At 46.3% G+C, this 71,607-nt stretch overlaps 1 protein-coding gene across 2 annotated transcripts; it reads right to left on the reverse strand.

Moving 5' to 3' along the window:
- Positions 1-19,853: 19,853 nt before the first annotated feature.
- On the reverse strand, positions 19,854-53,471 carry WT1 (WT1 transcription factor). Of its 2 annotated transcripts, none has more exons than XM_084207713.1 (9): positions 52,946-53,471; positions 48,797-48,919; positions 48,534-48,636; positions 42,582-42,659; positions 33,813-33,915; positions 32,280-32,430; positions 25,442-25,531; positions 24,572-24,655; positions 19,854-21,506 (listed from the first exon to the last, which is right to left on the reverse strand). In XM_084207713.1, the coding sequence occupies exons 1-9, from the start codon at positions 53,334-53,336 to the stop codon at positions 21,385-21,387; spliced, it is 1,245 nt and encodes a 414-aa protein (XP_084063839.1). In that variant the 5' UTR covers positions 53,337-53,471; the 3' UTR covers positions 19,854-21,384. The 2 variants fall into 2 exon arrangements, with proteins under 2 accessions (XP_084063839.1, XP_084063838.1); XM_084207712.1 differs by having other exon boundaries at positions 24,563-24,655.
- Positions 53,472-71,607: the final 18,136 nt, after the last annotated feature.

Below are 71,607 nucleotides of genomic sequence, written 5' to 3' on the forward strand. Positions count from 1 at the left end.
CCTGGATGCTGAGAATTTCAGACTTTCTGTGCTGGCAGGCACTGGCCCCCAAGAGAACACTGCATTTCACCTGAGGCTGTGGAGAAGGCTTCCCAAATGGAATGACAGAACTGGGATTGTGGGTGTGGAGTTTGAATAGAAGGGTGTGATATCACAGGGGGGAAACTTAGAGTTTAAGGGTTTAGAATATAGTAATATACAGAAAGCAAGATGGAGGTTTTAGGGTGGAGGCTGGTCCTTCTTCTTCACCTTCTTCTCCATGGGTTTGGGTGGGTTTGTGTAATCGGATCAAAAAGCCCACACTGCAGCATGGGTGGTTGGTTATTGGGTTAAAAGTAACAATAATTTAGGTGTCATGTCTTAATTGGACAGTTTATCCTTAAAAAGCCTTGCAGAGAGAGAGATGGGGCTCCATTTTTAGTTTGTTAGAGTGAAGTGCTGCAGAACTCAGGGTTTGTAAGGCTGCAACATAGATAAGAACTGATCAACATCTGAGTCCCAACAGGGAATAACCTCTCACACATTTAATCCCGATCCTAACAAAAAGAAGTTAAGACTCCACAACCCACAGCTTGTTCCATGGCATTTTTTGTGAGGAAGACCCCAGGTTTTGCTCAGAAATACCACGGCCTCCCATGGGTATGGCCCCGGTGCTGGGGCGGGAGGGGAGCGCAGACCCCGCTGCCAGAGAGGGCTGAGGAATGGCTGGGGGCTGGGAAAAGGTCCTGACCCGTGTGTGTGTGTTTGGAGGAACGGGGCAGTCTCTTCAGGCCTTGCATTTGACCTCCTTACCTCGGGAAAAGGCTGCAGCCTGCAGGACTGCCCCAGTATTTTCAAGGAGAATTTGTTCTGAAGATGAATTATCATTGATACAATGGAGAAATAAAATGAGCACGTTCCAAAGCAGCGTCCATGATACAACACTGAGCACTCAATGAATCCAAACCTGGCATCCCTAATGTGCCCATGAAGGAAAAGGAGCCTTGTTTTATCTGGATTAGATGGCATGGAGGAGAATACCATGCTGTCACCTCACCCAAGACTTTAGCACGAGGTTTCTTCTCTATGGACCCTCTTGTATCACACTGAAGGGTTTGTACCATCTCATGAGAAAGGGGTGGGTGCATCAGAGCAAGATTGGCTTTCCTGGAAGTATCCTTAGCCCTGGGCAGGGCCTTTGGATTGTAGTCATAAAAAGAGGGCTGAATTTCAAAGGTAACTCAGCACAACAGAGCTGAGCAGGAACAACTTTGCTTAACTGCCAAGCAGAATATGGCTGACACTCAACAATTCAAAAAGAAAAAAAAAAAGAAAAAGCAGAAACATGATAAGAATAGAAAGGATGTTCATTTTCAAGCAGAAGATAAGATATGGAATAAAGTTCATTCTCAGAATAGTGCAAAGATTTTATGGCTGCATTATCCTCAAGCCAGAAGATTCCTCACCGAGTTATTGAAGCAATAGGATAAAATGAGCCCCAGTGCTTGCTGTACACAAGGTGTGCTGCTGTGGGGTGCCAGTCCTGGCACACTTACACCTCTGGCAGCCTTTATTCTGCAGCTCTGGTAGAATCTCCTACATTCATTTTTTATATTCTTCACATGTCTGTCTGGTTTTATGTACATGGACATCACACTTACTGATTCCTTTATGTTTTTTACCTCAGACATTCTGGTCTTAGCTCTCCCTCCAGAAGAGGCAATAACCACAGAGAGGATGGCCCCTCTATAACCTCTCACATGCCAGTGAAGTTAACTTCCCTTCCTTTTTCTCATTACCCATCTACATCTTGGCCTAGTTAATCCATCAGTTAATCCATGGGAGAAGGAGAGCTTGGGAAGAGAGAGGTGCTGGACAGCAGGGCTCAGCTCAGAGAAAGGATTCCTCACTGCCTGTTAAGCATGGCACACCCTGCAAAATTAAAATTTACTGGAGAAGCAGAGAACAAATGGATTGCCAAGGCTTGTGAGACCTGCAAGACCAGGCAGGGAAAAGTTACTTGGGAAGGTAAAGGCAAAACTGCACGTGGTTTTCAAGCCAAGGAAAAGAAAGTTGAAATAGAATAAAAGTCTACTAAGAAATTAGCAAAATTACATAGGTTTTCAGTAGACCTATCTGCAAGAGTACATTTACATTTCCAGAGTGATGCAGGACACTCCTAATGTGTGGGGTGTGAGTTTATGGAGTCTGTTATCAAACCAGGAGTGGGTGGGAATGATTTTTAGCTGTTAGGAAGCTGGAGCTGCAATTGAAACCTGATGGAAGCATTACAGGTTTGCATGCTGAGTCTCTGTTTCATCATCATTTCAGATTCCTTCATGTCCTTGGTCAAATCACCTGATTCTGGCAGGTCTCTTCCTTCTTCTGTAATAGAAATCTGCTGGTAATATTTCCCTCTGTCCAAGCAGACAAAAAACTCTTCCAAACAAGAACAGGCTCTTGCATAAAAGTGCTACAGTAATAAAAATACTGATTCCTGAGATTTTTTTTTTATTCAGATTTCAGTAAATTCGTGGTTAGTTAAGAGGATAATAAAAAGGAGATATATCCAGGTTTGAAAGATTTGCTGCTATTTGAAAATGTTACTGATTGTTGTCTAAGGGGATACACCAGAATTCACCAGAAGTTCATTAGTCACCTTTCCAGGTCATGAAGATGTATTTTGGTTGGTTATATGTGGAAAGGAACAGCAGTCTTTTCCAGTGCCCTTCTGTCCTACTGTTCCTTTCATAATTTTCTCCCACTCCCAGCTTCACTTCTTTTTCCATGCTGCCTCTTATAGTTTGAATAACTTCCCATCTGCCACATGCCAAATCTCCTTTAGATCCTTCCTTAAAACCACTTCCTTCTCACAGCCTACTTAGGCTGATATTTTCACCAAGACATCTCCATTCATTCCCCATCTGAACTATTGTGCCATAAATCATATTTGTCTTGCTCAGTTTGTCAGCACTAAACATAAAACATGTCCTGGACATTCTAGCAGTCATTCCCAGTCTGCTGCCACATGAATGATAGCAGGGTCTTCTATCAATTTCTGTACATTTCCCAGCAGGACAGAGGAGAAAAAATAATTCAAAGAACTTCCCCACAGCCCTCAAGGCTTGTCTGTATTGCACAGCTGGGAACAAACATTTTTTGCTCCTGTGAACTACAACTCACAGCATTATTAGTTAACCAAAGGTTAAATGGAAGTAACAAATGTTTGCTTCTACTGCATCTGACAGTTCCTTACACATACACAAACATCTCAGCAGACACTTAAACATTTCTTCCTTCTTCATTCTGGTAGCCAATTTCAAACAACGTGGCAACTGGAACTGAACAGAAGAAAAATAGTAATAGAATAATAGAAATAATAATAGAAAAAAAAATTACCAGTCCTATTATTACTACTAATGATAGGAAAAAAACTACCAGAAATAGAATGAATGAGAATAGAAAAAAAAACTTATTAGTCCTTAAAAGTCAATAGCAAATAGGAACCATTTAAAATTTGATGAGAAAGATCTGTTAACAGTTTTCAAAATTAATTTTGTCAGGTCATATTCAGTCAACCAGCTCTCTATTTCAATGGTGAAGATTAATGCTTTTTCCATGAAACTAATGCCAAAACTTTGACTCACTGGAAATAAAACATTAGTTTAAAGAGCTGCTCATTATCATTTGTTTTACAGTAAAAAAACTGAATTTCTTGCATTGAGATATAAACCATTTTGTCACATAACAGTGAGAAGACCTGGAAGGTGACCTGTGCACATACAGCTCGACCACTGGTGCCAAGTTCCCAACTACTGCTACACTTGCACAGTTAAATGGAAAGTGAAGTTTCATTTGCTCAAACTGTTGAATTAGGTTAACTTCCCTGTGTAAAACAGAAATTACAATGCAGAGCTGACAGGAGCCTGGGGATTAATGTCATTTTCCTAATCCACAGGATGGGGGATGCTCCCTTAATATCAGCAAATAAAATCCTGGCATAGGGCAAAGAGTTTGAACAGATTGTGGCTGCAAAGTAATGACTTTGGAAAAGGAAAATACCTTTACACCCTCAGTATGTATTGCTGCTCTGTGAAAGAGACCAACAATTAATCCTGAGATCACCTTTGGGCCTGCCGAGGCTTTATTCCCACGAGAAAGCAGCAGAATTTGGGAAAGGGTGAATGGAAATGGATGGTGTCCAGCACCTTGTGGGACAATTTCATCTTTGTTTGAAATGAAAATAAAAATCTTACTTGAGCACTGGAAATCGACAGCTAATATCTAAATGAGAGAAGAAAAAGGTAATATTGCAATGATTATTTGTTTCATATATAATTATATTAACTGTCAGAGTTGGAGTGTGGTAAAATCATACCAGGAATTCCTGCAAATTGTGCAAAAATCCTTCACATTCTCCCAAATTTCCCAGAAAGTACAGCGGGCAGCAGTTGTTATTCTGATATAAGTTTAGATGGGTGTATTTAATTCTACACTGTATTCAAAGTTTAATCCTTTTGTTGTTGTTTAGTTGGGTTTTTTTTTTTTCTTTGGGACACATATTTTTGTCAATTTTGCTCTCAAACCAAATTATTTTTTCAGACATTTATCCTCTACAAAACATTTAGACTCGTTCTTAACCTACCAAGATCTGAAACTAGTATTGTTGGCTTTAGGAATGCTCTAAAATGACAAAGTTGAGAAAGCACTGGCAGATAATGCCTTTGCAAGTGGGTGCAGTGGTATTGCAAAGGCAGAGGAGCTGAGGAGCCTGCAGAATTCCTTCATCCAAATGGGTTCAACACTCCTTGCTTTCCCTAAAACATCAGTGATTTGATGCGTGTCACATTCCTTGGAATGACCATCATTGTGAATTCGGGGATTTTGCAGGCTGTTGAAGCTTTTGCTTCTGAATCTGTGTACTAAATATTTGGAAACTCTGAATTATCTGAAGAAACTACTGGTGAAAGCATTGTTAAAGTAAAGGCAACTCAGAGCACACATAAACAGCATGAACTGCACTGATGGTGATGCTGCCCAAGTTCCTAATGCTGGTCATGATTTTGGTTGCCCAGCATGAAATGAAGGTTGGGGTTTTTCAGAGGACAGATGAGTAGTTTCTTTTTTGGAAAGATAACTTTTTTATAGAAAACAATATATCTTTGGTGTGTCTCCACTTGGCTGCTTAAAAATGGGAGCATTCAAGGCTTCTAGCTACCACTAATGGGTTGTGCTTGTCCAAAACCTCTGTGGATTCTTATGCTAACAGCTTCTTGTTCCACATCCAGAAGGGTTTGGAAATGAGAACCTGATCTTTCTCTACAGACAGCTGCCCAAGTTCATTTGGATCTTCATGTTGGAAGTGGAGACTTTCCCCCCTTTTCACGTGATGGCAGACGGGAATTGTTCAGGTACATTTGTGAGAGCTAACCCCCTTCATTCCAACCTCTCTGCTTCTAATTGAGGAATGCACTTCAGCAAATCCATCCCTCTGAAATGCAGGTAGACCACAGACTTTTCAGCAGTTTTGTGAATGGGAATGTTTTCTCACAAACCACACAGTTGGAACCTACTAAATACTCACTGCCACACAGCACAAGGAAGAACTACATCCTGGAATTACAAGGGTTAGCTGTTCTAGGAAGAGCACACACACACACAAAACAAAACAAAACAAAACAAAAAAACCCAAAACCCTGGAGGACAGATATTGTTTAGAAATAAAATTGCTAGATGCAACTGAAGGAATGGGCTGCATGAAGGAGAAATTTTACATTACCATTTTAAGTTTTACATTGGCATTTTAAGTTTTGCATTGCCATTTAAAAGTCAGATGGAACTCGAGCAGTGGAGTGAAAAGCAGTAGTTATCACTCATTCAGTTGCCTGAAAGCAGACTTCACAAAACTGGGAGCTAAGAAGGAAGCTCAGAGAGGCTGCCTCAAGGAGACAGTAAGGTTCTGCTAAATTACACTTGGTGTTCTGAGAGCCTGAGCAGCAGCAGAGAGTGGCAAACCTCTGTGTTGCAGTCCCTCAGCGTTGCCACAGGATTTCCAGTCTGCTGGTGAAGTTCAGAGCTGTGGCCCCAGCAGCCTGCTCTGGCTTGCTGCAGGAGACAGAAAATATTGCTGGTAACTGCTGAGCAATAGATGGTTTTTATAACGGCGTGTTTCTGCACACATGCCCTCCTCCAGTATCCCTTCCCTATTCCCAGGACAGAGATACCAACTCAGTAGTCACAGACGGCTATATTACATCAGAGAGCCTCATTAAATCACTGCAGACACAATTATCTTCTGTATCCATCAAAGCATGAAAGGTTACCTGAGTTACTAAAAAATTCCAGGCGTGTCTTCCTAATAAACAACAGTATAGTGATTAATTGCTGAGAGAATCTGGTGCTTTAAGTGTAGCTTTTATTTGGCAAGTTGAACGCACTCATTCACCAGACAACTGAACTCTCCACTTCTCACTTTCTCAGGTCACCTGCAAGCACCAGAGATTTATGTGAGCAAGAAATATTGTTACTTTTTAACATGGCGGTGTTTTTTTAAGCAACATATTTCAGATAGAGATTTAGCCCCATGATGCATACAAAGAAAGAGACTTTGCCTTGAGAGGATTTGGTATGAACTGGGTCACAAAGGCAATTAAAAGTCATAAAGCAGATGTATTATGTCTGTTCTATCCTTTTCCTTTGTGTCAACGGGTGAAGTCGTAGCATGGTACGCCCTGGTTCATTTTGTCATTCTAAAGCTAGAAATGATGTAAATTAAAAAGCAGCTCTTTCTTTTTTTTCTCTTTAGTATTGTGAAGGACAGTAATTTTATTCCACTTAAAGCTGAAAATGCATGTGTATTTTTAAAGATTCTGGTTTTATGAAGCACAATCTACAGTCTGTATTCACTTTGTGATTAATTTGTTTTCTTCTATATCCCCCCAGTATAGGGGATATAGAAGAAAACAAATTAATCTCCATAAAAATCCCCAGCCCAGGATGAAACATATGTAAATAAACCACGCCATTACAACTGTGTTTTCGTTCACCTGTGGAATCCTTCAGAGGAATTACTGTCTCATTTAAAGGACACACTTTAAATTTCAAGAGACTGAGCTGCAGTTCCAATGCTCTTTCTGCTTCCACGGAGGGTCAGCTAAACTCAGGGAAATTAGCAAATGATGTATGTTGCTGCTCAGCACGGAGTTACTCAACTTAATTACACTTCTGTTGGTTTTGGCTATGAACTAATGCTACAGTGTTTACTTTAATAATTCGAAGTAAGCGCGGAGCCTCTTTAAAATCACACTCCGTGGAGTGCAAAAACTGTAAACACTGCAGAGCCCGGATCCGCCGGGAAACAGATTCATTACTGATTCGCCAAACCTCCCGCAGCCGGGGGAGGACTGCAGCTCCCAGTCAGGTATCTTCACACCTCACTGCTGGGAAAACTGCTCCCAAACCCTGGCAGCAGTGAGCAGCCGGGCTGTGGCACCACTCCTCAAGAACTGCTCTCATTTGCCACCTACCTGGGAACTTCACAAATCTCACACGTCCCCACCATGCCTGGCTGCCCAGGAGACCTCCAGAAGCTCAGGGTGATGTGCCATAGAGGTGCTGCCTTCATTCCTTCGGTTTTCCCATCTTTTCTGTCGCCCTGAGGCAGGGATAATCAAAACAGGTGGAGATTTCCACGGCTGCACCTCAAAAATTTCACCTTCCCCAGCCACCTGGCTCCTCCTTCAGCTCGCCCTGCTTGGGCTCTGGTCTTCACCTGGGGGACTCAGGCTCAGGCTGGACACTGTTATCTGCATTTGGTGGTGGATGGGGAGGAAATGCCATATGTTGTCCCTAAATAGCTGCCTTTCCACGGCCAGACAGAAATGTGCCTGTGATTTGCTTTGTACTGCCAATACTTTTTGTGAGAGGAAATTGTTGGGGCACTGGAAGTTATTTATTTTCCACTATATTTTATTAGGTTATTTCCTGTTTTTCTTCCTGTTCCTTTGCTCTGTCCAATTTGGCAGATTGATTTTCTTCTTGCACTTTCCTTCCTTTTAGCTTGTTCTCTGAGTCCTGCTGAGTCCATCCAAATTTTCTGGTCATCAGTTGAATCTTAGAAAGCAGAGCTGGCCAAGGATTTCAACATTCAAAATGTGGATAAAGATTTTCAGCTAGTTTAAACCTCCAGGCTTGCCATTAGACTGATGTGCAAATCTACAAAACAGTAACTTCCTCTGTTAATTTATTTTCCTTAATAATTTTTTCCTTTTAATTTATTTCTCCCAAACTTATGTTAAGCCCTGTTTTATCTTGTTCCTGTTCCCACTAAAGGCAGTTGGACTGAACTCTCCTGATTTCTACGTAAAGTATTAGCGTGTTCCCAAAGACTTAGGCACCTCAGTAGTTTTCTGACATTTAAACTGGGCTGGTAGAAGGTAAAAGAACTGGAATATGAAAAAAATATTGCCCACCTGATGGATATTGGGTCAGGTAAGCAAGTTTACCTGGCCTAAGACTTTTATTGCTGAACACATTCACCTTCCTTCTCTGTTAGTATTCGAGTTTGGCCTCCAGCTCCATCTCTGTTCCATACTGCCTATTTTGTTGCCATGTTAAGAAGTGAAAATTGCTCATTGCATGATGAAAATTAAGCATATTTCTGTGAAGGTGATTTTTCCAACCTACCAGCTCACAAATTTCTAGTGAAATGCTCCAGGAAACGAGCCCCTCTAAACTTATGTGTCCCTCTAGACTGAGATAAGTTGAGCAATATGAGATGCATCTATACCTTGGGAATAGAGATCACTAAGTTCAACTCACAGAGAAATAGCCCCAAGGGGCCCTGGGCTTGTTCAGGCTAGCCAAAGGCCACAGCCAGCACTCCAAAAATTCCCAAATTTGACATATTTAAGCTATTAATTTGAATTGCCAAACAGTCTTTAGGCATACTGTTACAGGGCCCTGAAGTGGAATTGCCCATTGGTTAATTCTACCCATCAGCTGCATCAACACATGGTCATGGAAGGCAGGAATGTTGTGCTATTCCTGCAGATAATTTTATTATTTCTTCCCTCAGAAAAAAAAACAATTGGATTTGTATCTATTTTTTAACAAGAGCACTACTTTTGTCATAAACTTTTGAAAATAAACAGAGCTCTTAGAGCACTATTGATTCCCATGTCAATGGCACACAAAACAATCGAGGGGCTTACCAAAATGTTATCATTACAAAACCCAAATGAGGGAAACTCATTTATTTTAATTACATTTTTAGTAGGAACTGTGCACAAGCCATCGAAAGCAGAGAGGGAAACTCCTAACTTTGCTTTCCTAATCTGTTTCTGAAATGTTATCTGAGTTTCAGCATTTGTTAACTAAGCACAAATTTGATAGCGAGGGTAAGCAATACACTCAAAAGAGATTACAGAGACAAGAATATGCTGATACTAAAGGCAGTGAAAAAATATTTTTTATGCCAAGAAAGGAAAGAACTTGGGGTATGACCTGGAAATGTGAACGCTTGAAGAACAAGGGTCCAGCGGTTTTTGTTTCTGGTTTTTGGCACGATCCATTCACTCCAATTTACTGCTGGTGTGTTTGGACACAGATCCAACTGTCTCCTGCATGCAAGGATAATGACCTGGGACTGCAGTGATTTAGCAAACCTCAACCCTGTGCAGCCCCTCAATCAGCGATGGGCTAATCCCTTAATGGCCATTTGTGTCTTTGCAGCGCATCCTCAGGAGTTCTGCAACGCCCTGATTGTGCTGCACAGAATTATGTGCACTCCTTCCACCCTCCTTATCTTATCAAGGAGCTAATTCCCACAAATGATCACGCAGCTTCAAGTTTGAGATGAAATTGCAATTGAATCATAAATTTGTCACTCTCCTGACAGCTGCTAAGTCAGTAAAATCTTGATCAAGAGGGGATTAGTCACTGGACTGAACAATTAAGACCTGTGAGTGCATCTGGCCCTCTGTCAGAGACATGTTTATTGATAAAAAAAATAGTTTATGTAGAGGTTTAAAATGTTATTAATTCTTAAGTGGGGTATAAGCCTTTATCTAGCATATTATGACACATAGCTAACTATCCCACTAACATCTTGTTCTGCTCAATTGATTATTTAAACAGAATTAATCTTTTGAAATAATAATGACTGTGAGCCTTAAATTAACAAACAGAGCAGAGGACAATGGGAGACACCATTTACAAAAATTGTTTGCTTCCATGGCTTAGTTTTTTTTTTTCTTAATTGTAAAGGGAAAGAGCCTTTCAGGTCATTCCCTAGTTTTTATTAAAATTCTGAGATACACTGAGATATTTCCAAAAGAAGAAAATTCTTTTTGCTGCAGAGAGCCGTCCTAGAGCCTTATTTTGGAAATATCCCACAATGGGATGCTGGAGTGCTATTTTGACTGCTCATTACATAATGGAAACAAGTAAAGGAGATAAGCACTTCCCTCAAGTTGGTGACCCCTGGACCAAGTTTTCTGTAGCAGACACTTTTCCCATTGTATCACCCATCCCTGCTTTACCAGGACCTACTTTTGTTAGTTTATGGTAGGAAAGAGGAGGTCTCTGAAACATGAAATGTCACTGCTCCATGGCTGCAAACTTTGCACCCCTTACATTTTTGACTTCAAGGCAGATTCTTAACTGCAGGTACCTGTGGGCTGAGGTTCTGCTGGCTTTTGCAGCTCAGTGATGGAGTTTTCACTGTGCTGTCCATCAGAACTCAACTTGCAGAGCAGAGCACAGGCTAAAACCCTCATTTCAGGCACGCTGCAGAGAGCAGCAGGTTTTGTTCATCTTTGTGCTGGCCCAGAGCTCAACTAGTAAATCAAAAGTAAAGTGATTTAAGGTATGATTCACTAATGATGCCCTGAGTGTCTGCAGCCTTGTTACCTGACAGATCCAGTGCCTGCCAGGTCTGTAGTAGGTGGCCACTGACCAAGCACCAGCAGGATCAGTTTTTCTGATTTATCTGGTGTAAAAATGAAAAAAAAAAAGAACAGCATTCCTGTATCTGTAGATAAAAATGTGATTTGCTTGCCTGGTGGAAATCTCCATGCTGTACTTGTTTGTTGGAAAATGATTCACTGGAATTGCCCCAGAGAAAAGGAGAAAATTGAACTTGCACTTTGTGCAGCCCAAATGCTCTCATGCCATATTTCTGAATACAAGACTTCTTTGTTAAGCAGATCTGTACCCTTCAATCCCTTTGCTTTTTTTTCTCAAGATACTGAAACAAAACATTTAGTTTGGGGTTGGAGAGAAACACATTGTTCAACTCGACATAACTGTTTCCAGTATTTTATTTCTAAAAAATAAAAAAAGGCCCCAAAAGATTAAATGTAAATTTGGCCCAATTAATTTGAAACTTGTCATAGATATCAAGAGTTGGATGCCCATCTAAAAAATTAATTCATAACCCTAATTAACTTAGAAATGTGCAATGTTTCAGAGTTCATAGCCATATCAATACCACAACAATGCATTTATTCCACACCAGAAGCCAAGAGGAATTAATGTTGTGGAGGAAATTTGTCCCTCCTTAGGGAAACAAAGTGGTGATATTTTTCCCTTGCATGTTTACACTGAGCAGCACCAAATGCAGGATCACACGCAAAAAACAATCATCATAACTTTGAGCTACATGAAGCATTCACAGAGCTGGAAATAAAGGTTAAACAACAAAATACGTGATTTTGTCAGCGCACAGTTACATTCTGTGACTTTAAATCCCACCTGTATGGGTCACAGTCATTTCAGTTTGCACTTAAAATTAAATTTTGCCCTTAAAATTAAATTTTGTGCCAGTCAGCTCAAGCAATCTGTGCAGTAGGCAGAAGAATCTCCAAAAGAAGGCAAAATTGTTTTCACCAGTTATTAACATTTTCAGAGAAGGTCAGAATTCCAAATGCTCTGATATAAAACAGATTTTCAAATTCAATCACAGGGTTTTTTTATTTAAATGTTTAATTGAAAATTACTGTTGGGTCACAATTTTCTGGTTTTTTAGTTTTGTATATGTCTTAATAAAAACATTTAAAATCTAAACCAACAACTCTGCATCTAAAGATGATGCCAAAAAGAGCCAGGAATGCACTAAGTTATTTCCAGCAAATGGCCAAGTTAAACAATACAAATTGACAAAATATCCTCTAAGAACAATGTTATATTTTTCATGATTATTCACTACATTTCTTCTAAAGTGACTTCATGGTTTGGGACACCATGGGTCTGAAGATTAGCTCACCCCTACCTTCTAAAATTTAATAGTCCTTCCTGGCAGAGAGGGGAGGTTAAAAAAAACCCAAAAAACCCCAAAACACTAAACCAACAAAAGCAAAAAAAAAACCTGCCCCAGGCTTCTCTTGTCACCTGAAATTTTATTCTACTTATACATCATTTACAAATGTTACCATGTTAAAGGCAGAAACACACACCAGAGGTACTGGGATGCAGCTGAACTCTGAAATATACAGAATATCATCCCAGCACACAGACCCTCCTATGGTCTTGCTTTCCATGTGACAGCACAGCCACTCACTGTCTGCCCATGTGCAATAGCTGGGGCACTAAATTTGCAATAACCACCGAGTTTTGACTCCAAGGCAGCAATTTTTTTCCTCAGGTAAAAGTCTTATTAATTCATGAACATGGGGCATTTCTAAGTAGGAGCCTAAGTTTGCAATTTCAGCAGAGGCTCATACTATTTCAAGTGCATTACATTATATTACATTTATTAACAAAGGAGATGAATGTTTTAACTACCCATCTCAACATTCATGGTTAAATCAGGGTCATTAGCAATTTTTGTTCCCTATAGGACCCAGTTTCAATAAATACTCCAGTGCCACTAGAAATTACATTGCACAAGGGTCTACTAAGCAAAATGTTTCAAGATGTAAACCCTTAAAAAAGGGCAGTATATGCCTTACTGAGGCTATCCCTCAAAAAATTGATTTGTTACACAATTTTAATATGATTTTGGATAGCTAGCCCATACAAAACTTTCCATGATCTAATTAGATGGAGCAAAATAGCACACCAATGGAAGGAAGGTGAAGTCTAGAGACTCTTCCCCATGAAAAATTCACTTTCTTTATTCCTTTGAGATTATTTCACGCAGAGTTTTAGTTCTGTCTGGAATGTAGAAGAGAATATCCGTTCCCTGGGCAAAATTCACCTGTGTATCTGTGAGGTTTGAAACGTTGTGGCTCTACAGCAATCATCACCGAACAGCTGGAAAACATTGCCAAGGTATCAGCTGCTTCATGTTTGTCCCTGTGCGTCTGGAATCTTCTCCTTCTAGCTGACTGCCTTTAATTCAGACCCAGCTCCTGATAAAATATTTGGCTGGAGGGCCAGTGGTTGATGTGAAGGGAGCCTGGGACTGCGCTTCAGCTTCCAGTGGCTGCGCTCTCCACGTGTGCAGCCATGGAGCACAAAAGCCAAAGGAAAAACTCCACTACTGGCAGGGGGTAGGGAAAGAAATCTGTTACCTGCCCACAGGGTACAAGTCTAGGACCCTCCAAAGTGGGTCTGAAGTCCAGGGAAACTCAGTAAATGCCTGAAGTGAAAAATACCTGGCTGTTGCCTGTTCTCTGTGTTGTGGAGCCAAAAGAAGGCTCTGTCACTTGGGGCAGGATTACCTCCCCATCTGTGCACCCTCACTCATTTTTTGCCTTTAATTGTTAATGATTTGTTAAGGAGACAGTGGGAGTTTCTTCAGTGTTTGATTCAGCTCTAGGAAAAGCAGGGAAGTTCTGAAAGACCTGAGCGTGATACCTGTGTGTGGTAGAGGAGAACTAAAGGGTTAACAAGCAGCCATCAAGCAGCAGAGAGTGGCAAACACTGGACACAAACAGGTGATAAAAGGAGATAAGAGAGATGAAAAAATTAAGAAAATAAAGAAGGCTGTTATAAAGATTTATAGATCGGCTAAAGCAGAGCAAAATAAACGATAACAAACACAGATAAAAAAATAAATGGGGCACCAGCCACATAAACACACAGGGAACTTCAATGCTTCTGTATAGTACTATGACACTGCTTTGTTTACAGCAGCATTGACCTTTTGCTCCCAAAGAAGTTTATTAACCATCTTGGTCTTTCTTTGTGTTGCTTTACTCATCAAGAGAAAGTTGTGCTGGGTTGATTCTGATGAATGACTTTTTCAGAAAGTCAAGTTATCCTTGACTAGATGCAGATGGCCTAGTAAAAAATGAATGCTGCCAGCAGACATTGTCTTTATCAGTAGTAAAAGTTCAGCAGGGACTAGACTTCCTCATCTCTGGCCAGAGAAACCCAGCCTTCTGTTTCAGCACCATATCACATATTGTCCTAATGAATTCTTGTAACACACTGCAGCCCAGATAAATATGCTTATATTAATGTTTTTTGGCAGTCTGGGGCATGGTACAGAATTGACACAAGTGTTTGGATTCTGCCTGCAGCAGACACCAGGAATTTATGCAGCTCAGAAACATTGGACTGTTGTTAGGCTCTTTGTGCCGTGACCTTCAGTGTTGCAAACTGCAGCTCGCCCTTCCCGCACTGGCTGCACAGGAGGGGAGCCTGGAGCAGGGCAGGCTGAACTCCTGCAGCTCAGGGGGCAGCTCACTCAGGGCTTCATCCCCCCACAGCCACACCAGTGCCCTGTGACCCTTCCTCTCCTCCATCCTCTGTCATTTTTCCTCCTAAGAGCAGAAGTGGCCACCCCCAGCCCCGAGGTACAGGCAGCGAGTGCTCTGGAGCACACACCCTCCAGAGCTTGAAGCACCACCCCAGGTAGCCTCGAGGACAGCAGAGGATTTGGCCTTTGAAAAACATCCCAGGCAACCAGATCTGAGCTTTTTTAATGGTCAGTCTGCTGCTGCAACAGCAGCACAGCAGCACCCGTGGGCTCTGAGCTGCGTTTGGAGTCCCATCACACGGGAGTCTCCAGCTCTGCCTGCTGCTTTGTCGGGCTGGAGCTTCTGCTGCAAGTTTGGAAACTCCTCCAGCTGCAGCAGGGGCTCGGTGGCCCCACATTCCCAGGGGCCAGCAATCCCACTGGGCCAGGTCATGTTGGGGCTGGGAGCAAAATTCACCATCCCTGGGTGTGTTTAACAAAGCCTGGATGCGGCACAGGGGGCCAGGGTTCAGTTGAGGTGTCAGGGATGGGTTGGACTCGATGATCTTAAAGGTCTCTTCCAACCCAGTGATTCTGTGAATTCTGGGAATTCTGTGAGAAGCCCCCTCCTGCCCTGAGCAGGGCTCTGCTGGGCTGTGCTGGTGGCCAGAGAGCTGATAAAAACCCTTTATTTGCCTTTACAGTGCACCTTTGCTGTGCAGCCACACCATAACTTAACCTCAAGGCTTCAGTGATAGAGTTAAAAATGTCAGAGACCTTCCAGGGAGGAAACATTAGGCAGATGGGATTCTTGAACCAAGAGAGCACGTGAAGGAGGACACGCCATTTCCCAAGAAATTCTGGGGCAGGGTTTTTCCAGGCAGTGAGGTTACTTTTTTGGTTTGTTTTTTTTATTATTATTATTTTGTGGTTATGTTTTTCAACATTTCATTTAAATGAATGGGAGTTCTGGGGAATGACTCAGATGAGAATAAGCCATAAAAAGAAACAGCCTGAGAACAAATACAGTTGTATTTCTCTCCTGCACCTCCATACTAAGGTGCCTCAGTGCCCTGTGTTTTCTTACAATTCCTTTGCATTAAAAGGGCTTTTTTTTTTGATGCTGGGAAGAACAGTTAGTTTTATTTATCTAGCCATTCAAGTCAGGATGGTCAGCCAGGTCTTTCTGTTACTGCTCAGCCTATTTTTGCAGATTAGGATCTCGGTTCTGCCAGAGTTCATCAGAACATAACAAGTCTATTCATCACTGAAAAAAACAGTGATGCAATTAAATAATATTTATACCTATGGGGTAGTTATTTAGCCATCAGCAACAGGGAAGTCCTGCCTGCAGCAAGGCTTTCTCATTCAAGATTTTCCATGCCTTTAAACATTTGTCTTTTAAAGCCTTATCTGTGGCCTGCAGCCTCTTTGGGGCAGAGTCTTCCTGCTGCTCCATTCCTACAGCAGCCAGCAAGGCTCTGTCCGTGTTACATGTGTCTTCTAGGAGAACAGCATCTTCCAGAACCTCCTCACCACCCAAAGCCCTTTGGGCTATCAGAGCTGACTTCTTTTAGCCCCAGAAGCTGGCATTTGTGTTTGCAGTGCAATCTGTATAGAAAGCTGCACTTTGTTCATCTGATTCTCTGCCTTACTTCCACTGGCTGTGCTGCTCTTGGTTCTCCCCCATGCTCACAGAACCACCTTGCTGTGCTGGTGATGTGCAGGGATGGCCAAGCCAAGCACTCCAAACCAGGCTTCATCATGCTGCTGTGTGAAGCCAGGGAAGTTCTGCCAGTTTTTTTTTGCCAAGCTGTGCTGGCAACGTGAAATTATGCAAAGCTCTGTACAAGCAGAGAACATATCCTCTGTATATTTTGGTTTTGCCTCGTTTGAATCTTATTCTAGTCAACACTTTTCTTTCCTATATTATAAGTAGACTTTCATGAAAAATAAAAATTTAAAAAAAAAAAAAAAAGGAGAGTTTTCTTCCTGGGATATTTTTTTTTAATTTTTTTTTATTTATTTTTTCACCCCTCACAGGACTGCCAGAGCCCTGGTAAGTCTCCCTTGAACACCAAGAGCTGCTCCACATCTCTGCTGAGCAGCTGAGGCTCTGAGCACTCTCTGAGGCTGTTGGCCCACCACTGTCCTCTGGGTTTATCTCAACTCTACCCCCAGTTTTGTCACTGTATCCTTCAATCCCCTCTCTCCCCATAAAAGTGTCTAGCTGTCTCTTAAACTCACTTTACCATTTGCTTCTTTGACCTCGCTTGGCAACTTATCCTTGTGTTTATTATTTGAGGTGGAATAGTTCTGGCTACATTCCTGGTTTTACTCTTAATTGTCTAATTTTTAGAATGGTGTCAGTGGGGTTGGGATTTGGGTTTGGGCTTTTTTTAGCTCATCACTCTTGTGACCAGGTCTTCTGTTTCATTAGGCTCCCTTGTGTCATCAGGACTTCCAATAACTCAAAGAATCCTAATGAATCTTTTATTGGATCTCCCCAAATATTGCAGCTGGAGTTTCTTGTCCATTAGTGCCATTCTGAACTGCGTGCACTGCCTTTAATTACTTTTTTGATAATTGGAGGGCAGGGAGAGGAATGAGGCTCTTCCCCAAACAAGGGAAATCTCAGTGATTTTATGCAGCTCCCTGCTGCTTGTCCCAGGTGGGAGTTTCAAGCAGGGCTCAAGCAGGACTGAGCAGCAGAACCTGCCCAGGTCCTCTGGCAGCTGGGGCCACCTGTGCCAGCTTTGTGGCCTTTGGGTGGCACCTCATGCTAGGAGGGCCTGGGGACTTGAGGACCTGCTCCAGAGTTTTTTTTTCCTTGGGCTTTTAGACAGAGTGCAGGGAGCTTACCATGCTGGATTTGCTGTGGGGTCCTGTGGATGACACAACCAGGCTGCACACAGGAGGCTTCTCTCAGAAAACTCCCTTTTCTAGGGAGCAGGGAGGAGGAAAAGACACTGGTTTGAAGGCACCTACCTGCACCTCCAGGAACTGTCCCCAGCTGCTGTAAGGTGGGTTGTTGGAGCAGTGAAATGAATCCTACTGACACCCTGAAACAGATAGGCCTGGTTGGAGTGGCTTCTGAAATGGGCAACTTGCTTAACCCACCACAGAGAGAGAAGGAAAGAGAAGGAAATGAAAGGAAAGAGAAGGGAAGAGAAAAAAAGAGAAGGAAAGAGAAAAAAAGAGAAGGAAAGAGAAAAAAAGAGAAGGAAAGAGAAAGCAAGAGAAGGAAAGGGAAGGAAAGAGAAGGAAAGAGAAGGAAAGAGAAGGAAATAGAAGAGCTACTTCTTTGCATGCCCCCCTTCCCTTACAGGAACCATCACCTGTCTGCAGGATGGGTTAGCTCCAGGTGGGTTCCCTGACTGAAGCAGGCTCCTGCTTGCCCAGCACAGTCCATAGCCATGAAGACATGCACCAGAAGCAGATCCTGTGGCTACAAGCCAGGCAGGTTCACTCTGGTGCTTTCCTAAAGCAGACAGACACTTTGCTGCATTCACCCACCTCAAAAATATTCGCCCAAGTCAGCTCTGGTGGTTGACACCATCAGAGAGGAAGGAGACCACGTTCCCTTTCCTCCTCAACATATTGTATCTCATGAAGTGGCCAGAAAAAGGAGAAGTGTTATCTATACAATGAACATTCTCCATTTTGGGGGGCTACAGAAGCCATGGGACAGGAAGAGGGTGCCAATGCCACCGAGACATTAACCATCAGCCAAAACAACACCAGTCACCATTTTCAGTTTCAGAACACAGGGCAGAGGCATAAAAGATTTGCTCAATTAATTTTGGGATTGAAAATTTTCCAGAGAGCTGAGGATACTTGTAAGATACAATGGAGTGCAGCCCCCTCATCTCTCATGGGGAGGTCAAGCTCACAGAAACTCGTCCTGCTGATCAATCTCTGCGTGTCCCAAACAGAGGAATTGCATGCTGCAAGAGCCAGCATCTGGGGGCTGCTTCTGAGAAATTCATGCAGTAAAGCACTTCCATTAGGGTGGCTTACCTTGCTGATAGAATCCCAAAGGCAGGGAAATGAAAGGCAGAGACGTGAAATGCCTCTCTTAACAAACACCGTGAAATAACTGGGAATAAAAATTTTGAAAGTCTTGTAAACACTTAACATTGTCCTCTCTGTGCTTGGCAGGCTGGGGGCATAATGACCATCAAGCAGCAGAGTAGCAGTAAGTCTTTGACTGAGAAAGTGGTGACAGCACAAGCAAAAGGACATGCTCTGTCACTCATCAACCCACGCTTCATTTTTTGTAGCCATCTACTATTATTATTTGGCACGTGATTCCCCAAGCAGCAAACCATGGCTGTAGCTATTTACAGGTCACTGGAAGTCTGGCCTGTGCTTCAGTGGAGTTTTGGTTGTATTTCACAGAAGATAGTTTTATTTATGTTTGACCGATGCAGGCAAAAACTGGACGCTGATTTTTCTTTTTTTGGCTTTTAGTATAAACACTCATGGCAGCTCTCTATTTTGGGTGCAGACTGGAAAACAGATTGTTTTGTAGTTGCTGAGAACTGCTGGGTAAACCAGAGGACATTGTTATTGCAGCTGAGCTTTTCTTTCAAGAGAGCAGGAGGAGTCGCTTTATTTTTTAATTCTGCGCAGTTTAACGTACACCGTTCGCTCCAAATATTTGATGCTTGCCACACTTGTTATGAGTTTCTCCAGAGAGATGCTGTCTTTTGGCAGCAAAAGATAAAGCTGACTGATACAAATGAGTCACAGTACCCCAACAGTAATTAACAGTGATGCAATACCCAGGCGAAAAAGAGGACTTGAAGAATTAACTGTTGAGTTTTCTTGACGATGCAGCTGCACTTTAAGAGAGAAAGCTCAACCCATCATAGAACTCCATTGTGTACATTAGAGAAAAAAAGCTTGGCAAGATACATTAAAGATTTTTGCTAAAGAGATACAAATATTTTGCAAGGGCAAAGGGCGCTGAGGCAGGCTGTACTTACTTCCAGAGAAAAGTAGGCAGTATGACAAAGAAACAGTAATATTTCTTTATCTTCCTTTTCACACTTCATCATCTATGAAAGACTGTCTTTTCCAACCTGCTGAACTGATTTAAGCCACCCCAACTCTAAATTAACTTTTACTTAAAAGTCAGTCTATGACATCCTAATCTAAGAAGTTATCTGTGCTTATGGTTTCAGCCCAGTTCCACAGAAGGCCAGTTCTGCTATTTATAAACGGGATTTTGCTTGTTCTCTCAAGCTCTTACACAAATCTCACGGCTCGAAAGAGAAGGAATGGTTGGGTAAGAAGACGAGGGATTGAAGCAACTGCTTTATAGCACAATATGAAACTTGACACTGTTTTCTGCTGCCAGTATGATTCCCAAGTGAGATGGATAAATTGTGGTCAAGACCTGGACAGGTTAACTAGTGGTCATCAGTGCTGGTGGTACCTTTATATACAAAAAAAAAAAAAAAAAAAAAAAAAAGGATACTATTGGACAGGGCATTTGAAATTTAATACCAGACATGAAACAAGACATCTGTTAGACTCTCATTTGTTTCTCTTTGAATGGGCTTTAATTGAAAGCTCAGTGAAAAATGCAGGTTACATTCTTAGTGTTATCAATAGTTTGTAACAGCAACAACATCAGAACAGTGATGCTTCTAATATTTATACATTTTCTAGTTGGAGATGTCTAAGAGCAATACATTATCAGATATATATATATACACACAATTTCAAGCAATTAAAAGTAAATAATAAACCCCTCCTCCCAAAACCCTGAAATAATATATTTCCTTACACTAATAATGTCTTTTTCACATATACTTGACCAAGAGTCTTTTTTAAGTTACTTATCTTAAGAGTAATCTGTTAATGGAGATCCTGGACCAGCCCCATTAGAAGTTCAGTTTTAAGTTTATACAGCTTGCTAGCCACATAACCAGTGTGGCTTTACATTGTAAACAAATCCCAAATGTCTACAATGATTGAAATTAGTTTTGTGTAAAGGAGATCTATGCATCTCATGATAGAATAAATTTAAACCAATACATTAAAAAGAGAGAGAGAAGGAGAGAGCTAATTGACAAAACAGTTTTAAGGGTTCAGTTCTGCAATTCTTTGAAAACCAAGTTAACTTAATGGTAAGATTCTTATTTTTTGTACAGAGAGGCTCTGGTTCATCTGGCTTTAGCTGCTCTAAAAAAACAACCTTTAAAAAAAGGTTTGACTTGTGAAATTTCAAAAGCAGAGCTTCCAACTCTAAAAGGCTGCCCTTGGGCAGCACAGAGGTTACCAGAAATGTCTCAGGTGACTGTTCCTTCATCTTGTGAGGAAAGCTGCACTAGCATTCAGGAGCCTCAGCACTTGCAGGGGTGATGTATGTGTAGAGCTGATCTTCAACAGGGAGGAATCATCCTACCCACTGCAGGAATTAAAAAGGTACAGCAATTTGTACCTGGAAAAGTTCAAGTGAGAACAGCCCCGAAAAGCTGGAGACGGACATGAAAGCTGAGCTCAGTTGATAGCAATCTTGAAACTGTGGCGGTCTCGCCTACTTTTGTACAAAACCACAAGTAAAAATCTCTTGGACTTATTGACTAGGAACTTGTGCAGCTCCAAATGGAAGGGCAGGCTGAGCAGAATCCTACGTTTTAGTTAACTTGTGTCAGATAGGATGCGAAGGCAGCTGCAGCTCTCTGACAGAGGTGATCGAGGATGGCTGAGAAAGTTTGCAGTAGCTTATAATGTCCCATCTGGTTTTTTTCACTTGTTTGAACTGTCTAAAGGGCCAACTGCAGTTTAGTCATGTTCCTCTGGTGCATGTTGTGATGACGAACTAATTCATCAGACCTGGCAAATTTTTTTTGACAGCTGGGCCACCGGCAACTGAAAGGCTTTTCACCTGTTAACAAAACACCCTGTTATTAGCTGAGCACACAGCTCATCTGAGACACTGCTATTTCTTTTCTTCCTGTGGGGCTGTGAGGAGCTGGCAGAGCCCCTGCCAGGAGGAAAGGCACCCTGGGCTGTCCTGAGAGGGCGTGGGAGTGCCCCCAGCTCCTGCTGGCATCAGCGCTCACTCGGTGCCTTCCTACCTCTGCCTCAGCTGATGTTTACCAACAGCCTTTCCAGGTGATGCAGAACACTTTGCAGTGGCTCCTTCCTGAGGACAGGCCCTTGCTGAGCACCGTGCTGCCATGGTCATGCTGCTCTTAGCTCTCAAATGACCAAGGTTCAAAGCCACCCTGGCATCCGCACAGGCTTCAGTCGCACCTCGGGCGGCGGTGCAGACACACTGTTAGTCACTGTGGAAACTGTCAGGGACTTTCTAGAGCTTGACCTCCAGTCAAGGGGAGCTTTTCCCAGCTAATTCAACGAGTTTTGGCTGAAGTTCTTTGAAACTGGTGAGTGTAAGTGAATATGGTAGAAGCAACAGGGTTCAGCATGGAGTCTGCTGAGCCAGACTCAAAGTTTTCCAGCCCTATCTAAATAAAGTGGATTCACATCTGTGAGAGATGTCAAATGCTCAAGATAGCATTTTTCTAACATTTTCATGAGCATAATATTCCCTGCAAATAACTCCAAGCAAAGCACATTCAAATTTAGCAAGAAATGCCACCACTATTTAACTGTTTAACCTGGTCTCTTGATTTCCTACAACGTGTAAGAGGAATTTCAGGCTGTGTTTGTGATGCTGCAGGAATGCTGATGGAATGCTTTCATTAGCTCAGAGCAGTGCCCAGTGACTCATGCTTCTTCTGTCTTTTTTTTTTTTTTTCCCCTCAAAATAAATGCAATATTTTAAAGTATGTTCAGCTCTGGGGCTGGGCTCTTCAGGGCTGTCTGCACACCTCGTGCTCTCTAACAAACTCCAGACACCCTGGGGTGGTACAACCTCACCCAGGCATCTTCTCTTCTTATTTACCTCGCACTCTGGGCATTTCACAAACCTAATCCAAATTCAGACAAAAGGAGATTTGCAAAATGTGTATTTCTGTTTGCAAACTCCCATGTGAGGAATATAAGTTGAAAGGGAACTCCTAAAATCTACTTTATCTGCTTAGCATAGATGCTGGCAAAAGCATCAACTATCTCCCACAAGTGCATAAAACAGTGGGGGAAATGGTGCAGATATCAGGGGTCACATTCCCATTGCTAAACGTGTCTGTGGATGGATAAAACTCCCTTTGATTCTTTTTTTTTATTTTTTTGCTTTCAACAGCAAATATTGCTGTCACAGTGAAATTGCTTATGAAGGAAAAAAAATCCCTGAATCCTACCAAATAGTTTGGTAGCTGACTAAAATCAGGACAGAATTGCATGGAAGCCACCTTTGCTTTGCTTCCTCAGTGTGGAGCAAGTTAACTTGAGCTGGGTGCTTTGTCACATCATCCAGGGACCGTGAGGAAGAAAGAGGAGTGAAGCTGCAGGGCAAGGTGGGGATGAAAAATCCCCACCCACCACTCGTGCTCATCCCCCTCAGGAGCTGACACATCCAAAATTCTTGTCAGGAGTGGCTCCCTAACACGGGCCCAGATGCTGTGCCAGTGGCAGGGATTGTGGGGCTCAGGGAGCTGGGACAGGGAGAGGAGCTTCACTAGCACCAAAGAGAGCAAGTTCTTCACTGTGGCTAATCTGGGCTATAAAAACTGACTGGAGTCATGCAAGTCCTGAATTAGCAGAGCAGTTAGCAGTGAAATGTGATGGGCAGTGCAGTTCATCCCAGCTCGCCAGCGTGTTACCACCGCTTGCCATTTTGTCTCTCCCAGAACATTACCTCTTGCTGGTTAAGAAAACATCTTTCTTCATGGGAATGCACAGAGACCCAGGCCCTGCAGCTCAACAGGACCATGGGGAGAGCCCAGGAGCACAGCCTTTGCCATTTGCAGATTGCAAGTGTAGATATGGCCATTGGGTGAAGCATTTATTTGGCCAGAGCCACAGAAAATGCCACTGTTCTCAGGTGAATCATTTCCTTTATTAAAATTTCTCTTTTATTTTTGGAAGTCTGAAATGTGTGTTTTTTATGGTCCAGAAGAGAAAAAAGAATTCTTAGCAGGGAGAAAAAGATTTTCAGGCTCCTTGTCCATCTGTACAGAGACTGAATTTAAAAGGTTAACACCAGTATGGAAAACGCCGTGACATCCAACAACATGCCAAAGTGCTTGGTAAACAGTTACTTGGAAAAAACACTGCATACACAGCAGAAGGAACAGCAGATGTCAGTACACAGGACTAATTCTAAAACTTAGAACTAAAATACAGAGCTTGCTGCAGTTGCTCCTTAATGGTGTTTACATTTATGTGCCTCCCTTTTTTTCCCCCCCTGTATTTAGATCAAATACTACGGTTTCTACCCAAAAAAAAAAAAAAAAAAATTAAAAGGTCCTTGAATACTTGAGTAAGCTTTTACTTTAGTGTCTGTCAGTGTGAGTTTGCAAAAGGCACTGCTTTTATCTGCTGGAGAGATTAGAGCACAAGCAGCAACAGCAAGGGCTTTGCTGTGCTATCCTGCATTAGGCTCAACTGACACTTGGAGAAGCATGAGTAGGCACGAATACTTTAGATTACAGACCTTTGGCTAAAGCTAGAATTAAAATTTCTATCTTGTAGGGCTCTTTCAGTAAAGGCAGTAGATCAACTTGACATTTGTGGGCTGAGACCGTGATGCTCATTTCATAATAGCTGACAAAATTTATTTTGCCAAGCTGATTTTTTTTAAACACGAAGGAAGAAAGCATAGTTTCTAAAATCACCTAAATCCCTTTGTAAAAAGTGACTCTCACACTTGGGGAAAGGAGCCACACTGAAAAATCAGCACACTGAAATTCTTTCTGCTGTTTTGAATATTTAAATCTTGGTTAAGACACTTTCTAACCATGTAATTCACAACAACATTGATTTAAAATTTAACAAAAAAAAAAAAAGAAATATAAATGTGAAGAAAAGTTTACGCACTTGTTTTACCTGTATGAGTCCTGGTATGAGTCTTCAGATGATCAGATCTGGAGAACTTTCTCTGACAGGTTTTACACTGAAAGGGCTTCACACCTAAGAGACAGGAAAAAAAAAAAATCTATTCCTATGTCCCAACATTTTTGGAAGGGTGAATGAAATCAGATATTTCTGAAGTTTCAAAAGCCTGGATTTTTTTTTTGGTTGGTTTTTTTGCTTTTTTTTTGTTCTAGTTACTGTAACTGCTCCTCCCATCCCTGTGTCTACACATTACAGAAAGTTAGTCATAAATGAGGCCACAACCCTTTGTAACCTCCTCTCCCAGTGCCCGGGTCTGAAGCATCTGAACAGCTCCACCACAAACAAACCCCCGCTTAAATCATCTGCAAACATTGTTAATCCTGACCCTGAGGGCTGGCACTGAGGGTATCCTGCAGGAGCAAATGGGACATCAGAAAAATCAAGGTGCAGAAATCTATTTTCATGTGCTCCCAACAGGTTTAACTTACTTCACACTACTAATTTACACATGACACATAGGTCTGGGGCAAGTTTCACACAATGGGAAATTTTTCTTGCAGAACTGTTTCGTTTTAAGAACAATATATTCTTAACACTGGGCATAGAGTATAGAGCAAACAGTTTCATTATGAAAGCTGTTCCAAAAGGTGGTGTCAGGATGTAAAAGCCACCTAAACAGCCACAGTAGTGCCAAAAGGCCAGTTAAAAACCTAGCCATGGCCTTCTCCTAAAGTTAACTTCAAGAATTTGGTGTTACAAGCAGACAACAGCAGAAAAATAGAAATTTGAGGAGTATAATTTCAGGATCACAATTCCTGCATGCAGATGAACTCTAATTGCAGGCAGGTCTTGTCCACAAACCTGTGTGTCGTCTTTGGTGCCTTTTGAGTTGGTCTGAACGAGAAAATCTTCGTTCACAGTCTTTAAAATCACACTGGTAAGGTTTCTCACCTGGAGAGGAAAAAGAGTTTGTTAGAAAATGTGGCAGAATGAGGGAGCACCTCAAGCTGAACCAGAAGATGAAATGTGCTGCTCTGAAAGATTTCTCTGCAGCCTGAAGCAGTCTAGTGGCACACCAGGACTGATTTGTCATAAAGCCATACAGCTCTGTTGGAAAGGCTGGCAAAATTCTACTGCATTGACACTGGCACTGAATCTGCTCACTCTGAGAAAATTAGAGGTTAAAGCTGCAAAAAATTTCCAGTGGAGTGAATTTTTAATTTTTTTTTCTGTTGGAAAAGAACAGGAATGCATTGGTTTATATTTCCCTAAAAACCCCATTAAACCCTTTCAGTAGCACCTGTCTCAGCAGCAAATAATTCATACAGAGGAACTCACAGTTTGAACTAAATTGGGCTTAAAGCAAAAACGAAATAAGCTCCATCCACACAGGTGACAGTTTTAAGCACATTCATTAGGAAAAAACTGAGCAAAAAATTCAACCTCAGAAAAAGGCACATTCTTCCCCAAAACACAAATTAGGTTTCCTCCATAAAGTGCCATTAAATAGAATTTCTCATGTAGCTGCACAGCTCCCACAGGCAAAGCCATGAATTATTGCAAAACCTCATGTAAATATAAACTCTTCCCCTCCTGCCATGCAGTTCAGCAGAGATCCTCAGGGTAGGATTTCTCTGGGATTAAAAGCAAGATCCTGAGTTTTTTTAGGAAAAGAAATCCCCACAAGCCAGTGTCTCAAATGGACATGGATTTCAATGCAAAGGAATGCACATAAACATGCAAAAAGAAATGCAGCAACTGAAGAAAGAGAGAAATACTGCCAGCAGAGCAAAGGGGTGGTGAAATTTGGGCAAGTTCAGCCCAAACAGTCCTTATGCTGTTACAGGAGGAGATCCATGATCTCCCAGGTCTGACTCACTCCTAACCTAAGGTCCCTTTGCACAATCCTGGAACCCTGCTGAAGCCTCAGCCATTTATTACATTTAATAACTGTCTTAACAAATCTAAATTCCATCGAAGGGCATTTCTGCCCCCAGGAAGTCTGGTTCCAGAGGCACAGCACAGAGCCTCAGCAGGAGCAGGAGTGGAGCTGCGGAGCTGGGAGGATGCTGGGCTCAGTCTGGGAGTTCTGCAAGAGTAACAGAGTAAAAAAGAGTAAAAAGCCTGTTGCTAACAAGAACAGATGAGAAAAGGAGGCTGATTCTGAAACCAGAGCCTGCAAGTGGGAATGACAATCCAAAGGCTGGTCTATACATCCTTCACCAATTTAATCCCCTTTTCTCAAATAAGAGGCAGCAGCTCTGCCTGCTGTGGGAAGCTGAGATGTAAACCAAAGGTCCTGTGGGGCCCTTTCCCAAAGGAAAACACCACCTGGAGTGGGCAGAGGGGTTGGTTTCTCTCTGCTTCATTTTAACCTCCATTGCAGGTGTCTGCATGTCTGATTCTACAGTGAGGGCATTTATTCTGCTTGCACTGGTATTCTGAGACACCAGAGCAAAGCACTTTAGTTTAAAGCAGATGCCTTTTGACCCAGGTGACAGAGAACAAGCAGCATATTAAGGAGAGCGTTCCAAATTCATCCTGGTGCAGCTAAAATAAAAATCTTACAAAAGCAACTAAATCTGCAAGAACAAGCTGACTTCCTGTGGCAGCCACCCCCAAGGAGTTTACTGATTCTCAGACCTAGGTGTGGACAATTTCTATGTCTGCTGGGCTTAATTTATTAGCATAGGAGATTAAAGTTGCCACAGGTGTTTGAAATAGTTCCGTACACTTTGACCACAAGGACTCCCTGGGGGGTGCCTGCTTTTCAGAAACCACTTACTTCCAAGGAATTCAGCCCTTTGGCAGATTTAAGAGGGGGGATGTCAGCAGAGCAGAATGCAGTGACAGGATGATTGTCTGCTAATTGCAATATAAACTTAGAAGATGGCTAAGGAGGCATTGGAATAAAACAGCATAGAGGGTCTGATGGCATGCACATGAAAGTATTTCTTTAAATACTTTGGAAAATAATCTTGGTTAAATTAAAGTCAGATTTAACCCGTGCAGATATTAAAGGAAGCGATCTAAAATGTTTACATAGGGATATGATGACACTGGGAAGAAAACAAAAAGCAAATAAACAAAAAGAGGCACAACATTAGACAGAAATCCTAATTTCCCTTTCCTTCTATATCTTCTTTGTCAGCTGCCAAAGCTGACTGCCACACAAATTTCCTCAGAACAGGATCACAGAAACATCCCAGATGAGAAAAAGTCTGTTAGTCCCCCTTGAAATTCCCACAGTGAGAGTGTCTCGTTTCCCCTGCCAAAGCCTCTCCAGCAAAGGCTAAAGTCTCTTTGTGTATGAAAATATCCAGTGATGCTGTCACCTCCTCTGTGAACACACACGGGCCCAAAACAGAACAGGAGACGCAGATGGAGCTTCACCATGAAGACATGATTGCTCACACCGCTGAAAGAGGCATGCAAAAGAAAGGGCATAGTGAAATAATAAAGAGGAGAGAGGATAGAGGGAATGGCATGTCTTGAATATTTAGGAAAACAATTTTTAAAAGACAAGGTCAAGAATTGTAAAACAAGCGTGAGTCTGCCTTTGCGCATATTGCAATGAATGTTTCTGATAAAACAGATTTTTGTCAAAAGCAGTTAACTTAAACTGAGGGAAGTGTGCATGTTTTCTCTGGAGCAAATTCATTTGCTCAGGTGCATGGGAAAACAAAAAATTCCACTGCTGTAGCGGGTGCACAAAATATTCACAGTCATTGTTTAATTAAGGACTTCTGCAAGAGTAAAAAGCCTGTTGCTAACAAGAACAGATGAGAAAAGAGGCTGATTCAGAAACCAGAGCCTGCAAGTGGGAATGACAATCCAAAAGCTGGTCTGTCCATCCTTCACCAATTTAAACCCCTTTTCTTAACTAAGTGTACCCACTTAAACAAACAAGTCCCATGATCACAACTTTGCCTTGCTAATGCTACATTTTTATTTAATATCATTTGCTTTAGCAAATTATCACAGTTTTACAGTTAACATTTTCTGTCATCTTCACACCATAGCTCAGCTGTGACGTGTCATTACTATTCTGAAATTAATCTTGTATTTTAGATTCCCTAAGCATTTTTTATTTTATGCTGTAGAAATATCAACCTGAAAGGATACAGCTTGACACCCTACCATAAAGGACAACCTTTCTGATCTACAGATTCTCACACTCCATTGCAGACCATACCTGCAGCTGACAGCCTAACCTCTTTAGGCTAAAGAACATCCCTGGCAAACAGGCAAACAGAGGATTTTCTCTCTGCAAACCTGCTCAGCTTTATGTTAGGATAAATCCAGTTTTCCCAGTGAGTGGCACTGAACCCAAAGGGTCTCTGGCAAGAATGCTGATGCTTCCACCAGAAGTGAAATTTATGGAGGTCTAGACATCAATTTGTTTCTGCAAGGAAGCGCCTGAAGCCTGCCACAGAATGACAACTCACATTATTTGCTGCAAAGTTGAAAAGTTAGATGTATTTCTGCTTTTCCTTTCAGAGGCCTATCTGCTGCAGCAAAATACACCACGATAAGAAAAAAGCTTTTTTGGCCGTACATGTTTCAATGAAGGCATTGTTAAGAACAGATAACCAGCCTCAGAGGGTACAAAGTGTTAACATATTTTCAACTGAGGCTATTTGAAACATTGGTAAAAACTGATTACAGAATCCAGCTTTGTGTTTCAGGGCCTTGCTTGGTTTTGCAATACAGCAACTGGGAAAGAAGGATGGAAGATCTGATGAGCCAGTCCTTTGTATGTATCTATTACAGAAATAAAAAATATAATCTAGAGCCAAAAGTGTCCTGCAAAGATACAATCTGTTGGTTTAATATCATGTATATGTAACAGCTTGTTTTCAAATCATGTGTTCATCATTTTAAAAATTACCAAAAACCTTTGACCTAGCACTACACTAAGACAGCATAAGGTGGAAGAGCTCCAAAGCCATAAGTGAGTCCAGAACCCCCTTACAGGAAGATTAATATTTTTGTTTGTCTGATTGATTAGGAGAGGTGTGACAAACACAACCACATTATTTTCGGAGGGAACTGGTTCCAAATTCTCCTTGTGAAGTGCAGGAGAAAGAAGTCAGGGTTAGACAAACGCATGAAGTTGGAAAGGAAATGGACCTGCATCACAACAGTGGGTTTGGCTGCCCAGGACTCCTGAAGAGCATGGCAGTGGAAAACCTTCATGGCCACCAAGTCCAGACCATCCACCCATCCAGCAGCCAGGAAAATATGGTAACTGGGAAGTTATCCCCTCCAGATGCTCCCACACTTCCCCAAACACTCCCAAAATCAGGACAGGTAGACCACAGGAGGAGACAGGAAATGAACAGCACCGTTTTCTATGCCTCTACAGCAGCTGGGAGTTTGGTAAGCAGAATTCCCAGACCATAATAATATATATGTACTCTATATATGCTATATATATTCTACTATATATAAGTAGAATTACCAGACCATAATAATAGGAAATGTCCAGTACCCATTCAACAGGCTGAGGACAAAACCCTGCCAGATGACAAAGGGAAAAACTCCTTTCTAATCCTAAATCTGAACTCCTCAGCCAGGCAAGCTGCCCCAGAAATTTTCATTCCAGCAGTTCAGCATCCCAGCTTCCTCTCTCCAGCTGAAACTTCACGCAGCAATGCTGGCAGCAACAAAAAAAAGCTTTGGGAAACAAGCTGGCCTCTTACAGAAAGAAACTTCCAGAGGTCTGAGAAATAAATAATTTTTGCTGTCAGCATATCAAAATTTGTGTGCAGAAGGATCTGTGCCCTTTCTGTACAGAAAAGGTGTTGGAAGGGAAAAAAGTGGTTTTCCTCTACCCAGTTCCACTGCAGCATGAACCAGAGGAGAGGCCCCAAGGACAATGGGACCCTCTAACCCTCCTCTGGGGTGTTAGACACAGGCCTATCCCCCATGTCTGTTGGGGGTTTTCTGACTTTACAAGCCTAAATTAGATATGATATAATATTAAAAATCTTCTCCAGCTAAGGAAAAAACATATGTAAGCTGAAGTCCTTGTGAGTGATCCAGAAATAACACTGGGAAAGCCAAGCAACTAAATGGAATAAAATACAGGACCGGAGCAAACAAATAGTGAGTGCTAAAACACAGAGTAAATCAATTTAGGAATGAAGGAAATTGTGATGAGAAAAAATTCAGAACTGTTTAGGCATAATAGAGAAAAATACTGAATTTAATGGCCTTCAAAAGATTTCCAAATGTTCTTGGTTCAAATTTATTTATAGAAAATAGAATAGCATTTCTGTAGACCTTCCCTTCTAAAGACGAGCTTGCACTTACAGTCCTAAGTATCTTAAATTTTTAATTTCAGCAGCTCTGAAGACAGCTGTCTCAATATTTTCTGAGTTGCCCATTCATTAATTAAAAGTGCTCCGTGTGCATTTCTCACAGTTGACACAATTAACTGAATGGTCTCCAAAAGGAGAAGATTGCAACTATCTTCCTTGAGACGTTAGACAGTCTGCTAGGTCACCCAGCATGGGCTGCCCTGCTGCTCTCTTCCATCCCTTTGGTCTTCCATCACATCAATGGTTAACTGAACATCCATATTTACAGATTACACCCACAGACTTCTAGGTGAGCACAGAAAGAACTTTCTAAATAAAAATACGACAGGCAATCAAAAAAAAAATTAAAACCCGTAAGGAACATATCTAAAGATATATCATCATTTTACACATCCAACACCATCAATCTCCCAACAGGGGAAATAACTCTGTCTACTCTTTGGCAAGGTACAGCAGAGTATTTGATTTCTACTTTTTGAGGTGTCTTATTTCCTGAACTCAGAGAGAATCCAGACAAATGACTGGCTTCAGGCTCAATCCTTCATGCAAAGATCCCATAGCAGGGAAACTATTTGCCAATCCCTGCCTACCAGAAAAGGTTTACACAGGAGAGCTAGAGGATGCTGAATGTTTAGGCTCCTCTTGCAGAGAAAAATTCTTCAAAATTAAAATTTGATGAGATTTGGAGTGAGATTCAATGGTCCCAAACGAGGGGGGGAAAAAGCAAAAAAAAAAAATAAAAGAGAAAACAACTCACAGCCCTGTAACAGTAAGAGAGGGACGGAGGTGATCTGCTAGCTGTGTGTTTTCCTTAGCTAGATCCAGAGAGCCTTCAGGTCCAAGAGAGGGATTGCCAGGTGACAAGGAGGGATTGCCAGGTGACAAAGAGGGATTGCCAGGTGACAAAGAGAGGTTGCCCAGCTGACAAAGAGGGGTTGCCCAGCTGACAAGGGGGGTTGCCCAGCTGACAGAGCACAGGCTCACTCATCACAGTCTCAAGGACACAGTCTCAAGCTACTTCAGGGAAGGCACAGGTTGGATATTAGGAAGAAATTTTTCATGGAAAGAATAATAAGGTACTGGAATGCTGTTCCCAGGGAGGTGGTAGGATCACCATCTCTGGGTGTGTTTAAAAAAAGCCTGGACATGGCACTTGGTGCTATAGTCTGGTTGAGGTGTTAGGGCATAGGTTGGACTCGATGATCTTAGAGGTCTCTTCCAGCCTCATGATTCTGTGATTCTGTGATTCTGTGATTCTGTGATTCTGTGATCTGACGGATTCTCGCGCTCCCTGACCCGGCAGCGCATTCCTTGCCCCTTGTGCCATCTCAAACCCCCCCTGCCCACTCTGCTGTGCTGTGATTTATACCCACCAGTGTGCTTTCTGCTGTGCATCTGCAAGTGGGACAGCTTGAAGTATCTCTTGTTGCAGCCAGGGTAGGCACACATGAAGGGACGCTTCTCGTTGGTCTCGCTGGCCGACCGCACGATGGTGGGAGCCACACCGGGCACACGGCGGACATCCTGCAGAGACAGAGACCTGCTGAGGCCGCCTGGGTGTCCTCAGCTCTGACTTCACACACTCAGGGCACTCCCCAGCACCTCCCCAGGACAAAGAGATGCTTGGATGGATTGTGCTGGAAAGGGGAAATTTTGCTTCATTCTAGGTCAGCGACTTTAGTGCGCCTTCATTGGTTCTTTGCAGGGCGTTAAAATTGTTGAAGGCGAAGCACACTGAGCTCTGCTCAGTGAATTCTCTCACCAGTGTTTGTATGAGAAGTTGAATGGGGTCCACACTGAACTCATGTGTAACCACACAGTCCTGACAGAACTCCCATTGCCACAGAAAATAGTTTTAAGTTTATACCAGGGTGAGTCCTTTTATTTTAAATACTCACACAAAGCTAAAGGACAAGGAAATGGATGTCTTAATTTAACACAAACTGATTAACAACAAAACAAAAATGACTGTCTAGGTGGAGCTGGTGAATAGTTCAGCCTTAATGCATTTTGGCCACTGTCACCAAGTTCCATCAAGGATGATCTCCTCCTTCTGGAATAATTAACTTCCTTAAACAATGTCGACCATTTACTTTTATTCACCCAACAAAAGCCGGCTCAGGAGCCTGTTTCTGAGAGCTTGCCACTGAATAATGACTTGCTAAACTACACAGAAAAGGAAAAGGAGAAAAGGTGCTATCTAAAAACACAGACGACAACACAGACAGACACAGAAGAGACAGATATTCTGTAATGACTTTGCCATCGGTTTTAACAAGGTATATCTTTTACAGGGGTATTTAATAATGATAAGACTGTCTCAGAAAGGGAGGAAATGAACTCCCATGAACGGTAAGTTCCTCCCAAATAGTCACTAATTACTTAGTTATTAGGAAACAATCACATATTTAATTTTAAGGAAATACATTTGAATTAGTGAAGTTTGAGAAGCACGTAAAAGCAAACTGTCATCTGACCCTTTCATATATGTAGTTATTAGATATAGCCCAATAGATATAGATTAGATATGTGGTCATAATAGATATAACCACAGAGGTTACATCACTCATGGCCAGAGTGGTTGGAGCTGGAAGCTGGAAACTAGATCACTCATTTTGGACCATCCTGAGAAGCTGGTAAGGTGAGTAAGCACAGAAAGGAATACTGCCTTGCAGACATATTTCAGAAGAAGGGGTGAGCAATTTTAAATGACTGTGTCAGAAAGAACTCTTATGTTAGAGTGCAATGGCTCCAGTGAGGTCAGGACATTTACACAAAGCTTCTCTTGACAAGGTGGGGAAGCCACAAATCAAGGATGGGTTCACAAACACCAGTGAAGTAGTGAGTGAACACTATAAACAGGCTGCAGTTTTGCTTCCCTGTGAAGAATGCCCCACAGTACTCACTTGTATGCCTCTGAAGACCCCGTGGGTGTGTATTCTGTACTGGGCCCCACAGCTGTACAACATGGGAGCACTGTGGTTCTCATTTTCGTATCCCGCCGTGTGTCTGTAAGTAAAGAGGGGAATAACGAAAAAAATCACATATTTTCCAGTACACAGCTCCATGTGAGAGGTTTCTTTCCTTAAGTCAGTGGTAACATACGCAGAGTTTGCTTTTGCAGCCATGATATCCAAGTTCAAGTGAAATTCACCAAAGGAAACCTGCTCTGCCTTCATTCACATGGATCTGCTCCCACTGGCACAGTGCACTGACTCCATACATACATCTATTAGCATCCATTAAGGCATCCAGGGGAAAAAGAAAAAAACCAAAAAAAAGAAATTGTCATGACTTCAACTCTGATGTATTTCCACAAAGATTTTAGGTAAGAGGGAAAAATTCACATAGCAGCACAACGGTGTCATGTGCACATGTTCACATTATTTATCAGTCAAACGTGGGGCTGGCTATTGCTAATATCTTTTGGAATGAGCAAAATGCCTCAAGTTTCACATTAAGTGCAGTGGATTTTTGTCAGCACCTCATGACTCAGATATTACCTGATACTACCAAGCAAGTGATGACATTTATAAGAATAGCAGTCATGTACTCATAAACAGAGATTACAAATCAGTGTCTAAACTATTTATCCCACATATCAGCTTGCAGGATACACTACAAATTAACCCTTTATAAAAATAAAATTATAAAATAAATTTTAAAAAAACAGCCTATCCCCACTAGGTATAAATTTTCACAGTAATTTTAAGAATTTGCAAGTTTTGGTGTGTTTTGGGGTTGCCGCAGCCATATGTTTTGTCTAATTATGTTCTTCAAAATCCTGAATGTTGGAACACTGCTGTGTCTCCTGTTTGCAGCCTTCCTAATGTCAGAACCACGCAAATACACTTTAGGTTTAATTTTTGAAGGAGTATGTTACATTATCACTTGTGGAAGTACACATTGGCAATGGCAAGTGTACATGTTTTGCACAGCACCAGAAATTAGAAAGCCCAGAACAAAACCCCAGGGCACACAGCTAGGGACAGAGATGGATATGTAGGATGTTATCCCAGCCTTTGCCAAATGCTTGCAATAGCAATTTGAAGGGGTCCCTGAGGTCCAGACTCTCATTTCACTGGTCCTTCCTTTCCCTTCACTTAAAGTTCACGTGCAGAGTAGAATTACAAGGAAGTTTTAAACCTCTTAAGTGATTTGCAGAGCAGGCAGTGGAGCTGGAATGCAGGAGGTATCTAAAGGGTTTGTGAGCCTGCCTGCAGAGGAGGGGAGCAGTGTCTGAGAGCAGCTCTGCCTGCCCAGGATGGGCTGCCCTCCTCACCCCTGGCACGACTGGCAGGCTGCTCCCTGCCAGAGGTGCTCTCTGAGGTCAGCTCTTCCACTGCTCTGCAGAGCTCATTTCAAATCCTGGCTCCACCTGCCCCTTCAAATCACAGGCCACATCTTTTGGGAATGCATGCTCTGCTTAATGCAATTTTAATTCAGTTTTAAGGTGATGATAATGAAATAAGTTATGGGGGGCTGACAATAAAGGATCTCTTTTCTGTAGTAATATCTGCAATTAATTCTGTAATAATAGATAAAGATACCATTAGCTGATTTAAATGGATTAAACTATGCTGTAGATATCCACCATGTACAAATAAATGGGGTCTTCTCTCTACCCAGAGCCCACAAGTGGCCTTTTGCAGCCCAATTCAAGTAACAAATTACCATTTGCTATCACCATTTGATCAGCACAGATTCCCCACCAACATCAAATTTTACTCTCTGTTTAAAGGCAGCAAGTCTGTACGAGTAAAAAATAAATTAATTTTAAAAAATGTAAAAAGAAAAAGTTGGGGAGGGGGGTGTTGAAATCCCCCAAGCCATGGTGATACCCACAATGATCACGAATTCCACAGTGCATTTTGAAACAGGAATGGAATGGAATGGAATGGAATGGAATGGAATGGAATGGAATGGAATGGAATGGAATGGAATGGGAACCACCATTGGCAAGGAGAAAGTTCTGCAGCAGAAGCTGTTGCTGACCTGCAGCACAGCAGTAAATCAAGGGTAAATGTGAACTTCAGCACTGCTCACCCTGAGTGTAACCTCCCCTTCACGCCTGTCCTAACAACCTTAAACACCACAATAAACAACAGACACAAAGGCTGATAAGAATTCCCAGGACAGAAACTTTGTAAGAAGAAGCAGGAATATGCAGTAAAATCTTGTACCATAAAACACAGCCCCACTTTCTGTCCAAATTCCCATGGTTTTCATCTTTCAGTGATAGCATTTTTTGTAAGGACCAGCCAGCTCTGAAATAATTCCTCCCAGGAATTATTCCTGCCTCCCAGGAATAAGAGGCAGAGCAAAGCCCCTGTCTGTGCCCTAAGGAATGGCTCCATGAATGAGAGGTATCCTCCAGGTGATCTCCATCTCAGTTTTTACTGCACAGTTGGGAAGCCTTCCTCCACAACCAGCCTTTTACATATTTCCTCCCCTTATTTCTAGTTATACCTCACTAAAACTGCACATACAAGAATCCATGAAGATTAAAACCTGCTTTGTGAGCCCCTTGACCTATAATACACTAAGTCCTTAACCAGCTCCCTAGGAGAGATGCTTTAATAACCAGGAGCCCTATTTCCCATTTTACATTGGGCACATTTCCATCAGCATTGGCTGGTACTCTGCATGGCCATATGGCTGCTGACAGCAAAATGGATCATGAGAGATTTCCTGGTTAAAACACTGTTTATTCATTATGGAGTGCTGTGGAATAATCTGACCTTTGGGGAGATAGAAATCAACAGGTGGATATTCCTTCCAGTCAGTGGGAAACTGGCACACTGAAGGAGGAGGTTTCACAAACTCTCCCTGCACTGCTGCTCTCTTGAAGTTCAGCCCTCACTCTGCATCCTCATGGGAAAATAGAGTCCTTTCCCTTCCAGCCTCTTTACTCCACGCTTTAGCCATGATTTATGCCACAAAGTGTACATCACAGTTGGCACAGTTGGCTTGTTTCATATGGCTGCAGTTTATATCTTACAATAAAGGCAGGGATAGAAGAGCAGATACAAATCTAGATCCATTATTAAACTCAAAGCCCTGCTTTATTGCATGCAGGAGACAATGCAATGGCACATGCATGAGGAATACAAGTGACTGGTGAATTTATACCTGCAGTACATTAATTAAATGGAAATCTCCAGAGGGTAGCACAGTGCTTAACTTTCATCTTTTCTAGTCAGGCACTCTGTGTTAAAGTAGGCAAAGAGACAATGCCCTATAAGCTCAACTGAGTTAACCAAAGAAGAAAAAAAAAGCCAAAAAAAGTACCTAGTAAGGCCCAGAGTCACACTTAGGAGAGACACTGGGCTCATCCCTCTGCAGGTCCTAAAAGGACTCTAAACTAAGCAAAGACCAGATGCAGCCAAACTGCCCTGCCAGGATCCAACACAAATTATTGTTTGAGCAAGGACTGAAGGATTTGGCCTCACAGTCCAGCTCTGCCTTTATTTGTAAATATACAACTCCCTTTAACTTCAATCAGAACTGCTCAGAGCCAGAAATGGACTGTAAATATTTAGAGTTTGGGTTAGCTGGTGAAAAAAGGACTCAGCGTATTTTGTTCTTTGGATCTAGACAGCCAGAGCTGGAAGCACAGCCATAAAATGTAATTCTAGATAACTGGGAAACAAAGGCTGATACTTGCAAAGGAAGAGCTCTGTGCTGTGGAGTATTTAGAAGCACTTGCATTTACCATTAGCCCAGCAAATCCTTAACACTCGCAGAGTAGCTCTTTTAAAATGATTAATCTCACAGTTGTACAGATTGTACAGAGATTAATAAAAATGAAGGGTTTACAGATGAGAATGTGTGATGAAAAACAGAGCAGCTTTAGAGAGTTGTATCAATCTAAGTGGTTATAAAAAAAAACTCATAAAAGATGACATTCTAATCTGAATATTTCAAAAAAATAATCAAGCTGCAATTTCTCTCTCACACCATTTTTACTTTGTAAAACTGAAATTGCCTGTCCAATATATAAAGCAGCTACAACTTAATCTGAAGAGTTAAGCTTTTTATTATTATTTCATAAACCAAAAAAGGGAAGCTTTAGGACACACTGAGGAGAGCTAGAAAATTTCAGACGAAACGTGAATACACATTGATTCATGAGATTCAGACTTGGAAGAATTAAAAAAAGCCAGAAAGCAAGTTTACATAAAACAGGCACCACATTAAGCTTCAATTTAATTGTGTTTCAGTGGAGGAACAGGAATTTTAGGGTTTAGAAACAGAGCCAAAAATGAGGCAAAGTGAGGGTGTGGGCTAGTCCCGTTGATAACAGAACATAAAGGAAGAGAAGTAGAGTTAATTCCCTCTGCTAAAATATTTACCATCCTAGCACCCTGGGAAAAACATGTATGGAGACAGAAAAAGATCCTGATTAGTTATATAGAAGATCCTGTTTCTGCCTGGTTTTTGTCTGATGCTATTATGGAGGGTGGAGTATGAAGCTGCATTTTTATCTGTCCTTTCCAAGGCAAAGAAATATTAAAAAATGCAATTTCACAGATTTGAACCTTTCTGCCATCCTCAATGAGAGAATCAGCTGGCTAATGAAAGGAAGGCTCTAAATTTTCAGGGGATCTTTGTGTTTCTGACTTGAATATTCTTTCTTTGGTTTGGGATTTTTTACCATAGACCTGATTGGAGTCAGGATTTCACCAAACCCTTCCCTTCAGAACAAGACCAGTGGGAAAGGATAAATTCCATATTACAGACTGGAGGGTATTGCTCATTTTCAGCTCATCTTGATTACAGAACTGAACCCAAGTTTCACACCTCCAAATTTTACTAATAATAGCACCAGAGCTAAACAGAAAAGCCTTTACAAACCACTCCTAAACAAGAAAGGTTTTCCTTGCCTTGCTTAAGATGTGGTTTTAATAGTGTTCTACAGAAATCATACCCAATAGTCCTTAGAGTGAGCCTGAGAAAACAGCAATAAATACCAATTTCCATGAAACATGCTGAGCATTTAACATCCAAGCAAAACCAAAAGAGGAAAACCAAAATGCTGTCTGGTTCTATGCCTGATTTCAGATGACTGCTAGAAATATGGATCAAGGCTTTTTACTCGAGCAGCTGAAGAGAAAATTACATTGAGTCTTGCTGTTGGGAACGTAGCCACACTTCTTGTCTACCATGCTGTATCACTTCCTGCTTGGTATCAGTTATTTCCATGTCACTTTTACACTTAACTCATCAAAATGTAAAGGAGGGGTTTATAGCCCTGAGATCTTCCTCTAGAACTGCTGTGGAAGGAAGCAGTGCTTTTCATATTGGACAAATTAAAAAGCAACACAAAAATATGGAGGAGAAACCAATGGCAAAAGCGTCCACTAATGTGGAACGTTAATTTTGAGATGTCTGAGACCCACTGACTTTCCTGCAACAGAATAAATCTGATCCCAGCAGCTCCAAACAAGATACCACAAACGAGGAACAAATCATAGGCAAACGGCCTGAGGAGATAAAATCCAGTCCCACAGTGAGGTTCACTGCCTTAACAACGAAGTTTCCTTTCACATTCTAGAAGCTGCCAGCCTGTGAGACGGCTTGCAGACAAGCCAGCCTTCCCTCTGGTCTGCCCAAAGTTCAGAAGGTGACAGAGGGATGCCTGGACAAGCAAGAAACACAATTAACACACACGAGCTCACAAAGCACTCCTCTCCCCTCACTTGAGTTTGAGAAAGCCTTGAGCTCAATCAAAATGCAATCGATTTGGAATTCATGACCCAAGTGGAAACCTAAAATGCAGATTCAGGTCACTTGGACTGTGTGGTAGCAGTGGGTTGTCTTCTTCTCAAGGGGCAGCTCTTGGCAGAGGGAAGGTCATCTTGGGCCATCAGAGACATCCTTTTGCTTCGTCAGTGAGTAGAAGCCCCCAGAACTCATGGCTGCAGCCTTTTCTATCTGCTTCCCTTTTGGCTCCACTCTCCCCTTCCCCTGCCAGTCCATCACGGTGCTGTACTCTGGCAGAAGACAATGTCTCAGCTCACTTCAGACGTCTCTCTTCACCATCCAGCAGTGGCTGGCCAGGATTTCTGTTCCACACCTTTCACTGCCCACCTCTGCCTTTCTCTCAGGTTGTGCCTTCCACAAGTTCCTGATGCTTATCCCTACTGAAAGCACTCAGACCAAACTCCACTGATACATAGAAACTTCTTGCTCTCAGTTCCAATATCCAACATTAAAATACCCATGAATGAAAAAGCATTCAGGAAAAAATAGTCTTCCATGGCCTTAAAGCAGGCTCTGAGCAGATAAAATCATTCAAGGGTTCAGATGCCAGGCTCTTGCTGCTGCTGCTGCTGCCACACAAGTTCATAAGCTTGCAACTCAACAGGAATGATTTTCACAATCAGCTTTGGCCACCTGACAGTGTTCTTTGCCCAATTTCAAACTTTGAATCTGGGTTCAGGGGATTCTGGAGCTGGTCCCTCAAATATCGGCTCTTGACAAGAGCTAGAACCAGGATGCTCTCAGACAAAGTGCTAGACAGCTTCAGCACAGAAACTGCCAACCAGCTCTACCTAAGGTGCACTGCAAAAGCTTCATTTCAGTCTGCTAAACTTATGCTGAACAGAAACCCAGAAAAGCAAGCTACTGACCTGGTCTGCTGTCAAGTATAACGTGTGCGACCCGTAAGTTTTATATAACTGTAGAGCTCTCTAACTATTTGCAGAACTTACTGGCAACATTTTCTTCCTTCTCAGAATGTGCAAAAGCCTCACTGAAGCCAGGAAGAAGTGCTGAGGAGAACTGAAGGCAAGGAGCTAAACAGAACTGTCATCGTTGGACAGAATCTAGAAGCTCCATATTTCAACAGGAAGATTGACTCCAAAATTCTTAAATTACAACTAGGAGATTGAGAAAAGCATCTGAAATACTAAACGCCTGGGAATCACTTATGAACAGTTCATATATTTTAAAGATGTAAATCTTGGGAAGAATACCTTATGTTCATGGCAACTGAGATTGGAGGTACTGTGTATTGTAACTCTCAGCCAGAAAAGACAGATAACTATTTTGGCTCATATTACCAGTGATGAGGCTATGTCTAGCACTGATTTTCCACAGATTCTACAATCTTGGCCTATACCAAAACTTTCAGCTTTGTTTTACCATAGATCATTCATCTTGATTCTTTCCCCCTTTTCATGTATCCTAGGTCACATACTTTACACTGCTAACAGTCTGACTCCTGGACAAGTAAGAAGCCATTTATTTTGTTCAGTACTCCTTTAATAATTCTATTGTGACTTTCTTTTTTTTTTTCACTGAGTTCCCAAAAGAATAACCTCTTCCTTGCTTTAATAACTTGGACCTCGGTCAAGGTTGATGTGTTTCTCCATTTTGCAGGATATTTTCTTCAGAAGAGACAAAACAGTGTCTAATATTGCAATGACTGATCTTTAAAGGGTACAGTTTCAAGAGGAAATCAAAAAGACTTATAAAAGAAAAGTAAGAAATACCCTTTAAAAGAGGGGATAGGCAGCAAAGACAGTGAACTGTGCACAACTGTAGGATTTTGGGATCTTCTCTAACCAGAAAAAACCTCCTTGATGGATTTCTTCAGGCTCAGCTCCATTGCTCACTTCAATACAGATAGTTTACTACACTACTCCCTCTAACCTTCAAACACCATTGGTTTATGAGCTACAATGAGACCCATAATATTTTTTTCCTTTATCGCAGTAGAGCAGTGTACACAAAGTCCATCTTGGACAAGACTTTCACATCTATGGACAACTGCATGAAAGCACAGATCTGTGCAGGCTTTTATCAGCCTCTCCTGCTGTTCCCTTGAGACTGCACACGCTTGGACACTGAGAACATCCCAATACCTGCCTTCAGTGGGGGAGTTTGCAGAGCCGGTTATCTCCTCAGAGCAGTGAATTATCCACGCTGAGCAGAGCGGCTTTCCCTTGCCTAACATCCAAAGGTGGCTCTGCCGCTCACGGCAGTCCCGCAGCCCCGAGGTGAGGATGCGGTAGCGCTCCAGCCCCGCGGCTCCCGGGGGATCCCCGGCAGACCCGGAGGAGGCACCGGGCACGGTGGGTGTGGGGATGGAGGCAGCGGCCCCGGAGCGCTGCCCGCCACCCCGGCGGGGCCCCGCGGCGCCTCGGAGCCTTCCTGGCCGGCCGGCCGCAGGAAGCGCCGCGGGGGAGGCGGGCCGGAGCCTCTTCCCGGCAGGTGGGAGGGCGACAATGGCCGGGAGGAAGGAAGCCGGGAGGCGGCCGGGCCGGGACACAGGACGCGGGGCCTGGCGAAGGCAGGGAAAGGGAAGAGGGATGGTAGGAAGGGGCGACAGCTCAAGGAGCAGAGCCCGAAGTGCTCACGGCTGCCCCTGCGGGAGGGGCCCGGGCACCGGGAGCGGGCACTGCCCGGCCCTGCCCTGCCCCGCCCGGTGCCACCGGAGCCCGACACACCGAGCGCTGCGGGCATGGCCAGCCGGCAGCCCGAGCCTCCGCTCAGGCTGGGGCGAGGATCATCAGAAACACGGCACGCTACGGCCAGGTGATGAGCCGCTCTCAGGACCGGACAGTATTTTTTGGTACAATTTTTTCGCATTCAAAATTCAAGATAAAGTTAGCTCAGCAAGGCAGCTTCACTAGGGCAACAGGTTAGAAGAGAACAAAGCTCCTTACCCTTTCAGTGTGGATCCCAAGTTCATTTGATTCCATGTCATGCATTCAAGCTGTGAGGTCATCTGGTATAAATTGTCACTGTTGTGAAAAGATGTAGGGTTAGGACTAAAATTGCAGCTATTAAATAAAAACCAAAAAATCAGAATGTCAACAATTTCTTTGTTATTTGCTTTAAATATATAACAGTAGAAAGTGAATTTATTTTATGTAACCCCTTTTTTCGATGTATTATGAATTTTAAAAAATAAAAGGAAATAAAATAAAAGGAAGCCTGTGTCTCGAAAAGACTCTTTGAATCTGCAAGCCCGACGATTTGGAAAGAGCTGAAAATAGGAACATAAAACATATCCGATATTGATACGTTGAAATGAATGAAACGAATATAAGCAGCCCGGCGGGGTAACGCAAAGGATTATTTGTTTTAAAAAGTCAAATCCGTTAACTGTTTCAACCAGGAGTGTGAGAGACCACGTGGGTAATGGAGTGAAACAGCTATCGTGACTCGTGATGGATGTTGCTACACTGAGGGGCTTGACAAGCGGGAGAAAAATGGAGTGGCTGAGCGATAAACGGAGCTCAGCGCTGGAGCAGGCTCTTTCCCCGCCGGTACACACCGCGGGCAGCCCGGCTGCAGCCGCGCCTTCCCCCGCTCCGCTCCCCGGCCGGAGCAGCGAGCGCGGCAGCGCTGCGGGGCGGCGGGAGGTGGGCACGGAGCCCCGCCGAGCCCCTGCAGAGCTCTCCCTGCAGAACAGGACCCCCGGGGCCGAGGAGGTGCCGCGGCCCGGGCAGGCTCCCCCGGGCAGGGCTCTCCCCGCAGCGCAGCTCCCGGCGAGCCCCCGGCCCCTCCGGCGGTGATTGATGCTGGGGACCGCCGCTCACAATAAACGCAAATCTCCCTGCTGATTAATTACACCTAAATTCGCTGGATTTACGCCGTGAATTTATATCATTTTGTTATGAGGAAATGGCATTTTTTCTTTTTTTACTTTTTAATTTTTTTTTTAACTTCGTGGCAGGTAGAAGCGACCTAAAAAAGCCAGAATCCAGTGGGAAGCTTTTGCATATAAAAACAAATTAAGTGACTTCAATCTCGAAGTATGCGTAATATCATTTGTCAGTACCACTGGACACTATTATTCATTAGTGTGTCTGAAGTGCTATTATGCTACTACAATGTCCTGCATATCAGCTCAGGAATTGTTAAACTCTCCTGCAGTTTCCCCATTTGCAATAGCAGTCCGTGCTTGTCTGTGCCAACTACGTTTTGCAATTCCACGAATTCTTCCTGTAATGCTGCTGTAATTAATTCCTCCAGGACCCTGATTTTTATTAGAAGTGCCCGCCCGATGCATTTACAGCAGGAGATTTCCCTTTAACTTTCTTTCGCTTGACAGTTCATTTATAAGAGCCTCCCCCACAATATCCACTTTTTTCTCCCCCCTCCTTTGCTTTTTCATAAAGCAATACACTTATTCATCTTGTCACAGCTCGCGGCCACTGTGTTCCGTGCCGCCCTTGGGTGACGGTGTCCGAGACGAGGCGCCCCGGCGCCGCCGCAGCTCTCCCGGTGCCCGCCCGGCCAAAGGCGCTCCCCGCGCCCCGCTCCCGGCTCTGCAGCGCCGGCCGCGGCTCCCCGGCGCAGCCCGAGCTGGCTTCAGCCTCCGAAGGGAACCCGGAGCGGTTGTCGGGCAGGCTGGACGTGGTGGAAAGCGCTGGGAGCAGAGCTCCGCTATCCGCGCTATCCCCGCTCTGTCTGCCCCGTTTGGCGTCTCCCGGGAGGGGAGAAACCCTCAGCCCTCGCCCCCCCTTGTCCTCCCACTGCCGGGGACTGAGTGCGGGGGGAGCAGGTGCCCGGCTCGGCTCGGCCCGGACCCCACACCAGCCCGTACGGGGTCTTGTGTGGGGTCCCCAAATTCATTGCGCCGCTCCGGAGTCTGGGCACGCCCCGGGTGAGCCGCACCCGGGCACCGGGGTACCCACGGAGCGGCACCCGCCCCCCCTCCCACGGGCTGCGGGTGGGGGCTGAGCCGTCTCTGCAGCCGGCAGCGAACGAGGAGAGACATTTCTCGCTGAGCCACGGAACTGCAAAGTTCTCATCTCGAAAAAGCCGGAATTGCCGGAGTTTTGGCTAAATCGGCCCTGGGCGGGAGGCAGGTGGGCACCGCGGGGCTTCGCGCCCCGAAAGCCCGGACCCGTCCAGTCGCTGCTTGCCCGGGGGCCACCGGGCAGTGGCTCGGATTAAACACCTCACACCTGACATGTGACAGAGAACAGGACGTCCCTAACGCCATTTACGCCTCGCCGTGGTTTATTACTGACGGTACCGTGAGATGATCTCATGGAACCAACAGCTCCGCTCAAAATCTCGGCTTTGGATGGGGTTTGAATGAGGAGGAGGAAAGCGAGGTCTCCAGGGATTTGCCTGCGCTGATTCCAATCTGAATCCTTGGCCCTTCGAGCGGCCACAAAGAAGACACTAAAAATAACTTATTTTCATTACAAAGATGCTTTTAAAGAGAAACGAGAGGAAGGGGGGGAAACATTTCTGCAGCGGGGATTAATGTAAGTTGGAGTGGAATAAAAGGAAGTCAACGCTGAGCAAAAAGGGAACTTAAAAGGAAACCAGTAGTAGATCATATAGAGTTTGTTTTGGCCTGCACTGTAGTATTACCGAGTTCTTGACCTCTGCACAGAAAGAGCTATAATCTGAACCGAGACTCCTCCACTTTTAAAGTCTTTGCAAGTGTGACTCACTGTAAATTTTCAACATCGAGCATGTTTACTACATGAAACAGCGCGAGGTAGAAAAGTTCACATCACCGTTTTAATGGACCCACAAAGCCCTGCCTGAGATCTGCGCGGGTTTGTCACCCGTGTCCAGCCACAGGCGCGGGGCTCCTTGGAAGCACAGCGGGCCGGGCCATAAACACCGAGCAAGCAGCGGCCGGAGCGAGAGATTTCACGGATAGTTTTGCTTCCAGGCCTAAGAATTACGATCGTTCAACCATTTCTTTCTTCCCGACTTTGCCGCGGTTAGGGAGAGAGGGCGAGGCGCTTGAGCCCCGAGTGTCCCCGCTCTGCAGACGGGCTGGACCCTCCTGCCCCCGGCCCTGCTTCCCGCGGGTCGGGCTGGGACCGCGCTCCGCGGAGAGCGAGGGAGCCGGGAGGGTCTCTCGCACTCAGCTGGAGAGATGGCGATGAGGAGGAAGCGAGAGCATCAGGTGGGGGTCACTCCCCCTGCATCCTGTCCCTCTGCTCTCTCCCTCCCTCTCCGGCGCCGAAGCATCACCCCTCGGGTCCTGCTGGCGGCGGCGGATCCAAAATTGGGATGGCCCTCCCTGCGAGGCGCTGCAAGGCGGAGAGGACCCGCAACCTTGGCTGGGCTAAGAGGGCGAGGGACCCCAAACCAGAGCTGTCCGGGCGTCCCGAAAGACGCAGAGAGGAAGCGGCGCAGGGAAACACGGGCCGCCGCATCCCGCCAGGGGCAGAATCAACACCACCGTTCCCCACCTCGTCTTCTCCGCCACATCCCCCCCGCCTCTCCACTGCTAAAGGCGAACGGGAGCGCCTGTTGTCCCCAGGCAGTGTGGCGACGGACCAACCCCCCATTCCGGGGTTGAGCACCATCCCCTGAGGGCTCTCGGAGCGCTCCCGGGGCGCGCAGCGGCCGTGGGCATGGTCGCCAGCCCCGGCGCTCGGATGCGGCCACCGAGTAATCACTTGACCAAGCAGAGCTGTCGAGCTTGACCTGAACTGCGAAAAACAAAAGAAATCTTCAAGAAGGAGGTGCGGGATAAATACGGTCTTGAAAAAAAAAAAAAAAAACACCCAAAAGAATCACTATTTTGCCAAATCAAGATAAATGTTTAAGGACAGTGCGGTCGTTTTCAGGGCCTAGGCGATGTGGGAAAGGAGTCCCGCCCGTTTCTGTACCGCAACGACTCATCCGCCTTCCTGACCACATTTTCCAGGCTGTTTTGAATGTGTTCAATAAGGGACAAGGAGAGGCCGAGCCGAGCTCAGCCACCTGTGCGGGCCTCGCTGCGGGAGCAGCCTGGGGCTGCCCTCGACGTGCAGCAAGCGCTGCCTCGCTTACACCCCCGCACATCAGTATTGGCTCCTGAGAGGTTTAAAGGCTTAAATCCTTATCTTACTGGAGTAAGCCGTGAACCGCCCAGCGAGCAGGGCAGGATCAAGGCTGAGGTCGGGAGGAAGTCGGTCCCCGTGGCGCAGCGCTGCCCTCCCGCGCCGGGCGCGGGTCCCCCAGCGTTGGGAGGGAGGTGGCCGCGTTAGGGAGGCGACCTCTGCGCTCACCCCTGCCTCAGCGGAGGCACATGGAAGAGACAGCTCTCGACGCTATCAGCATTCTCCTATCGCATTCACACCTGCAGGCGCTGCCGCTTCCAGGAGCGGAGCGAGGACGAGCTCCGGGGCTCGGGGGGACTGGGGAAGGCGGCGGCTGCCCGCGGCCTCTCGGAGCTGCCCTCCCCAAGCCTCCTCCAAACCGTATTTATAGATTTCCCAGCGCGGCGAGCAATCTCTGTCACTTTAGCGCAGGAGTTCGCCCCGCCAATTATTCTGCAAGCTAATCTCTCTGGATAGGCTTCTTTCCTTCCTTCATTACCTCATTCCCTCCTTCCCTTGACGTCAACTCACGTTCATTAGCGAAGTGGCTTCTGGAAGTGACAGAATTTTGTTGTCTCACGTCCAGTGTCGATTAATCTGAGATGATATAACTGGCCTACAAGAGGAGCCGCTCGCGGCTTCCTTCGCAGAGGCACATTGTTTTGTGTGCGAGAGTTACTTAGCAACTCCAAGATACGGGACTGGCTCCAAGTTCACAAAAAGTTGAGGAATAAATTTTGGGGAACTTCTTTTACTCACTAAACACGTTGTAAAACTCCAACGCCCAGCCCCCATGTCAGACCGAAAAAAATAAAAACCAACCGGGAAGCCGCGCTTGCCCGTCTGTTGGCGAAGAGATCTCGTTGCTTGCAGCAAAGTTCCAGACGCACCTTTCTCCCAGCAAGGAAATCCGATAGGTTTATTGCCCCGATTTCAATAAATAACCTCCCTGCAGGCCAGCTCCCATCACTCCTGGCAGCCATCGGAACGGCTCTTGGCCTGCGAGACGAAGCCCTCGGACGGAGCTGAGTTTTAGTCGCCTGTACCACGCTGTGCCCATGGCTGCTGCCCGCCAGCCAGCACTCCCACACCTTCCCGGCCTGGGGAAGAGCCCCGGGGCTGCGGGGACTCATAGAGCCAGGGCCTGAGAGGAGGCGTGGGGCTCAGCCGGGCTGCCCCAAGCGCTTTCCCCCGCTGCAAACTCCAAATTCATCAGGCCCAGGGAGTGCGGGGAGCCCGGCTCCCGTTTCCCCGAGGCGGCCGGCACCTGCTGCCGGAGCAGAGCGGCGCCAAGCCCGGTTCGGGAGGGCGAGCCGGCCGGGAAACCTGCGAGACGCAGCGGGGCCCGCGACGGAAGGCGCGGCATCCTTTTTTCGTTTTGCGGGGGTTTAGGGATGTCGTTTTGTATGGGTGGTTTTTGTTGGTTTCACTGTTTTTGATGGTTTTCTGCTTGTTTGTTTGTCTGGGGGTTTGGGGCGGTTTTGCCATGGTATGGTTTGGTTTTTACGCGAGTCTTCTTTGGGGTTGGTGTTTAGTGTTGTGTTTTTTGTTTGTTTGGTTGGTTGGTTGGTTAGTTTTGGGGTTTTTTTGTTGGGTTTTGTTGGTTAGTTTTTTTTGGGGGGGGGGGTTGGGGTTTTTTTGGGTTTGGGTTGGGGTTTGTTTTTTTTTTGTTGTTGTTTTTGGGGTTTTTTTTTGAGAAGGGAAAGAATGACTCTGTTTCCCTGCATAAAGGAAAAGCTGTTCGAACGGCACGCGGGGGAGAGAGCACGTCCCAGCAACAACCCGCGCACAAGGAGGCCAAGCCAAGCTCCCTGCCGGCCGAGGTACCTGTTGTAGGGCGTCCGGAGGAGCAGCGCCTGGCTGCCCGTGCAGCTGTCGGTCGGCGTGTGACAGCCGTACACCGGGGGAGGCACCGAGTACTGCTGGTCCCCTGCGGAGAGAGCAGCACAGCGTTAACCCAGCCCTCCGCTTGCCCTGCGCTGAACGGGGGTCTCCAGGGCCCCGTCCTCCAGCACCGGGCAGCTCCGGCTCCGTGCCGGGCCTGCGGGTCGCCAGCAGCCCGACAGAGCTCCGCGGGAGACAGAAATTACCTAGGGAGGGCTGCTGGCTGATGGGGTCCTCGTGTTTGAAGGAGTGGTTGGTGAACTGAGCGGCGGGGTGGGACGGCGTGTGGCCGTAGCTGGGGGTCCCGTCAAAGGCCACGGTGCTGTAACCTGGCGGAAAGAGCACAGCGGGGTTAGCGGGAGCCTCCGCCGGGTCTCTGCGGGAGCCGCGGCCACGCACCGCGGGCTGCGAACGCCTCGCAGCCGGGGCAGCTCGCCGATCCGCCCGCGGGGAGGCTGGGGACAAGGACAGGGCCGGGCTCCCGGAGCCCCTCGGTCCCCTGTGCCACCGCCCCTCGGCGCTCGCACATCTCTCTGCGGGGAGAGCCGTGCCGAGCCCGCGCCCAGGAGCGCAAAGTCGGAAGTCTCGTTCGTGTTTAAAGAGAACAGATCGGTTTCGGTAATAAAAAGGATGTTTTCATTAATTGTTGCTCATATTAAAAGTGGAAGATTCCCATCTGCTCGGTGTAGTCATCTGGCGCTTCCAATTTAGAAGTTACCCTTTAATCTTGCGCTTTTTTTATTTTGTTAAGAGCGGCTTTCTGAAGAGTCTGCAATAAAGAGGCGGAATACTACGTGCAAAAATAAAACTCCTCCTTTCAGCGAAAATTGCTCTCCAAAATAATAAACAGCCTATTTTGTTTCCTACACCGAGCAGATTCAGATGGAAAGAGACCACCTCTGCTGACCCCGGGCCGGCACAGAATCGTAAATCAGGTGCTTGGACACCAACTTTCATTAATGACTTGGAGCTGGCTAAACAACTTCAGCTAAAAAAGTAATTACAAAGTAATATTATCTCAGAGGCTTCTCGGCTCATCAGCATTTACTCCGAGAACCAAGCTCCTACGAGAGTCACTCTTAAAAAAAACAACAAAAAAAACCCAAAAAAAATCAACAAAACCAAGCAAAACAAAAAAAACCCAACCAAAACAAAACAAAAAGTCCGACGCGGGCAGGGGAAAAAAACCAAAGAGACTACGAGCGCTTTCTCCCTTAGACTCCTCTCCCTTAAGCCGCTTATTCCAGCTCGGGCATCCCTCACGGACCCGTCTGGATGGGGCGTGTGGCTGGAGAGGGATTTTGTCAGTCGAGAAGGAGCGCTCGGGGCTGTTTTCGGGCGCCCGTCTCAGCTCCCTTTCGGTGCCGGATTCTCGGCGCTGGGCAGGTCTCTGCTTCACCAACGATCCGCAATCACAGCGGCTTTCAGAGAGAATGAAATGGAGAGGCAGCAAAGGGATTCGAATGTTGCTTCTCTGTTTTATTCTCTCTGTTGGCAGGCTGGGTCCAGAGACGCTACACGACCTCATTCACCCGCGCGGATGAGCGGGAGAAAAGGAGGGAACCGCAGAAGGAATGAAAATATTCCAGAAGACTTTAAAACCTTCACCTTCGCGGCGATTTTAAGGCTAGGGGCTAGCATAGGAGTGGGACTGGCCAAATGTCCCTCACATCGCCCTGACCCCGGGAGAAGAGCTCCTTTCGCCGGGACGCGGGCAGCGTTGACAGGCCGGTACCTAGCGGGCTCCCATCCCACAGCTGCTTCTCGCTCCTTATCTCCTCCCTCAGCCCTCAGGGTAGAGGATCAACCTTCAACTCCCTTTTCCCCGTTTCCCTCTGTCTCTTTTTTAGCTTTCAGAATACACTGACACTTTCTACGCTACTTTTGGCCCGCCACAGAGTTTCGGTGACCTTCAAAACTCAGCTCGGAGCAGGACGAGGTTTTGGCCGCATTTTCCGGTGTTGCCTGACCCAAAGCTTCAGGAATGTGATAAGAAAGTTGAGTTCTGAACCGAGCTGCCGATAGTGAGGTCTCTTTAATTAGGGCGTTATCAGAACTAGACCTGATTAAAATGTGCTGAAAATAATTGAAAGTTGTACATCTGGTGGAGAACGGGGCCCGCTGGAGGCATCCAGTTGTTGGAGGAGCCCAGCTGGATGAAAGAGGCAGGCAAACGAGAAGAGGGAAATTGGGCAGAGGTTTCAAAGCCTTAGCTTCCTACCCCCACCCCATCCCATCCCAGACTTGGCAGAAATGTCATCACAGAGCCAAGGTAGCGTCTTTCCCACGGTCGGAGGAACCTCTAAAAAAAAAAAAAAAAAGGAGTTCAACCTTGAGGAGAGCCAAAGCAAGAACATTTTATCCATACACCAAAAAAAAAAAAAAAAAAAAAAAAAAAAAGAGAAGAAGAAGAAGAAGAAGCAAGCACCCTTTGCCGAATTTCTCCTTGCCGTAGGAGCCCTCTCTCTGCGTGTCACCGAACACAGCTGTGGCTAAGCCCCGCGGCTGTCGGCCCGCACAGGTGCGGGTGTGTGCGGGGTGCGTGCGATGCTGCAGGCGGAGCACGGCCCGCGGGGCGCCGGGCCCGAGGCGAGCCCAGCGTGGCCTCCGTGGGTCGGGGCATTAAAGGTTCGGTTTCTCCCTGGGGTGGGTAAACCCGGACGTCAGGATGGAGCTGGCTCGCAGCTATTTCGTCCCTCGCTAACTCGAATCTATCTCCCTCGCCCTTTTCTCCGTTTTCTCGTCCCTATATTTCCGCCCAGCGACTATGAATCCCGTCCAAGGTCTAAAATCTTTTCAGATGTCTTTCGAAATACATCTTTCCCCGTCAGAGTCCCTGTCCCGGCGGGCTCCGGGCCGCTCCCCTCCCGCATCTGGAGCTGGGACCCCGCGGGGCACGCAGCAGCTCCGGGGCCTCGGCAGGGCCGAGCTTCTCCCCAGCTCCAGGGATGCCGCCCATTTTCCCAGCCGGGATCGGCGGCACGGCCCAGGAGCCCCGCTCCGCAGTTTCCTACGTCGGAGCCCAGCGCCGGGCGAACCCCTGGAGCAGGGCCCGGGGGTCGAAGGCAACGGGGACCACGACCCAGTACTTCCCGGAGGAGGTCTGAGCTGAACAACCCCGCTCCTCGCTGTAAACATCGCCCGGGCCTCGGGCCACACCTCGGCGGCCGGCACCGAACGCGTCCGCCGGCCTCGGCCTCCGCTCTGCCCCTCGCCCTGCAGCCGAACAGCCCGGGCCCGCCCGGGCCGGTGTGTCCCAGCCCCTCTGTGGGTACGCGATTGCCCCCGCGGGGCACAGCAATCCCGAGCTGCGGGCTGGGTGCGGGGAACCCCATCCTAAAAGCAGAGAGACCCCGGCCACTCATCCCGCTCCGGCAGGGCCACTCTGGCGCTCTCTGCCCATCCCCGGTCCCCCGAGCAGCGGCGCCTCGTCTGCCCGGCTCCCCTGGGTCAAACTCCGCCGGCGCCTCGGCCGGGGCCGGGCAGCGCGGGGCAAACCCCGGCGCACCGCCACTCGCTCCGGGGCCAGCTGAACGAGGGCGAACGAGACCCGAGAGGTCTCATGCAAGCTCTTCGCACGCTGGCCCCTTTTCCTTTCTTCCTCACGTTCGCACCCGCAAATATGTATACTGCTGGCACTCGAAGAAGAAGGATGAGGTGCTGACCCCGGTGCCACACGCGGATGACCCACTGTCCGGCCGTTCAACCCTCGAGAGCCTCTCAGGGCGGTGCGAACACCGAGGACCGAGGGGAGTTAACGGCGCAGCCGGTCCCGGCCGCGGAGATGCGGACAAGAAACGACTAGGCACCCCCGCTTGTGCATTCCAGCCCGGGAATGCTCAGCCCTCCCGAGGTTAATTCGACAAGGGGCTTGAAAACACTAGAGTGCGGACAGCGCTTTTCGGATTCAGAAGAAAGTTTGGAGGTTTACCCCCGCCACGACCCATCGCCCCCGAGATACGCAGCGGGAATTCTCTCGGGCCACGGGCCCCAGCTCCATTCCAGACCTGTGCCGTCTCCGGCCCGAACAAACCTTTGCGAAGGCGAGAGGCTGCTCCAAGCCGGGGAGGGGGCCGGGGGGATCCAGCCCGCCTGGCAGAGCCGCCCGCTGCATCCGCTGCCCCGCAGGAGGGGTGGGGGCCGAGCAACTCGCGGCTCCTAAAGCTCCCGGGAGCGACGTGGCTGCCGCACAGGGAGGGAAGGGAGGCACGGCAGGGCTGGCTCGCCTAAACCCGGCTCGGTGCCGCGGAGAATGACCGGGCTTGGTGTTTACATCAGGAGCGGCCCTGCGGGGCTGAGCGGGCGCCTCCGGGGGCCGACCCCGCGATCGGGGCGCCCGGCAGCGCGGCCCTTACCCTGGTTGCGGATGGCTTGCTGGCTCTCCAAGCAGTTGGGCAGGTAGGGCCCGTTGGGGAACATCCGAGCCTGACCCGAGGGCGGCTGGCTGGGCGGCGGGGCGCCGAAGGGCCCGTAGCGGCAAGCCCCGGCCGTGCCCGTGAACTGGCCGGAGAAGTGGACGGTGAAGGCGCTCAGGTACTGCTCCTCGTGCGGGTCCGATCCGTTCCAGCTCGGCTCCTGCTTGATGAAGGAGTGCGGCCCCAGCGAGCCGTAGGAGGCCCCCGGGGGAAAGTCCAGGACGGGCGCCCACTGCGCCGCGCTGCTCACCGGCATGGTGCAGTTGCTGTTGCCCGGCAGGGAGGGCACGGAGGGCAGCAGCGCGTTGAGGTCTCGGACGTCGGAGCCCATCTGCTCGCAGACCTTCTGCCTGCCGCCGGGCAGCCAGTCTCCCCCCGGGCCGCACTTGTTCCAGGACACCTGGCCCCTGCCCGCCAAGCCGGAGGCCGGCTCCGGCTGCAGGCACCAGGCCGGCGAGCTCAGCCCTTTGGGGGAAGTTTGCTCCGCGACGCAGCTCCCCGGGTCCAGCCCTGCGGGAGCCGGCAGCAGCGACAGGGAAAGGTTGTTCTCCAGGATCGCCTCCGGGCTTGCACCCGCTCGCAGCGCGGTGTGCGTGTGTCTGTGTGTCCGCGCGTGTGCGTGTGTCTGTGTGTCTGTACGAACGTCCGCCTGTCCGAGCTAGGGGGGCACAGCCGCCGCGCACGCCTCACCTCGGATGCCTGCTCACCCTCAACTTTGCAAAGCTCAAATAGAGGCGCTTGCAGGGGAGGAGGAGTCAGCCACGCCGATCCTCCATTCACACAACCTCCGCCGAGGGGCTGCCCACAGCCCGCTCTGCTGAACCCAGCCGGACCAGACGCGCGGGGGGAGGGGAGACACTGGAGGGCCGGGGATGGAGGGGGAGAGGTGACTGTGGGAGAATATATCTCCCCTACACATCACTCCCACCCTTCTTCTGGTGCAAGCGCCACTAAATCTCACCCTAACGTCCCTCCGCTTTAGGAGAGACTTGCGGGAATGTTAGAGGGATCCAGGTGGCCAGTAAGTACGTGCTGGCTGACTTCCCCCGCCAGCTCCGTGAACGCCCGTGGGGATTCCCGAGGGCGGCGAGCTCGCAGGCCCCGGGGACCGCGCGGAGAAGCCTCCGCCCTTGCAGGAACCTGGGGAAATGACACGACCCGGGCTGGGAGGACCCCGTTCCTGAGAGGGGAAAGTGTCTTTCCAGGTGTCTCTCCCGCTACGGGAGGAATCAGCGTCTCCAGGAGCTCCTGCGGGCTGTGAGCCGCCTGCCCGGGCCCCCCGCACCTCGGGCGCTCCCTGTCCCGGGGCCGCGCACGTCGCCCGGGGCTGGCCGGGCCGGGGCACCGAGGGCTCCGCCGGCCAGGGGACGGCTGGGCGCCCTTTGCAAGGGCCCCGGGGCCGGCGTGTGCCCGGCCCCAGCCCCGTCCCTCGGACCTGCCTGTGTGCGAGGGGAAGGAAGCAGCTGGGCGGGCGGGGGAGGACAGCAGCGCTGTGAGTAACCTGCTTTTGAGAGATTCACCTGGCACCGCTCCCGGGAAGGCCCGGAGCCTCTCTTTCCTCTCCAGCCTCCCGGACAGCGGCTCCTCAGCGTTCATGCCGGGGGCGGCGGCCGGAGGGCCCCCGAGGGCACCCGACACGTTATCCCCGGACGGTCCTTGCTGCCAGGAGGGTTCGGGTGGGCCCCGGCTGCGAGGGGTGCCGCGATTCTGGCGGTGCGGGAGCCCACCCAGACCGACTGCCCAGGCAGGAAGCGCCGGGGCGGGCGGCAGAGCCCCGCGGGGCGCGGCGGTACCTGCCGCGGGCAGGACGCGCTCTCTCCGAGGGCGAGGAGGGGAATCCTGCCGCCTTCCTGCAGAACTAGCGATGAATAATCGATCACCCGGGGCTGCGGGGTGCTGCCGGCTCAGGGGTCGCACCGGCCTGTCCCCTGCGCATTGTCACCGGCCGCGCTCAAAACCGCGGCACCGCAAAGCGGGGTCACCGGCCGCGCTCAGCCCGCACCCTCACCCTGTCCTTTGCGGCAGCGACAGAAGCGCCGGGAAGTCTCACCTGCCGCAGGACACGCCGAGCCCCTTGTCTTCCCGGTGACAGCGCGCACCTCGGGATTTCCTATCCCTCGCGGCATCCAAGGTTATCGCAGGCATCGTCAACGTCGGAGAGGTGTTTTAAGATTCAAAGGGTAAATGCTACAACAAAAGAAATTAAAATAGGTCGTTATTGGAGCAGCCAAGTATCATTTCATTTTTTGTTAAAACTACTTAGTCATAACGGTCGGTTTTTGTTATTACTGAAATTATTTTTTCACAAACTATGTCAGGTAATTCCCTTTAAAAATCTCTCTTTTGGCGCATAAATCTATTTATTACAAAACTTCACGCGTAACATAAGTGCGAAATATTTGTTCATTATTTTTGCTGATATTAAATATCCTCTAAGTTTACAGGACGTGCCACCTCAGACCCCGCGGCAAACTAAGGCGCCCTGGACGGCACTTGTGAATGCAGCCCGTGCGGGGAAGCTGCGCTGACCTTGCTGCCCGCGGGCTCCCGCTCTGCCTCCCGCTCTGGCCGCACCGGGGCTCCCGCACACCGCGGTCACCCCCTGCCCGGGACCCGCGGGGGGCTGCGGGGCTGGGACAGGGGCTGCTGCCGGCTTTGCTCGTTTCTGTGACGGACCGACACAGAAGGTTGGTTGAACTCGGTACTTTAAAGGTCTTTCACAACCTAAACGATTTTGTGATTGATTCTATGATCTCCGGCTCTGCGATGGACACCTTACATATAGGAATTGAAGTCTTTGGCCAGCCTCAGAGGGGAGTTTAATTTCCCATAAACCTAGAGCTCTCTAGGAGCAAACAGAAAATGCGTTTCCCTTAGAGGGCTGTTTTTCGAGCTAGCACAGGGGTTTTCTCTTTTCTTGACATAACCTAGCTTGACAAATCATCTTGAAAGGGAAAAAAATGTTTTCTTGATTGCTTAGCTCTGCATTACACCACCTGGGAGGAAGAACTGCCGAAGTCCTTCCAAACCTTCTCCTCTCTCACTTTCCAGCAGTGAAACAATACGACCCCTTGGCCATTAGCGCATCCTTCCTCCCTGCGGCTGCTGGCGAGGCTGGGTGGACTCGGCTCGGCTCAGCTCAGCTCAGCCCTGGGCTGCACCGAGCGCCGGCACCTGCGCCCTCCCGCCCCGCCGGCGCGCCGGGGGCGTCCCGGGGTAGGAAAACCCGGACCCTTCTATCTCGGGCTGGGCTGAGGACTTTTGGGAGACGGCCAGCGCCACTTTTCCCAGCTGTTCCCGTCTAGCCAGCGCCAGGGAGAGAGAGAAATCTCCCGCCTCGCTGCACTCCTCCCGCACAGGCCGGGAGCGCTGGCAGCAGCTTCCCCCGGGGCCGCCCGGCATGCCGAGAGGAGCTGCTCCCTCTTGCCGGGGGCATTTGCCTGCCTCTTCCCCCGAGATCCCGACCCCGATTCCAGACAAACCCCGGCTTAAATCACTCCAGGTCTCGCACACCGGGGCCCGCGTCCGGGTTTGGGTGCCGAGTTGAAAGCGATGGCCGAGGAGATGGCAGGTCAGGGACAGCACCTCCTTTGTCGCTTTCCAGAGCCAGGCGGGTCCGGAACATTTTGCCCTGTCCCCTCCAAACGCGGCCCGATCCAAAACTCTGACAGGCTTCATGGCCCGCTGGTCCGTAGCTACGGTAACTCCTGATAACGCTCACTCTTCGATTGTGCTCGAAGGCATGCTCTGCAAGGTTAAACAATAGCCGGAGGAGATTATTCTAGTGAGTCCCACTCGATCCCGAGAAAAACTGCTTCAGCCTGAGCACCGCTGCCGCACCTCCCCAGCCGGCGTTTTCCCTCTGCTATGCTAACCAATTAAGGGACCTGTAATTCTTACTAAACTCCCGAACGATCCCCCCGCGGTTCGGAGGTGGGCGAGACTGACTGAAACAGAGATAAATCCCCAACCCTTCCCCTCCTGCTCACGGCGCTCACAGCGCGCAGGGGGATCTGTCTCCTTTCACTCAGGGAGCTGATCAGAGTTTGATTATTTAAGAGCCAAGAGAAGCAGAAACAAAGCTGCGAAGCATCTCCAGGAGCGCAGAGGGCACGGGGGCAGGAACTCATCACGGCGGGCCCAATCTCTCATTTCTCGCTGCCGAGAGCTGCGAGCACCACGGGAGCCGGCAAGGCGGGACCAGCCTTCCCCGTGCGGGCTGACGTGGGCACTGGAATGCTTTCCAGCTGCCTAGAGGACATTTTGTTCATCTCCTGAGGGTAAAAGAGGTTTTTTTTTTGATGCACGGAGAAGAAAAGATGCTCCACCTCTCCCCGAAGCTGACGGGCCGGGCGCTGCGGGAGAAAGCGGGGACCCCTCCGGTGGTTGCGGGGATGGCGAACATCCCCCGCGGGGTGCTGGACATCTCCCAGCACGGCCCCGGCTCTTGCCCCGCTCCGCCGGGGCAGCCTCCCCAGCGCCGAGCCCGCCGTGCAGCGGCGGCGAGCGGCGGGCCGGGCCCGGCCGGCGGGGCTCGGGCCATTATTGTACCGTAAATCTTGGAAACGCTGGAACTAATTACGGAGAGGATATGTCTCAATTTGTTCCGCATTAGTGCCGCGCCGGGACGCAGGCACCGAGCACGGGAAATTGATGGGCCCGGCCCGGGACGGCGGCCCTGACCCCGCGTTCAACCCGGGGGCGGCCCCGCTCCGCCTCTCCCGCACCTGCGGGGCCCGGCCCGCCCCGGGCGGTGCCCGCTGCCGAGGCTGCGGCCGGGAGCGAGGCACCACGCGGGCTCCGGGAAATTTATTAGCGTGCTGCTAGGACGAGGCTCGGTATAAATCAGAGAGCTGTATAGGACTATAAAGCATCCCCGAGCGTCCCACCCTCGCCCGGATTCTGGTGAATAGGAGTTCATGGAAAGCTGGGTATCGGTAACATCTTTCAGATCTGGAGTATGCGACGTTTTTAAAGTCTTAGATACCAATATACAATCGATCTACCGATATACAATCTATACAATCGGGAATATACTTATGGACCAGCTAAAACCATTACATAGAAATTTTATAGGTATTTTGTACTTATATACAAAACAAATTTTTAGGGAAAAAAGCTCTTAGGTAATGTGCTCAGTTCTTGGCATTACCACTAATGGCTTTGAAAGTAATAAAATTATTATTTCGGCAGGAGAAAATAAAAATATTCTAAATATTATAAATGGATGTCTTGTAACTGAGAATTAAGGAATTAATAACTCCCAGGTTGTAGCATGCAGATCCCACTGTAAAAGCACACTAAACTCTAAATGTAATAATATACAAATACATCAGTAACAATACCTGGCACGGACACCAGTTCAAAGAATTCTTTGAGCCACCTGGGACACCATCTTTGAGTACAGGTACATACTGGAAATGTAAACCAAACATTTCCACATCCAGAAGAATTAGAAAGGCTCCAGCTGCAGTGGACAAACACTTGGTACCTCCCAGGTAAGGAAAGGCACCACAGCCTCAGGTCTCACTAACTGCAGGGTATTACAGGACGGGGACAGAAGATAAATTGTTCTTTCCCAGTTTCTTCACAGACTGGCCATGAACATGTTTTCCTGAACACTAACCATCCAAGCCTTTTATCCATCAACTTAATTCTTTAAAAAGCCCACTTTAACAATGTAAAGCCCAAATCTCCCTTTGTTCTGGCAAAGCCCTTTTGCAGCCCTGTGCAGAGATCAGTTCTTCCTCAGTGGGAAACAAGACGGCTCCAGCAGCTGATCTGTCTTAGCTGAGGGTCTAAACCCCTTTTCCCTGGGTTTTGTTCACTCTACACACCTCAGAGGAATTCAGCCATGTAAGCCCCGACTGAAAGTGCTGTAGGGCAAGTGTTCCCACTGAAACCAGTGCCTCAGGACTTGTACCACACAGTGGGGAAGGCCAAGCATATCCCCTGCCTGAGGAAGTTTGGTGAGTGCAGTAGACAAGCAGTGGGGACAATGTGTCTAATGCCTAAAGCAGAAGAGAACCCAAAGCCCCTGGGTTCTGTTCAACACTTTCTGTACGCCCCAGAGAAATGGAAGAGGTGCCAGCAGTTTTGCCAGAACAATGGGGGACTCCAGCAGCATTTGTGGAGTGCTTGGAGACCTTGTGTAATCAAAGAAAGGCAGATGGTTGCATTTTGCAGCACAGCCCTGTGTGATGTGTCAGTGATGTGACCTGTGAGGGGGTGGCAGGGCTCGAGAGCTGTTGCAACATGGCAAGTCCCTCCTCCCAGGCCAGCAGCACAGCACAGCCAACACCCACAGCTCCTTCACAGCCTGGGCAGACATTCCACTGCCCCCAGCCCCCCAGCACAGCCTTTGGCTTCCTTAGACACAGAGCAAACCCAGTTCTTTGTAACCACAGCTCCATGAAGGTGTGTGTCTCTCCTCTCCCTGGCCTGCACCTACTGGCATGTGTGGATTGCAGCAACACACATGAGGTGGAGCAGCTCATTTCACTCATCTGGATGGCTGGAAGCAACAGGCAGCAAAAATGTACCCTCGACTGAAACAAGAGTTTTTCCCCAGTTCTTAATTCCAAGGCTTCCCACTCAATGTGGCTTTTGGTCAGACCTGAAGGTTTACAGGCAAACTCTGCCTTGTGTGGGTGGGGGATATCTGGTCTGGACATGAGTGTAAAAAGTCCATGGTTTCAGGACATCAACCCAAGAGAGATCTGCTGCAAGCAGGGACAGAATCCTCAGTACCTGACACAATTCAGACGGGCTGTAGCTGTCACTGTTCTCAGATTTGTGACTGTCACTGTCCAGCCGCAGCCTCTGCTACCCCCACTGTCCCACAAAGCTCATGCTGAGATGGGCTACGCAGGGACAGCTACAGACAAAGCTGCAGGGAGAGGTGGGGGAAGAAAGGAGAGGAGGGAGGGAACCCACGTGTTGAACTCGCCTCAGAAGTCAAATTTCTTCTTCATGAGAAGGACATTCCTTTCCCTTCAGATTTTATGTCTGTTTGAGTGCACTAAATTCATCTGAGTACTGCTATGACACAGGAATTAAAAGCACTGAGGGTTTGCTGTAGCTGTTGAGTCAGGGGTGCAGACTGATCAAATCTACCTCTTGTTTTTCTTCCTATTACATGAAAGCAGAGTTCAGTAAAGTTCACATCGGAACTAAGACCTGCTCTGTGATGCCTTGACAAACCTTTCCTGATATATTTATCACATATTAGTCAGAAAGAAAGAAGCACAAAGGAACCCTGTCAGCTTGTTATTTATGTTTTTTAAATGAAATAGTGAAAGGAATGAGCGAGTAAGTGTGATTCCTTTCTCTAGAACTGCAGTATCATAGATTAATAGCTCTATGAACAGATTTGCAAGTAGCACCATCATGTTTGTCAAGATATTAAAAAGTTTATGAGCAGTTGCTTAGGAAAAACAAGATAAAGCCTATGGAAATCTGATACTGGTCAATGGTGCATTTATTCAAAACATAATACTCACTTCAAGTCCCCATAAATCCTTTGCAAACGAAACTTCCATTGTGATCACTGTTCCAGATCTAAATGATTTATTTTTGTTCCTTTTGTAGACATTAGATAGATCTCAGAATGTACAAGTTATGTACCTTGTGGAGTTAATCATGCACACCCATGAGATAACAAATATTAAATTCAACTAAGAAGATATTTCAAAGAAGGACTATCTTCACAATAAATTTGGTTTTATTTTTTTGTGGATGAACTTGCAAGAAAAATCTCACATTTCTGTGTGATTTGTTTCAAAATTCAGGGCTTCCACAGTTCAGAACTCCAAAAGTTCCTGGGAGCAAAGTAGACATTGGACTGCGTGCAGTTTCAAAATCGAGTTCTTAGCAATATTTAGAACCATAGAACGCTTTGGGTTGGAAATGGCCACAAAGGTTATCTCATTCCAAACCTCCTGGCAGGGACACCTCCCAGTCCAGGAGGTTGCTCCAAGCCCCTGGCCTTGAACTCTTCCTGGAATGGGGCAGCCACAGCTTCTCTGGGCAATGTGTGCCAGGGCCTCACCACCCTCACAGCAAAGAATTTCTTTCTAATAACCAATCTAACCCTGCCCTCTGTCAGTGTGAAGCTGTTCCCCCGTGTCCTGCTCCTCTTGTCCTTGTGAAAAGTCCCTCTCCAGCTCTCTCCTAACCCCTTCAGGAACTGGAAAGCTGCTGGAAGGTTCCCCCCAGAGCCTTCTCCTCTCCAGGCTGAACAAGCCCAATTCCCAGCCTGTCCTCACAGGAGAGGTGCTCCAGCCCCCTGAGCCCCTGATGGCCTCCCCTGGGCTCAGCCCAGCAGCTCTGTGCCCTTTCATTGCTGGGGAGCCCAGGGCTGGGTGCAGAGCTCCAGCTGGGATCTCGGAGCAGAGGGGCAGGATCCCCTCCCTGCCCTGCAGCCCAGGGCACATTTGGCTTTCTGGGCTGTCAGCGCTCCCTGCCAGCTCCTGCTGAGCTTCCAATGCCCCCATCCCTTCTCCTGGGGGCTGTTCTCCATCCATCCTCAGCCCAGCCTGTCTTTGTGCTGGGCATTGCCCCAGCCCAGGTGCAGGACCTTGCTCTTGGCCCTGCTGAACTCCATGAGGTTCTCTGAGCCTCTCCAGGCTGTCAGCATCCCTCTGGATGGATCCCTGCCCTCCAGAGGCTGCACACAGAGCCTGCTGTTGGCAAACCTGCTGAGGGTGCCCTCCACCCCACTGTCCATGTCACTGATCCCAGTTGATCTCAGTGTCACCCTGAGCAGCAGCAGCCTGTGCAGTTTCTATGTGCTTTTGAGGAAATGGGTGCTATTGCTCTAAGAAGCTGCCTGAAAACAAGGAATGTACTAAAAGGCCAAACAGAAGACACCCATCAGGAAAGCAGCCTGTAAACCCATTTTTGTGACTTCATGATCTGAGCTCCTCAGTTTCTAGAAGTCATCTTCACTGCCTCTGGGTTTTTGAATGCTTCTTTCCTAAATGCTCAAACCCAAATGGACTCTCAATTATAAACCTACTCTTAGAACCTCTGGGCAGAAGTCAAAATAAGTTCAGCAAATTGGTTGGATATCAGCTACAAGCACACTTAATTTTTCATCTGATAAACTTTCCTCTGAGGAACTCCTGGAGTCAGCTTTAGCCAGACACCAGATCTATAATGAAATAATTCTATGATTGGGTAACATGAACACCCCATAATAGCTACATCTGCTTTATCATGGAATGAAAGTTCTTGAATCAGTTGGATAAGTTCTCAGAGTGTTTAACACTTGCAACATGCTCCACTCCAACACTGTGTATCAGTAATACCAATGCAGATACTGGAAAGGCTTGTGCTCAGAGCTCTGAGGACATACACAAAGACATTTGCAATTGTCACCTCATGCATCTTCAGCGCTCCTGTCACTTTGGACAGCTCAATCCAACCCTGCAGTCTCCTGCCCTTAGCATCAAAGAACCAGGATCAAGCCCACAACCTCAGAGGAGGTAGATTTTCTTCAAGATCTGTAATATTATTTATCAAGCCTAACTAAAAGAGAAGCCAGAGGTCAGACAGAACTCAGGAGATGCTCTGGGCTGCCCAGCAAATCCCAGAAACCTCAAACACAGTTAAAAGAGGGGAGCACTATCCACTCCTGGATGCCACGTTGTGAGGTGACTAAGAGCTGTGCATTGTGAGGCTCTGAACAGCCTTGTACAACTTTTCCCAAATCACAGAAGTCCCCTGGGAAACCTCAGTAATCAAACAAGATCTCGCGGTCAGGAAGCTTTTCTTCATCCAGCCGATTTTATTTCCCCTTCATCATTCCATCTATTACTCATTACATCCTCCTGCCAAACTCCCCGTAATTCTTCTGTCTCTCTCTCATGCTTCCATGTTTCATTTACATGTAGACCATTAAATTCTTTCATCCAAGCTTTTCCTACCCCTTATCCAGGCAGCACATATTTAGTCCTTTCCATTTTTCCAGCACGTCTGCTGAAGAGAAGCACTCCAAATTGAACAGATATTCCACAAACAATTATATTTGGCAGTCTTTAAACATAGAGACAACCCAATGATTAAATCACCTTGAACAACTGAGTGAGAGTTCAAAGCCATAAAATTGTCAAATCAGGACAGGGAACTTTGGATGACACTGAAAGATCAGCTTCACAGGAAGCCCTCAAATAATGATAAATTAAAAATAACCCCAAGTTTGCTTTACAGCCCTTGCCTTAAGGAATATGTTGTTAGGTACATATTGCAGTGATTTTTATGTACAAAATATTTTAGAAGTGCTCTGCCACTGTAACATCAGGCAGATATGGGAAGTGCATACTACCCTTACAGTCTTACAATATATTCTTGAGCTACAACATCATTATTGTTCCAAGATGTATACTGCAGTTCATGTAAAGGCAACTTTTTACACAATTAAATCACTTACTGTTGAGCAACTCGTGCTTCAGATGTTAGAACATCACTGTGTTACAGAGTTACAATCATTTTCTCCTATCATCATATCCTGCTCAAAGATGCAGCTTCCACAGCCTTTCCCTGCTCGAAACTGCTAGAAACTGCTAGAATGTGGGTTTTAGCCTAAACAAGGCAAGATCATTCCACAAACCAGAGCACTTTGCAAATCATACTTCATCTACTTAACATTTTGTAACTTCACAACTTAAAATTTTATAAGCTTAGTTTGAAAGACTTCAAGTTTAGTCATCTGAAGATAATGACTATATATATCTCTCTTTGAAACCTGAGAGCACTATACATTTAGAATTGGGTTTATATCCAGTTAGCAAGTATGATTACCTAGATAGATACCCATTTATGAGCTTTCTGATGAGACATGGATCATGGGGTGCATTTGTGGAGGGTCCTTTTGGGATTACTGAAAGTTTCACCGTGCCCAGGAGAAGGGTGATGACTGCAGAAATAACACAGCTACTATGTGATCTGTGGGAGCTCCCAACATCTGAGCAAGAAACATCTGGGCATCTTTCAAAATGAAAAGGGCAACTGGCAGATTTAAAGGATCAATGACACCCAACAGGAGGAGACATCCCAGTGAGGCACCTGCATCTGCCTGCTAAGCCTGGACCTCTGTGGAGCACAAATGGCACAAAATGGGCACTTCCCAAGCCAAGCCCAAATATTTTTCCTAGAATTCTATTTTTGCAGGATGGTTTCTGTCTTTCCATAAAGCTACTCTTTCCCTCTTTCCTCAGCTTCTGTGCTGGTTCTCCTCCCCACAGGATGCACATCATTCCAGTCTTTGCCAGGGAACTGAAAGGAGCTACACAGCACAGAACATGCCCCAATCCTTTTTATTCCAAAGCCACAGGGTGGTCGGATTCCTGGCATCTATTTACCAGGAAAAAAGGGGGTGAAGAGAGTCTTAGCCCTCCTGCCCTCACCATGGGCTGCTGCAGCACACGTCTCTGCCTCACCTCCTGCAGGACTCTTGGCTGTTCTCTGACTTCTCCCCCCATGAACTGGGGTCACGTTCTCTCCTGACTGCAGCCAGAAATAAAATAGATGGCACAAGGTATGCAAGGTATCAGGCCCATGACTGCTGACAAATCTCTAAGTATTTCTGTGGATTATGTTGGAAGCATATTCCTGGAGATACTGTTCGTGTTTATAAAGTCTTCTGGGGTGAACATTGCTCAATGGAAAAGCAGCGCAGAAATTTAACAAAAGCTACGCTGCAAAAGGCAAAAAAGTAATTCTCCCACAGGAACTGAAAGGCATTTCATACATGTCCAATGAGACATTAAAAATAATTATGTGGAAGAGTAATAGCTCCCTTGGTTGTTTTAATATATTTTTGTCTACAAACAAGAAACGTTCTCTAAACTGCTGCCTTGGCTTGGCTTGAAAGGTCTCTCAAACAAAAGCCCTTCAAGTGACCCTTAGATTATTAAAGCTCAGTAACAATGAATGTGGATCTCAGTTCAAACAAAGACTGTAAAAATAAAAAGACAGCAGTTTTGGTCTTGGAAATGAGTGTGCCCCAGTAAACTGCAAACACGTAGAATGTATTTTTGATCAATAGTCATCCCTCCGCTGAACAAACCCGAAACCTTTTGTTTAAAGATTTCAACACCGGTCTTCTCTTAAACAGTAACTACAAATAGTCTCACTTCTAGTGCAAATGGAAAGGTTGGATTCCATGTCTGAATTTAAACTTCCCAGAACTCATTCAGAGAGCACTGCAGATCAACAAGGGATTTTTTTTTTTTTTTTTTGTTCTACTCTTAATGATTTTTTTCCTCCCAAACTTGCTGAAATGTCATTAGGATCATCAGAAACATTTGTGGTGAACAAAAATGCCAGCAGCACCAAATTACAAAGCTTGAACACTCTGATCTGTGTCTCCCATGAGAAAGATACAAAGGTTGAGATGTTCAATGACAGACATAAATGTCAAATGCTAAAGCAGGAAAAGCAAACAAGGCAGTGGGGAGAGATATATGGGCCCCACAGAATATCTTGTTTTGAAAGTCATATGTCATTTAAATGGCCTTTATAACTGAAGAAGTTAATTTAAAAGATATTTTTGTGTAGTTTGCTGGCAGAACATGCCCAGCTGCCAGTTGATAGATTCAGTTTTGCCCTCATCAGCTGGAGGCACAAGGTTTATGTATGCCCTTCATTCTGTGAGCACCAATGGTTGTGCACAGCACTCCCTCCAAGCATAGGCCAAACAGGATCTTGTCAAAGCAAGTGGGGCAAAACGTCAAAATCATCTCAGTTTCATCTCCTTTGCATCTACCAAACTTGCTTTTGCAGCCAGCAGAACAGGAGAAGACGGGACTGTAGCTATAGCTGGGAGAAGGGGACAACCTCCCTGAAGGACAGTGGTCCCCTGTGCAGCCCACCAGGAGCTTCCCAGCCCCTCACCAACTGCTCTGGCCTTCCATGTGTGCCCTGCACTTTATCACCTCAATACAGACCTTCATTCTGCTCTCAGTCTCCCCTCCAGAAGCAGCAGCCAAACTCTCTCCTATCTCTGTGGCTCACCCACTGTTATTGGGAGTTCCATTTGCTATTATCAACACAGGGACATCCAGCAGACACAAGTGTTTAGCCAGGACTTAGCTGGGGACACCAGGACATACCAAAACTCTCTGATTCCATTGTGGAAGTTCAGCACCACTGGGAGAAACTGTAGAGCTGAACAGGTGGATAAAAATGCAACACATTTTCCCCAAGCCAACACCCTCTATACATTAACAAGGGCACCTGATGGATGTGTAGAAATTATTCCATGGCCAAACTTTGTCTCCTCTTTGTCAAATTTTAGAACAGAAAATGCAAATGGGCTTGATGTTTGTAATAGAGAAAATCCAAACAGAACTGTGTGTTTTTTAACAGCTTATAAGCCCTAAGATCACTTCTCTGTACAGGGATGCTTAATGACTGGAACTGGATTAGAAACCCTTGCTGACCACAGCTTTCTGTGCAGCCCATTTCTATTGAGAGCACTAAATTAGCTACCTTTGTGCTACGGCTGACTCCTGCCCGGGGGGCTAGGGAAGTGTTTGCTCTGTTTGTTCCATGGCAACAAAGTTGGCAATTAGCAACAAATTTGGCCATTCCCCTGAGCAGGATCTACCCTGTGAACTTCATTTACCAGGCATTAAGCAGCCAGCAGTGTCACAATGATGCATTTAATAAAGTCAAGACTGGATTTGAATACAGTAATAATAAAAGACACTGTAACCTACTAACCTACATTTGCATTTCCTTTTTTAACTGCCTCACTGATCATCTCTTTGCTCTTGCCTGGCAATGCTGATGCACTAAAACTCACCTGCTGAATGGAGCAATCACATCATTCTCTCAAAGTATAACTTCTTTTAGGAGATTTATGCTATGCATTAAATTCAATACAAGACAAAACTTAAATATATACACAGCAGAAAAAATGTTTCTGAATGAGATCTGGAAATGAATAGATGAAAAAATAGATTAATAGATAAAAAGAGATGAATAGATGAAAAAAATTTTAAAAAGGATAAAAAAATAGATGAAAAGACAAAATACAATTTACTGAATAGATTAATAGTTGATAGTGTCATGACTGATGGTTTTCAAAGCAGTGACTTATTTCAAGAGAATTTACAACCCTTAAATGCAAGAATCTTCACTCTGCTCTGTGTTTATATGGTGTTTAGAACAGTATGGCACTGGTCTTGCACCAGGGTTCCGGGGATGCCTCACTGGCACAAATAAAAAACAGCAGCAGATGAAAAGTGATTATTAGAAAATATTAACAGCTTAGCTTTACTTCTGGTACTATGAAATTAGGGCCTAGATTTCAACAAAATTCTGAGTTACTGACCAATTTTGCCAGCTGTATCCTTTTTATAGTTTGCACAACTCTTTTTTACGGTAAAGTTAGATAGATTATGATAGCATTGATGGCCCACTGAAGTTATACTTTTATTATTGTTCTCTATATTACAGAAAAGAAACCCTAACTGTGCTGTGTCTCTGTACTTAATGCCCTGCAGTGCAGTACAAAGCACTGGTCATAATTGTAGAATGAGTTAAGGAAAAGAAGATAAACATTTGATGTGTCTGTTCAAGGAAATGGCAAACTAGGCCTTGTCATTTCTAAAGTTTATTAATATTTTAGGTGTACTTAGCCATTTCTTTGTAAGTTTGGATCTTCTGTATTAGGTAAAGCTGAAAATCTTGAAACCATGCTAAGGTGAGGAGAAAAATACCTTTGGACTAATAGCATAACCTTTCAAGAAGGCAGGAAGTGCTCAAAGACATGGTGTATTTCTCCCATAAAAACAGCAATGTTTGGGTGATGCATCAAGGGCAGAGCAAGAAAAGAGGGATATAAAATAAATAGCATCATGACATCAAAAGTTATGTGAAGCCAACATAAACTAGGCAGGGCTAGCTGTGCCATGCTTTGCTCATAAAATATATAAAGAAATAAATCCCCTGCTATTAAAAAAAAAAAGGCATAAACCAGCAGAAGAGCACTCACAGGCTTACAGTATCATTTAATACACATATTTAGTTTAATCCAAGCAGTTAACAAGTCTTGGAAAACAAAGCAAAACCACTTTATCTTGGTTCAAGCAAAGCACTTGAAGGCAGGTTCCCCTAGGAAATGAGGCTTGTGTGATTGCACTGCCAGTCCATCTGTCTCTCCAATAACTTCTCAACCTCGGGCCTATTTCAGCCAAATTCTGCACAGACATGACATTCCCAGCAAAGCTGAGTGAGCACAAAGTTCAAGGAGCTGGCAGCTCAATGAAAGAGAGGGACCTACACCAGTGCCCCCACTAAAGCAGCTCTGCCGAGTGAGCTCAGCAGTTCTGTGCTCCCCCGGCCAGCTCCTCACCAGAGCCAGCTGCAATCCCTGCTACCACTGCCCAGCTGTGATCTGGGGAGAAGGGAGGGAAGCAAAGGTAGCTGGAGGGGAGGGAATCACAGGGGACACGGAGGGAGCAGGGGTTGAGGGGTGGGCAAAGAGCTGGGAGGCAAGGATTCAAATCCAGGCAGCCAGGATTCATTAGTTCCACTGTCACAGAACAACTTGTTTCTCAGCATTACAGTTCAGCCAAGAAACCACTAAAAGGAGTTATTTGCACAGCTCTGTTGATACTGCATTTTCTAAACCTTTATTTGCTGGCATTTTGGATCCTGCCTCCACCCATGGAGGCTTGTGCAGGGAGAAGGTTTGATTGATCCTCAGCTAACTGAACCAAACATTTGCATGGATGGGGGAAGGAAAAGATGCATAATAACATCAATCTAGAGGTGCAAACATCAGGTTGCTTTAAATATGCCAGAGGAGAACTTGTCTCCTTCCAAAGGGGGATATTTCCTGTTTCTTTTCATCTGCACCACTGTCCCCTACATTTTACTCTGCTTGGGAATAGTAGAATGTGTGAGTAAGGACAGAGTTTACTAAATGCTGAATTAGTTGGGATTGATTTAACCATTTAGGCTTTTACTTGTGCTTAGGGAAATGTGCTGGACTTTGAAGAAATTGTTTGATGCCATTTTTTCTAAGGGGGGATGTAAACTGATTCTCCTCATTTTCCTATAAAGGACCCCATAAAAAGTTGTCCTGTGACATACACAAAAGGACACCACAAAAGAAATAGCCCAGGTGACAGAAACCACCCCAGACAGATGTATTTGTGAGCTATACATCAATTCCTGCTCTGTCAAAAACCAACTAGATAATATAAAAGTAGCCACAAATACAAATACAAAGTCTTACAAGGACAATCTCCCAATTTTTCCCATGTGACAAGACCTGTGACACCAGCTCCATTAGTATGGTACCCTTCATTCCTGAATGACATTAAGCATGAGTGATGCTTAAATCAGCTTCAGTTTTGCTCCAGGTAGGGCAGAGACCCAGCCATTAACAGGGTGCTTGACAAGGACAGAAACAGAATTATCAGAATTATGAGGTTAGTGTCTATCAGATCAGTAGCTGGCACTTAAAACTCCAGCTGTTATTTCTTTAAAAAAGAACCCCTGAAGGAGTGGTACAAACTCCTGGAAAGCCTTTTCTGCTTAATTTTTTTTAAGTGCAGAAATTTAACTCCTCATGGTTTGTTCCCAATACCAGTAGTGATTTAGGTTCCCAAAGAGCAGGCTCAATACCCATGGGAGGGAGAAGTTTGGACCATTCTTCAAGGCCTTGCCAGCTACAGGGTGGGCCTAGAAAGTCCTGGGCCTAAATCTTCCTGATAAATTGTCCCATCCCAGTGCTGTGCCTGCCTAAACCATCTGAAGGTATCTCCTACAGCTTGTCCTGAAAACCTGGCCCTGAGTTACCATGTGACTTCCAGAAGACCCCTGGGGGTTCCTTCTTAACTGCAACTGAGATGTGGGACTAGGAAAGAATGAAAAATACTGGCATATTCATACTTGGAAGTCTCTTATTCTGAGAGCTCTCTGTCAGAATAAGAGAGTTCTCTCCCACTTATTCTCAGAGCAAGCACATTGTATTGCAGAGAGGAAAAGAGTCTTGCTCACTCAGTTCAGATGTAACATGCAGCACCTTCCTAGGGAGAAAAGCAGCAGAATTTGCCCATGAACAGTGTTATCACTTGGGTGCTGTGCTCTGCAGAGCTAAGGGAATGTTCAGGTGCAGGAGTAGAAAGGACCATGCAAACTCTCTCATGGAGCTGGCCTGGACCTCTAACAGTGAAGCCAAAAGTCTTTGCTGAAGAAAAGCAGAGTTGTTCCAGGAGTGTGGAGGGGTGCAAAGAGCTCTGGGGGGAAGTTAAAGGCAGTTGTGGGAGATGGCTGCCTTCACTCTCCTGCCATCATCTCCTGTCCAGAGTGTGCCAGTCACTTCTCTGTTCTCTAGGTGCCACCTAATGGGGGGTGGAAGGAAAAAAGATAAACCCATAAGGTGGCCATGGTGGGGAGGAGTGACCTTTCACACCAGAGAATGCACAGCTGCCTTGCTGGTGGTCAAAGCAGGATGCAATTCTTCCCCATTGCTGGCTTTCCATCTGAACTGACACACGCACAGAGCTACAAGTGAACATGTGAAGAAGGCCCAGATCATCCCCTGCTGTCTCCATTCATCTGGCACTTGTGTTCTTAGATATCCTTTAGTCCAGACCAGGACTCTGACAGGGCTGAACAACTCCACAGCCAGCAAATAAATTCAGAGTATATCAGTGTCTCATATGATGCAGCACTAACTCCCCATACGTTCAAAATATATACAGGAGGAGACACCAGCTATGAAAATGCCACATATGAGCCAAAGAAACCCTTGTTTAGGAAGCAAGCAGGATCCCACAGGGGTGCTTCAGCAGCAAACCTACCTCTGTGCAGCAGCACCTAGGGCTGCCTGAAATAAAAAAGGGGATTACAAGGCATTTGAAACATTACTCTTTTTTCCTGCTGAACAAGACTTGCATGAATCCTAGCTCAGGATAACTCACAATTGAAGTGCATTTAATATTTACCTTTCCTTCATCAGATGATAAGGAAAGGTGAAATTTTGCTGTGCTTCAGGAAGGGAATGCTGCCCTGGCTCTCTGCGCAGCAACTGTAACCAAAAGTTCCTAAGATCCAAATTGGTTCTGACACAAATCCTTCCATGAATCTGCCACTGGCCTTCAGCACTGTGGTTCTCCTATGGATTCAAATCAGGACGTTAATGACAGTGGTCTCAGCAAAGCAGAGATCATCCTGCAGCTCTCTGGATCTTCTGTGGTAGCATCAGGTAACATCCTTAGAAACAAAGCTTTAATTGAACTTGAGTGACTAATATGTTCAAACCAGAAACTTTCCTGTGGGTTTTAAAAATTTAATTATATTCCATCCCCAAATTTTCCTAGTGCTACTCATTGAAAATACACAGCTGCACTGGTGAAGCTGTCAGTGAAAGGAAGCAAGAGGTTTTGGCAGCTGCACAGAGGGGAAGAGGTGAGGCCCTGGACTCATGAGAAGGCGTTGGAGACAGTTTAGGCTTGGAGATCTCTGGAGTCTGATGACATTTTTGGCGATCTGAAGAAAACTCATTTCATCCCCACCCTTCTGTGAATAAGGCAGAGGTGAGTAGGTTACCAGGCAGCAGGTCTTGGTCCCAGCTCTTG

This window comes from Fringilla coelebs (assembly GCF_963513975.1).
Source record: "Fringilla coelebs genome assembly, chromosome: 6".
Lineage (NCBI taxonomy): Eukaryota > Metazoa > Chordata > Aves > Passeriformes > Fringillidae > Fringilla > Fringilla coelebs.

Coding starts and splice junctions, on each gene's coding strand:
- WT1 (XM_084207712.1), bottom strand. CDS start 53,336: ATGGGCTCCGACGTCCGAGACCTCAACGCGCTGCTGCCCTCCGTGCCC. Junction 42,660..48,533: donor CTCCGGACGCCCTACAACAG/GTACCTCGGCCG, acceptor TTTTCACAACAG/TGACAATTTATACCAGATGA. Junction 33,916..42,581: donor TTGGGATCCACACTGAAAGG/GTAAGGAGCTTT, acceptor CTTTACTTACAG/ACACACGGCGGGATACGAAA.